Source organism: Populus alba, chromosome 15 (genome assembly GCF_005239225.2).
Source record: "Populus alba chromosome 15, ASM523922v2, whole genome shotgun sequence".
Taxonomy (NCBI): Eukaryota; Viridiplantae; Streptophyta; class Magnoliopsida; order Malpighiales; family Salicaceae; genus Populus; species Populus alba.
In genome coordinates this window covers 1803028-1874133 of record NC_133298.1, presented here as the reverse complement: position 1 = coordinate 1874133, position 71106 = coordinate 1803028, and the positions used below count along the sequence as shown (strand labels likewise).

At 32.8% G+C, this 71106-nt stretch overlaps 5 protein-coding genes, 3 long non-coding RNA genes, 3 other non-coding genes and 1 pseudogene across 12 annotated transcripts; 7 read left to right on the top strand and 5 right to left on the bottom strand.

Moving 5' to 3' along the window:
- Positions 1-3274: 3274 nt before the first annotated feature.
- Positions 3275-8017, bottom strand: LOC118028240 (putative E3 ubiquitin-protein ligase LIN). Of its 2 annotated transcripts, none has more exons than XM_035031776.2 (7): positions 6442-8017; positions 6202-6340; positions 5119-6092; positions 4880-5027; positions 4530-4766; positions 4051-4305; positions 3275-3737 (listed from the first exon to the last, which is right to left on the bottom strand). In XM_035031776.2, the coding sequence occupies exons 1-7, from the start codon at positions 7485-7487 to the stop codon at positions 3711-3713; spliced, it is 2826 nt and encodes a 941-aa protein (XP_034887667.1). In that variant the 5' UTR covers positions 7488-8017; the 3' UTR covers positions 3275-3710. The 2 variants fall into 2 exon arrangements, with proteins under 2 accessions (XP_034887667.1, XP_034887665.1); XM_035031774.2 differs by having other exon boundaries at positions 4008-4305; positions 6442-8011.
- A 7362-nt stretch (positions 8018-15379) lies between these two features.
- On the top strand, positions 15380-19765 carry LOC118028239 (BTB/POZ domain and ankyrin repeat-containing protein NPR1). The gene is made up of 4 exons (XM_035031772.2): positions 15380-16767; positions 17371-18124; positions 18743-18940; positions 19169-19765. The coding sequence occupies exons 1-4, from the start codon at positions 16222-16224 to the stop codon at positions 19429-19431; spliced, it is 1761 nt and encodes a 586-aa protein (XP_034887663.1). The 5' UTR covers positions 15380-16221; the 3' UTR covers positions 19432-19765.
- A 6470-nt stretch (positions 19766-26235) lies between these two features.
- LOC140954621 (uncharacterized) lies at positions 26236-27657 on the bottom strand. The gene is made up of 2 exons (XR_012168040.1): positions 27046-27657; positions 26236-26802 (listed from the first exon to the last, which is right to left on the bottom strand). It is a non-coding gene; the product is annotated as an uncharacterized lncRNA (long non-coding RNA).
- Positions 27658-27798: 141 nt separating this feature from the next.
- LOC118028394 (small nucleolar RNA U3) lies at positions 27799-28011 on the top strand. Its single transcript, XR_004684018.1, has one exon. It is a non-coding gene; the product is annotated as a small nucleolar RNA U3 (small nucleolar RNA).
- Positions 28012-31173: 3162 nt separating this feature from the next.
- Positions 31174-31936, bottom strand: LOC140954604 (BTB/POZ domain and ankyrin repeat-containing protein NPR1-like). Its single transcript, XM_073404758.1, has 2 exons — positions 31652-31936; positions 31174-31425 (listed from the first exon to the last, which is right to left on the bottom strand). Exons 1-2 carry the CDS (start codon positions 31803-31805, stop codon positions 31196-31198), a joined length of 384 nt encoding a protein of 127 aa, XP_073260859.1. The 5' UTR covers positions 31806-31936; the 3' UTR covers positions 31174-31195.
- Positions 31937-38360: 6424 nt separating this feature from the next.
- LOC118028330 (uncharacterized) lies at positions 38361-48379 on the top strand. Its single transcript, XM_035031883.2, has 4 exons — positions 38361-40553; positions 45611-45922; positions 46114-46191; positions 47628-48379. Exons 1-4 carry the CDS (start codon positions 38571-38573, stop codon positions 47703-47705), a joined length of 2451 nt encoding a protein of 816 aa, XP_034887774.2. The 5' UTR covers positions 38361-38570; the 3' UTR covers positions 47706-48379.
- Positions 40610-45277, top strand: LOC140954596 (uncharacterized). Its single transcript, XR_012167990.1, has 2 exons — positions 40610-41059; positions 44919-45277. It is a non-coding gene; the product is annotated as an uncharacterized lncRNA (long non-coding RNA).
- Positions 48380-54582: 6203 nt separating the features above from the next.
- On the top strand, positions 54583-54784 carry LOC118028395 (small nucleolar RNA U3; annotated as a pseudogene).
- A 1999-nt stretch (positions 54785-56783) lies between these two features.
- TRNAP-UGG (transfer RNA proline (anticodon UGG)) lies at positions 56784-56855 on the bottom strand. The gene has a single exon. It is a non-coding gene; the product is annotated as a tRNA-Pro (tRNA).
- Positions 56856-58245: 1390 nt separating this feature from the next.
- LOC118028396 (small nucleolar RNA U3) lies at positions 58246-58468 on the bottom strand. Its single transcript, XR_004684019.1, has one exon. It is a non-coding gene; the product is annotated as a small nucleolar RNA U3 (small nucleolar RNA).
- Positions 58469-67747: 9279 nt separating this feature from the next.
- Positions 67748-68958, top strand: LOC140954644 (uncharacterized). Its single transcript, XM_073404978.1, has 2 exons — positions 67748-68854; positions 68923-68958. The coding sequence occupies exons 1-2, from the start codon at positions 67748-67750 to the stop codon at positions 68956-68958; spliced, it is 1143 nt and encodes a 380-aa protein (XP_073261079.1).
- Positions 68959-69228: 270 nt separating this feature from the next.
- LOC118028331 (uncharacterized) lies at positions 69229-70920 on the top strand. Its single transcript, XR_012168012.1, has 3 exons — positions 69229-69787; positions 70395-70463; positions 70839-70920. It is a non-coding gene; the product is annotated as an uncharacterized lncRNA (long non-coding RNA).
- The last annotated feature ends 186 nt before the right edge of the window (positions 70921-71106 follow it).

Genomic DNA, 71106 nt, shown 5'->3' with positions numbered 1-71106 from the left:
TGCAACACCGAATTTATGGTGTGACAACATAGGTGCAATTGCCTTGGCTTCTAATCCTGTTTTCCATGCACGAACGAAACACATAGAGATTGATTATCATTTCATCAGGGAGAAGGTGATTAATCGTGATATCGACGTTAAACACATTTCCACGAAAGATTAGATTGCAAATGTTTTTACAAAAGGTCACTCTGCCACTCGTTTTACACTTTTACGAGGCAACCTGTCTGTGTGTATTCTCCCCAACAGTTTGAGAGGGGTGTTAGAGTATTGACAGCTACTGCCAACAGATCAGGAGAGAATATCTCCACAGTCGCCACAGGATCAGGATTGTTATCAGATGAGGAGAGTATTTCAAATACTCTGTAGGATACTAGCTAGCTTTAAAATTCAAATCTCTAGCTTATCCTCCTTTAAATATTCAAATGGTTGTTTAGAATACAAATCTGTGTAAACCTATATATACACGTAAGAATAAGAAAGATATAATTAAGTAAAAGTGATTCTACTTTAATATACATATCTGCAGAATTCTACTCTGCTTCCTTTCTTTATTCTTTTACACAAGCTTGCACCTTTACTAGGCAAATCAAATAGTGGAGTTTGTGCGTGAATCTAACTATCTGGAAACTCCTCTGTATTTCCCATGGTTTCACAGACCATGGGAATTGGAGGAATGACATGTCATTAAGGTTAGTTTTCCGTTTGGATGGTTCGTTTTCTGTGTGTTTTCTCATCGGATCTTGGATGCTATTACTAAGCTTCATGTGCGTTAAGACGTTTGATGGCACTACAGTTCTTGACATTGTTGTTGGTTTCGAATTTGAAACTACGTTTCTTTTGATGCTGTTCATATGCCTCTGTGATTGATCCCTTATTTCTTATCAGTTATACATTACTGCTAGTCCCTGTGTGATTTTCCCTGTTACCTATGCCTGGAGTTTCAAAGAAATCAGATAGATTTGGTGCAAACAAATAGATTGAACTCAAATAATTTTGGTATCCAGTCCTCTGGGAGGACATTCTTTCCCTTGCTGCTCACATGGCATATATTTGTTGGGATCACAGGTCCTCTGTCACTGAAGAACACTGCTAGAAACCCAAAATTTGTTTTACGTAGGTGATGAACTATTACATGTTAGCAGCGAGGATACAAATTACCAGCCCATCCTGGAAGCATCTGAAATGACATTTATTACACATTTTCAGATTATGATAATCTGGCTTTTCCACCGTTAATTACCATTTCATCATCAGATGACTAACTTGCATCTTAATTAACGACAGATGTTATCTCGTTATGTTAATTACTATTTTGGAATAGAAAATAAAGATAGATGATAAATATTTCTTTGTATTTCTTATTTTGAATAATATAAAAAAATATTTTAAAAATAAATTTATTTTATATTTTTTATTTTTATTATTTCAACCAATATATTTTTGTTTTTATTATCTCTATTTTTTCAATTTCATAACATTATCCTAAAGCGATGAGAGATTGCTTTCTAGATGTACAAAGCCAAAACTTTGGGGTCAGTATGATGTCAATGACAGTATAACGTATCAGTGGTGTTCAAGTTAATCCTTTTGTTTTTTCCCTATCTTTTTTTTTTTTTTTTTGTCTTTCATGAATTCTACAGCTTTCAATTATTTGAATACAAAGATTGCATTTTATTTTAATTCATGACTTAGTTTTTTGGAGTTTGAGATTTTAATAAAAATATTAAATAAATGACAATTTAATTTAATAGGATAGATACTTTTATCTTGATTGAAAAAATATTGATGTCCGAATCAAAATTCGTTAATTTTTTTTAAAATAAAAATTTATTTTAAAATTTTTTTAAGTTAATATATTTAATTTATCACTCAAAATTTATGCCAAGTAGATTCTCAAATCAAGTTTAATAGGTATACACATAGATAAACAAATATTAATTTGATTTTTGTTTTCTATATACTTTAAAGATGAAATAAAGTAGTTGAATCCTTACTAGTTAAGAAAGATCTAATCCATGGTAGGCATGGAGATACTAACCCTTTTCTGTAAGACTGCATGGAAGTTGACCTTGTTAGTTTTGAATTCAAACTATGCTCCTTTTTTTTTCTTTTTTTCTTTTTTTATGTTTGATAGACTTGCTGTAAACTACTCTCAGATGTCTGTGAAAAATAAAAACAAGATTCAGAACTGTCATTTCTTTCAGGCAATGTCACTGGCAAAGACTATATAGAGTGATTTGCCAGGTTAACTATAATCCCAAGTATCTCTATAGCTAATCAAAGTTATTAGGAGCTAGACATTTTTGGACATATAACTATGGGAGCAAATGCTTTGTATTTTCATGAAAGTTCTCTAATCATTGCTTCATAATCTTGTACAAAACTGGTACTCTTCAGCTGCTTAAAAGACACGAAATGCCTTTTGGGATGCTTTTAATATATTGATGCCAAATCAATGCTCTTGTCGTGTCAGTCATAGGTCTTCTTTTGCTGCAATAGATAATTCTATGGCATCCATGCACTTATGATTTCTTAATCGAGATGATTGGATTTGAAGGTATCAGAGGACATTAGGGCTTGGAGTTATGGAACTACATGCATGTACAATCTTGTAAGAATCTACTCTTACATAGATGCCTTGCCTTCACGTTTGGTACATTGGATTTTTTCAGCTGTGGTCCCTTTTTAAGATTCCTGGAAATTTGGATTACTCATGACTCTATGGTTCAAATTAATGTGGAATGTTGTGTTTTTGTTCTATTAGGTAGAGTAATAGTGTCGTTCATGTGGAACTGGGACTCCATGGCTCAAATTATAGTGGAATGTTGTGTTTTTGTTCTATTAGGTAGAGTAATAGTGTCATTCATGTGGAACTGGGACCATAGCTTAACATTTTCTGCAGACGGAGGGGACCCCAAGAACAAGAAGAAGACAATATAACTGGATAGGACATACATTCTTTCAGCTAATTGCCACTCATACTGTATTTTTTTCTTGGAATTTTATGCCCTCCTTTCACCAAAGGGAACTGCAAGACCAGAACACTAAAATTTGCTGTTTTTAGGTGGTATCAGTAGAATTCAAATATGTAGGGAACATGGGCATCACATAGTTGAGAAAGACACCTGCATAAATTTTAAGGAGAAAATTTAAAACCTGAGACAGTAGGAGTGTGGAGTGACAGGTAGGCTTGGCCAGTGGAGACAAATGTAAGCTGCAATGGGACTCTAGATGGCGACCATTGCATGTGTGTGTGAGTTGGAAAGATGCAGAGATAATGTTCAATGTGAAATTCCCAGCCAAGTCTTTTGAGGCTAATGAGGTGCATACAGAAGAATATTGTCTCTTCAAATCTAAAGCTTTTCTGAGAATTGGAGAAATCTACTTCAATATTGAGATAAAGCTTTTTACAAAATCAATGAAAGTGAAGAGAGACCTCACACTGGAACTATTCCTATGCAGTATACATGCATTCAGAAACCAAGAAAGTGTATAAAATTGGCAAGACGAGAAGAAGAACATGAAACAAAATCCTCTTGAGGAACAAAAGCTCTAACCTCCCACTCTGCGACGTCGCACAATAGGAAAATCTTCAACGTTGTGCTTGCACTTCTTGATTCCTGTAATTGCTTGTGTTGATTGACAAGATAGGCTGATAAGCTATCCAAGTCACAAAGGATTTCGAAGAGGATCTATCAACTCTTTATTCAATGTTGAAAGCATTGAGAGATATTCTGTCAACAGATAATGATAGGTTAAGGAGTCAGATAACCTTCTAAAAGATATCAATTCTCAAATATGACAGGTTTGAACTCATTTGCAGACATGCTAGAACTAAAATAATCCCTTTAAGCTCATCTTTATGTTGCATAAATCCCATGTTTTCTTCTTAGGTTTTGAAGAATCTTGACTAGTTTGCCTTTTTTTTTTTGGCGAGAAAACAGAAGATAAAACACCCTTTTATATACTTTTCACACAAAAATCAATGATCAAGAACATCATACCTGAACTTTTTATGAGATGCTGTGGTGAAAAAGATGGACTCACTCTTTCAATTAGAGCTTTGTCATAAAGTGGTAATTCTAGCAGTTGCGGCTGAAATTTCGAGATTGAATTTTCATTTGTTACTGGAAGCAGGATTCTGCTCATCCATGCAACAGTGAAGAGGCTTGATTGCACTAAATTTGGGATGCCATTGGCAATGGAACTCGAAAGGGCAGCCAAAAAACTCTTGCTGCCACTGTTGAGCAAGACCACTGCTACTTTCCTTTGCCAATCTTCCATCGCATCTTCCTCTTCATTCTAGTTGGGCATTCAAATAACACAAGCAATCATTATACAGGGGAGTATAATTTTTTCTTTGTCACCAAACTACTGCTAATTCATTTGTTAAAAAGACTAATGTGACAAATTAAAAAATGCAGCACCAGAAGAACCACTCGTCCCTTGTACTCATTTTTCTTCAGACTTGAACTTTTTGTAAACGTGGATTTATTTTGCTGGTATGTTGCTATATTAAAGCTTACCAAGTTCCCATCAACTATTTCCTTTCGACGAAATGATTCCCGTAATCTCTCATGGAAGCCTGCTTGTTGTAAAAGCCAATCTTCTGCGGTCGCCTCTCCATTGTATGAAAAACAGCCTCCCAACATCAAGAGAGCTTTTGAGGATTGTTCTTGAACCTTTGTGCTGGGGCAATCTAAAGATTCTGTGATTGCCTCAACTGCTTCATCCCTATACAAACTGGACTTCGAAAGATCTCCCTGCAACATCACTGCTACTTATTGTTCAAGATTTTGAATCCAAACTGTTATAAACTAGTATTTTGGTCTCAGCACCGAAAATGGACCATTAGCTTACTTACAAATGGACTTACCAGAAGCTCAAGCTGTAAGAGAACTGCCGCAACCAGCGGGCGTTCTTCAGGCGAAGATCTCTGGAGATAGACTAGAAAGATGTGCATGGTGTTCAAGCCACCCCATCCATTATTGAGTCCCGTTAAGAATTTAACGATCCGTGTTCTTCTGCTCACATTTCCTCAGATTAATCAGAATACAAATTGAATAGTAAGCTTACTAAACATGTTTTACAGAAGTGAAACTAGAAAATTCATACCTACTCAGGCACAGTAGCTCCGCTAGTAAATTGAATGCACACCCATTATACTTCTTCTGGATACCAAGAACAATGAGCTCAAGGAGAGAGGTCTTGTTCAAATTGTCAGCTAAGTAGTTCCGACAGCTCCCATTTGCTCGAATGCAACATAACATGAGGGTAGCAGCATGATTTCTCTCGATAACGTCTCCTACTTCAAAGGTCCTTGCCAACAAGCTCAATCCTCCCAGGGAAACAACTTGACTAGCATTCTCTAAGTTCCTATCTTCATCAAAACCTGTTAGAAGTTGGTCTAAGAAGTACATTGCTGCCTTTTGAGGCATGCACCTTACTGTGAATAAGGTCTGCAACTGGCCTCCAAACTCTAAAACTCGAAGGACTAGTGCTACCCACTCAATAGGAACCATCTGTTTTGCCTTCGGCTTCGACAGGTAAAGCAGAACAGCAGCTTTGAGAAATAAACTGCTACTTTTTAAGAGTTTCATGAAGATCTTGAGCTGTGGATCAGAGTTTAGTACTATTAGCCTATTTGCTTCATTTCTTGTTACAAGCTCTGCGAGAATAGATATTGCCAGCTCTAGAACTTCATCATCAGTGGAAGCAAACAAGACCTCAAGCAACCCTTCAATCACAGGTGCCTTTGATAAAGCACCTTCAATTACGTTACTGCCAGGTGAGTCCAACCAGGCTTTGGCAGTGACATGGATTGCAATTTCACACTCAGCTAGACTATCTGAGGAGCAAATAGTGCTAATGGCTCTACTTAGATCACTAGGAGGGAGATGGATTGTCTCTTCATTCCTGATTGAATCAGTCCTGACTATGATGTTTCCATTAACCAGGCATTTTGATAACGCACTTTGGCAGGAAAAGAGCCTAAAATAGTCTGATTTCTGAGGCTCATGCCGTCTATCATTTTTCGAAATTCCATAATTTTGACTCGATGGCCTTCGAGGAGCCCTCGTCTTCTTATTCTGTAAAAATTAGAAAACTATTGATTGTATTCTCCAATAAAGCAGTAGACTTTAGTTAGAAATAGGAAGGTGGTAGCAGAGTTTCGGGAATAGGGACAAAGATACTCACAGTAGCATAATTGCAATCTTTGTATTCATCTATGCACACCTTTTCTTCCTCTATGCTCCATGTATCCATTGAAGCTCTATTTCGAGAATCGAAGTCCATCGATTGGCGTTCTAGCGTGGGGCCAAACACAGCTCGGTATCTTTTGAGATTAACACAAAAATCATAAAGCAAATAACATACTGTCAAGACCTTTTTTCTAATTTTGAAAAATAAACTTGGAAATGGTGATCAATGACTTACAAGTTTGTGTTGATGGAGGAACGTGAGTAATAAGAATCCGATGATCTCCTCATTGATGGTGCATAACTTGATCTAGATGGCAAAGGGATGGCTGGAACAGAAGGAGCTTTAGCCCCAACCTTGAGCCACTCTTTATAATAAAGAGCAAACTGGATTGTTCCCTTATCCATCTGGTCATTATAGACCTTACTCAAAGTTTTCACCCTTCTTTCCATCTCAACATGCTGGGAGCCTGAGAGAAATTCAAGTTCCTCATGGTACCAAACTTTAAGATGAAGAAGATGGGGAAGAAGGAAATGCTCCCAAAGATCAGGAAGCAAGTGAGTCCTCGCTAAAAATGGCGCGTCGCAAAAAACATGAAGCAGATGCCTGGCAGATGTCCTGTCATTCTTCTCTAGCTTGTAAACAATAGACAAGTACAATTGAGCACAAGCTGAGAGATGTGAATTGGGAACACCACAAGTGGAACCATTCCCGGATTTCTTAGAATTCAATGAAGCAACAATGTTCAAAAGCTGGATTGAGTTTTTCAATGACTCCACCTTCAACTCCTTTCTTGTTGCTTGCTCTTCAACCAACTTCTCAATGCTTTCCATTCCCGACTCCATATTCCCAAAAATCCCATCATCCGAACCCATGCCTCTTCCCACCAAGCAAGAGCTGCACTTCTCTCTAATCATCTCCCTAAAACTCACATCTTTTGTGTACCTGCCTATATAACCACTGAGTATAGATACCACTGCTCTAATAGCTATTTCATCGATTGCAGGATCTTCTCCCCTCAACAATGACTTAGACTGCAATCTCTCCGTATCCGAACTCACTCTCCTCGATGAAAATATCGACGACCCTTTTCGAATGGAGGCCTTATCGGTCTTCTTCTTGGAAGAATGGGGCCTTTTTTGGTCATGGCAAACATGTATAGGCAATATTACAGACTCTTCTGGTCTAATCAATCTGTCTCTAGGCTTCAACTGTGCCCTATTTCTCAAGAAACTTCTGTGCTCAAATCCTTCCTCGGCGAGCAACTGATTCAAGGAAGCCATTTCTAGGTGAATTGAGTTTGGTTTTGGAGCGAAGAATTTAGTGTCAAAAGGTTCACTGACATTCCTTCACAACCAAGAATAGATAACAAAGTACAGCTATAGAAGCAAGAAAATGCAAGAAAGTGGTTAAGAAAGACACACAAATAAGGACAGAGAGAACTCGGGGTGATTTTCTTTTGGTAACCCGGCCCGGTTCAAATTAGTTACATCAGTTAAAACTCCCACCAATCAAACCCAACAAATACAATTCTTCATAAAATAGTACTGTAAGTTAAAACAAGAGGGAGAGAGGGATGTGATAAGGCCTGAGATGAATGGATCAATCAAGCAAGCAAGATTTGTCTAAAAAAACAATTTTTGAAACTAGGGGAAGCATATGAAATGCCTAGCATGAACAGGACCCACACTGACAGAAGTAGCAGAAATCAACAAATTCATGGAAAATTAGAAGCGATCAGCGGGCAGAACAACATCTAGTCTCAATGACATTGCATGATCGATGTTGCCTTGTCCAGTACTTTTGAGTGCCAGTTCAAGATTTGTCTTTTGGGGGCAAAGTGCCATAGGACTAAGTACAGCTTTATAATATAGTCAGTGAAGTATTGAATTTTTATTAAATTTATTTTTATCCCTTTTACCAGAACAAAACAGTAAAAGGGTTCTAGTTCTAATGTTCAAAGATCAAATAATTAGATCATGATTGGTGTTCATGAAAAGAGAAGAAAAGAGTTCAAAAGAGAAGAAAAGGAAAATATTATTTTGATATGGTTGTTGCGATCTTCCTCTTGTCTTTAGTTATGAAGTGTTTCAATTACAACTCAAATTTGAGCCTTCGAAACCTATGTTTTGTAGTATTAAGTTTTATATTAGTCCTTTTTTTTTTTACAAACCTCAAATTAGCCCCCATATAGCCATAATATATAATTCAAAGTCCAATGGAGGGTTTTCAAAGAATATTTTTCTCAATTGGGTCCACAAAGTATTAAGATATTCTCTATGGAAAAAACGCTGAACTTTTTGTATCTTGTATTGTTTTGTGTGTGTGTGTGTGTAAACATGTACAATTTGACTATTAATGAGTTGCAGAATCAATTGAGATGAAAAAAAGCTTGAAAACTCTATGGAAAATCATATTTAATCCTAGGGGATTTAGTTTTTACCCCAGCCACTGGTCTGCTAGTCTAGCCAGCCACAAAACAGCTACTATACATACATTTATTGACAGGACAGAATCTTCTATACTTCACTATTTGTATTAACATAAATGTCAAGCAAAATTATCTATAAATTAGTTAAAAATTAAGTAATGATTAATTGAATTTATTATAGTTTTATAAATAACAAGAACCCCACCAACACACAACATGATGTTGGGAATTGAAAGGATTTTTATTTTTCAACTAGGCCCTCTTGAATCAATAATCTAGATTCCTTATTGATTTGAAGATCAAATCAAATGAATTGTCCAAATAAATAGTTAGAAAAGACGTTTTTCAAGTGGGATTGATACTTAAGGAAGATAATTTCAAAGAAAGAAAAATCATGAGAGCAACTTTGTGAAGACATGGCTGATTGATTTCACTTTCAAACGGTGATAGAATAGTGTATACCGAGGCAGATGTTGGATCTTATATAGAAGAAAATTTGATGGGTTGATATTGACCCATCAGCTTTTTATTTGAAAAGAAATGCATTCACGGGTCGCTGTATTTCTTTCATGATTGATGGGTCCATGCAACTAATTCAATTGATCTCTACTTGTAGCTTGTTCGCCTATTTATGAATCAATGATCCTTTTGAGTCATCTTGAAGGATTTCATATCCAAAATGGTAATGGTAAGGTGTCTTTATTCCTTCCATTATTATCATTCAAGATGGATTTAAGGGGAAAAAAATAGTGAAAAAAACAGAATTTTACAATATTGCAAGCAGAGTGTTTAATATCAAATGAATTAAGAATCTAGTTTTAATATATAAAACATGTAGTTAAAAAAATAATTCAAATGGAAAAAAAAATTTAATTAACGTTTGTTTACTATCTTGAGATGGAAGAGATGAAGAGGTAGAGACAGAAAAAAACATTTTCCATGTATTTTTTATTTTAAAAAAAATAAAAATTCATTAAAAATAATTTTTTTTATATTTTTTTTATATTTCTTTAACTAAATATGTTTCTGTCATTTTTGTTTATATTTTTTCTATCTTAAATGCTAATTAACAAAGGGGAGATGCTGTTAGTGGAAGTTATATACCTAGTAGATAATACTAATGCTGATATTTAACGTTTTATTTCTTTGGCCATAACTTTTTGTGGTTTCGATTTACTATCATTTAAAGTCTTCCATTGCCTCTCCTCCTCTCATTTCCTCCATGCCATTCTTTCTTCTCTTCCTTGTCTTTTTCTTTGCTCAGTTCATATCTCTTGTCTACATTTGACTGGAATATATAAAACCGGACCCAGTCAAGTTAAATATGTTGTCTTGGTTTTCAACCAAAAAAAAAAAAAATGTTGTCTTGGTTTGGTAGTTCAAATGCTTTTTTCGACATAATTAAAGTTTGGGAGACCATCGGCTCAAACTGTTATATATCAACGGTTCATGTTTGTGAGCTGGGCTATGAAGCTCATTGTTGATGGAAAAGCTTTCCATATTGGGATGTCAAGGTGTTTGTGTGTGTGTGTGTGTGTGTTTGTGTAAGAGTTGTACGAGGCTCCATGTCTAATAATTAAAATCATCTAACTCATGATTTTGTTTAATGATGTGTTATGCTCTTGATTGTTTGGAAAAAAGAAAAAAGTTTGGAGGGTCAAGTTTAACTGATAATTATTAATTAAATATACTTTGTGTTTGAGCATGTCTATAATATTTTTAAGAAATATGTATATGCATTATGATATTTATTAATACAATATATTATTTCATATAATTTATTGAGTTATCGGATCTAACAAGTTTAGAGTAAGAAAAAGATGTCAGAATATTAGCATATAAATTACTATGTATTTTATATTATAGTTTTCTAGTTAGTAATTACAAGTGAATCATTTATAGAATCATTTCAATTTAGTGTATATGTTAATATTAATGACTCTTGAACATATATATATATATATATATATATTCAATCTCAGTGCATCTTTATTTAATTGAAAAAAAATGGTTTCGTTGTACTTTTTTTTCCTCGTATAAATGGTTAGAATATAAACGTTGTTTATAATTAAGATCAGATGAAAAAGTATTTATTATTATTAAAAAAAACCTTTTATTAATTTCATAAACATTCAGAAAGGGGTTAATTTATGATTTTTTAAAGGTATAATTGAATAATCTATATAGCCTTAGGAGCTCAAATAGACTGTATGATCTGTCCTCCTGCTCTAGTGAAGAGGGAGACATCCCTTACAATTTGAATCTTTATTGATAATACATGTTACAAAACTGCTTATCATAAAATTACTAAAGCCTCCAAAGGTAGTTTGTATATAAAGTCTTATTTATTTAAGATATATTTGTTTGATTTCTTATTCTAAATTTAATTTCATTTCTGTAGCATTAATGAATTAAAAAGTTTAATTTCTATAAAAATAAATTAATTAATTGTAAGAATTTACATGGTTATGCTCCCCATGTGCCCAAAACTTTAAATATAACTTGTAGTGGAATTATTTTTTATATGTATAGTAAAAGCATGACCCCAAGGGAGAAGAATAATAATAATAAAAAAAAAAACAAAACAAAACAAAAACCTGAATAGTCACATCAAAAGGATAAGGGCGTGTTGCGGGAAAATTTTTGAATCTTCTTACAGTAATTACTATTACTTTTTTTATGAGTCCATTTTTTTAAAAATAATAATAATAAACAATGAAAGAAAACTCACGTCTAAAAATTATAAAAATATTTTTATCTACATTAAAAAAAAAATTTATTTTATTTCTTTTGCTAATTTCTCACGTGGAAACCATATTTTTTTGGAAACACAGTGTAAGCCTTATTGCTCAAAAATTTTAATTGTTTTTATTAAAAATTATTTTTTTTATGTGTTTTGAATTTTTTAATGTGTTAATATTAAAAAATATTTAACAAAATAAAAAATATTATTTTAATATATTTTAATACAAAAAATATTTTAAAAAAATAATTACATTCTCATGTTTTTCAAAGTAGAACAAAAGAAGTACGTAAATCACCCTTAACTTATAGTAAATATTTATAGAAATTAATGAGTTCATCATGGTAGTTAAGCGCTGGGGAATTGTTTGGTTTAAAGGAGGAAAGAACACAGCAATATTCTCATGTCAATGTCATGTCAAATAATTTCAAAAGCCTACGAGTATAAAGTATGCTGGTTGAACAATTATGGAGCTATAATTGGGAGCCCACATCCACAGAGGGAAGGAATATTGAAGCCCTAGTTCATCAATCATCGTCCTGAAGCCCCTGGTTCAGCTTCCTGCACCCACCAAGAAAGTCTTGTAAAGCCCTGCCATTTGAACACTAAGCTCGGAGAGAGAAGAAAAGAGAGGACACAGAGTCTTCTTTTATGTCACGAATGGTATTTTTATGTGTGTTCAAACACTTTCTTCCATGGATATGTCAAATAAACAGTATACAGCTTCTGCGTTCATGTTAATTAATCATTTAAAAAGGATTTGATCTCAATTATAGTATGGATTTACGTACAATGACGACGCATGCTTCGAAAAATAAAATTAATTTGACTGATTTTCTCTAAATTAAAATCAATGCATAGGGCCTTAGGATTTCCAATGGAGATATCTACTTCCCCTTTTCTTTTTCTTTAAGATTTTTAAAAGATCTATAATTAAGTCATACTAATCTCTCCATCATTTTACTAATTACATATATAACCACAGCCACTTTTAAGCAAAACAAATAATCAATTCACCCTTAACCCATACTATAAGTGAATATTAATGAATTTTTTCTGATAGTTAAGTGCTAGGAAATTATTAAGTTGAAAAGAGGAAGAACATAACAATGTCATCATCTCAAAGTCATTGTTAAATAATAATTTCTCGAAAGCATATATAACTACAAGGTAAGGTTGGTTGAGCAATTACGTACGTAGCTATAATTAATTGAGAGCCCACATCGAATTAAGAGGAAAGGAATATTGAAATATGTCATCCTTTTCCTTTAGATGAAATCCCTAGTTCGGTTCCATGCATCTACCAAGAAAATTAATGGTGTGAAGCCCTAGAATTTGAACATTCAAAGAGAAGAGAAAAGAGAAGGAAAGAGAGGAGACAAATGACATTTCATTTTCTCTCCTTCTTGGAAGCCTCATATTGAAGCATTGAATCTTCTAGCTAGTGATCTTTCGAGGCTCTTTCTTTTCTTGATAGTTGTTGTGTTGGGACAATATCGAGAACCAAAGAAAAAAGTATTAAATGAATAGAACGAATATTTGTTTTTCTTTATGATTTACTCTTACTATTTTATTCAAAAGCTTTAAGAAGCTTATCATGACATCTTTTGATCGAGGGCATCTCATGGATTTACATATATATTTTAGAGTTTCTTTCATATTAATAATTTATGATAAAATGAGCTGAAAATATTTAAATTAAATATTAAGTTTGTTAAAAATAACTCAAATTGAGTTGAAATGATTTTAAATTAAAATTATGTTTGTTAAAAATAACTCAAATTATTTTTTAAAGAAGGAATGTAGTATAAGTTAGAATTCATAAGTTAGAAGTTAAGAGTTTCATATTTAGATTAAAGTAAGATCTTGATTTTATTATGGCTCTTCCTTGAGTCAAAAGTTTAAAAACAACTTAAAGTAATTTGTAAAATCATATCTAATTAATACAACCTTTATGCTTATTCTTTTTTTAATATCGTATAATTGTGTTACAAAACAAAACAAAAAATTCCTTGTCCTAATTTTGACTAGGAGCGAGTAGGAATGTTCATTATAAATTTCTTTGATTAACTTAATTTCAATAATTTTATCGCCTAAGGTAGCTAGGACTAATTAATTTCCATGTTTAGATTACTAGATTTCTGATTTAGAAATCTACAACATTCATTAAAAATCAAAGAATTAAAAAGAAATACAATTATATTGCTCATGAACTTCCCGAACAAATTTAATCTCCAGCATATATTAATTTTCAGATTCAAAATTAGAATCATAATAACAAGAATAATTTTAATAAAATAAATAATAAAAAATTACATATGATTTATTCAATCCCCAAATATCACTCAAATCCCAATTGAGTCCCCAAATAAAAAAAAAAACTCTCTATATTAAATCCCCCGAAAAAAAAAAAATAAAAATATCTAAATTGGGTTAGACATTAGACATCACCCAATTAAACCCTAGCCTTAAAACTCTAGCCTTCCAATATTATAAAAAGAATAAGGACCTATTTGTCTTAAAATGACTTCTTTTTTTCATCAATTTTAAGTGGAATGGATTTAATTCGGAATTTAGTTTAGGGACCCAGATGAGAATCACATCATAGTTAGGGGACAAATATATCCATTTTCCCCAATAAAAGCATCTACTGCCATTAAAATAATTTCATTTCACTACCTTGGGAGCTGTTAATTTTTGCCAGGCATTAAATAATTTATAGATTGTTAAGGCCTCAAGGAGATTATATTTTAGGAGCAGTAGATAAAGAATAGGCCCATTCAAGGTTTTGAGCCAGCCCACGTGGCTCCATCGTCTTCCTTTGCCGACATGGGCATTTCTTAATTCCGGTGTGCTTCCGTGATGCAGCTCTGCTATTTATTACAGTTGACTCCCGACGGATATTCTTGCTGGATAACTGAACCTGAGTGCGTAATTATTTGTAAGCCCTTGAGATTAATTATATTTTAGTTTGTAACTTTTTATAATTTACTATATAATAAGTTTTTTATTATAAAAAAAATGTGTTGTGCGTTCAATAATTGCCGCTTCTAAGACAAAATAGATAAATATAAATGAGCATAAATACATTTAGATGTAGGAATAAAAATAAATGTTCTTAAGATAGTTTTGGAATAATTTCTATCATATTAAAACAGGAAAAAGAATAAAAACATATCATCTTTATCTCTTCTATTTCAGTACAATAATTTAAAGTTATATTGTGCAAAAACTTCATGAGTTTTAAAAAATAGTTCATGCTTAGCTTTTAATTCAATTCCATTTCACTTTAAGTATGGTCTAATTTTTGTTGTTACTTGGAATGAAACTTAGTTAGCACTCACTTGAGCCATCATCTTGTTCAGAATTAAATTTTATTTTTTTAAAAAACAAATTAAAACAATATTATTTGAAATTGATTTGATTCTTAGCAGGACAAGTTCAATAGTTAAGGTGTATTTTAAGATTGTAATAAAAAATTGTTTTTTTAAAAAAAAATTATTTGAAAATATATTAAAGTAATATTTTTATTTATTTTTTAAAATTATTTGATTATATTTTTGAAAAGATTTATTTGAAAATTATAATATATATATATAAAATAAATCTTTTCAAAAATATAATCCATTACAAAACAAACATACTTTTAATATTCAACAATGATATTTAACTACTCAATCGAGACCAAATTTGCAATCATAATCACAAAACTCTCCACAATAAAATAAAATAAAAATAAAATATATATATATATATATATATATTATTATTTGAGAAAAAAAAAATTCCATACTTTATCATCAATCTAAAGACTTCTTATGGTCTTTGCCTTGCAGAGGTGGGTCTCCTTGTCTAACAAAGGTGACGTCATTGTACACGTCAGCAAACCACATCTCTCATTGATGACGATATATAAACTGTCACTAAAACGACTTCACGTTCAATTAGTCACGGTGTCATTTATTTCTCCAAACAAAAAAAAAAAAAAGTAAAACAAAAAAAAAGACAATCCTTTCTCTCTCTAGAAAAAACAGTAACTTTGAAAGCGAGAAATGAAGTTTCGGTTGTTATCACATCACGTTAGGCACGTGCCCATGATTTTCTTTAACGTTTAGTACCCCTTTTTGTTACCTGGGTCTTCAGTTCTTGAATTCACAAAAGCACTGTCTTGGTTTGTTGGTGTCTGGGTTTTGTTTGGTTTGATTGGTCTCAAGTTAGTAGCTTTCTTGGTTAATAATCTTTTGTGTTTCTAAGATTAAGAATCTTAGATAGATCTGATAATAACCTTTAAGGCTTTTTACTGTTTCTTTATCTAGGTTCTTGAGAGCACTTCACATTTTTTGTTTACTAAAATAATTAGTTTTTGGTGTTGTTTTTCTATGTATAGTATGTTGACTTGGTGGTCTTGGAAATTCAAGCAAGAAAGTTCTTAGTTATGGCATATTGAAGTTTTTTTTTTTAAGATAAAGTAATGTTTTTGACTTCCTGATAGCTAAAATTTGATATTGCAATATAAAGTTTGTCTTTTTTTCATTTTAATTAATTTACACTATGATTTTGAATTTGTTTTAGCTGTATGATTATTCCGGTAAAACCCTTTTTGTGTTCAGCTATATAAGAATTTTTTTTTTTTTGCTTTTGCTTTTAGGTGTCCTTGATGCCGATTTCTTTCTTCTGTGTCTCTTGTAAGTTTAGGGTTTGGATATGAGCAATAAATAGCATCATTAGTTGAAAAGTAAGGTAGCTTATGGTATTTGTTTTTTAATGCTATGATTCGATAGAGAAAACTATGGATCATAGGTTCAATCTTAATAATTTATAGAGTAAGTTCGCTGGTGGATTAATGGCTAATTTCTCTGAGCCATCGTCATCTCTGAGCTATACTTCATCTTCTCATTTATCAAATGGCTCAATTAGTCACAACATATCCTCCTCAGGTGCTGAGGCAGGAACTAGTCTTGAGGTGATTAGTCTAAACAAGCTGAGCTCTAATTTGGAGCAGCTATTAATTGACTCCACTTGTGATTATAGTGATGCTGATATTGTTGTTGAGGGTACCGCTATTGGCGTTCACCGATGTATTTTAGGTGCTAGGAGTAAGTTTTTCCACGAGTTGTTTAGGAGAGAAAAGGGATCTTCAGAGAAAGAAGGAAAACCAAAGTATTGCATGAGTGATTTGTTACCTTGTGGAAAGGTTGGATATGAAGCCTTCCTAATTTTCTTGAGCTATTTGTATACTGGAAAACTCAAGCCATCTCCAATGGAAGTCTCAACATGTGTTGACAATGTATGTGCCCATGATGCGTGTAGACCTGCAATTAATTTTGCAGTAGAATTGATGTATGCATCATCCATATTTCAAGTACCAGAGCTGGTTTCACTTTTCCAGGTTAGTTTATTTTATTGCACTGTGATGCATAATTTTTTATTCATTATGTATGATGTTTGTATTCTTGATGTGGTGTGATGGTGCTCTTCTAGCCTGTACTGATTCTGTTATTTGCTTGTGGTGGAATTGCTCTTGTCCTGCAGTTGCTTAGTAATTGTGAACTTATGCTTACAAGAAATTGCCCACGCTTGCTATTTTTGCTAATATAGTTGGTAAATCTTGAGAATTGGGATCCAACTTGTTTTACTTTGTTCGCCCATGGTGCAAATATTTCAAATGATTCGTTTCTAGCAGTGCAGTTGTGATCTGATAATATTAATCCATTTGATTTATATGCTGAACCAACCCTGTGAATGCCAATATTTAAGCCTAATTAATAACTTGGGGATAGTTGCTTTTCCTGCTATTTTCCTGTACTATTTCCTCTTGGAGTCTGGTTTTCAGTAAATAAATAAAATGCCATTTTTGTTAGAGTAAACTAACAAGAATAACTTAACAAGAAAAAATAGGTTTGGGCCCTTCTATTTATTTTCAAAACTGTCCTTTGAGCTCTATAAGAAACAGAAGAAAATTATAACGGTGTGAAGCTGTATATTTTTGCAGAGACGCCTTCAGAACTTTGTTGGGAAAGCTCTTGTGGAAGATATGATTCCAATCCTTGTGGTTGCCTTCCATTGCCAATTAAGTCAGCTTGTCACGCAATGTGTTGATAGAATAGCACGGTCTGATCTTGACAACATCTCTATAGAGAAGGAGCTTCCCCATGATGTTGCAGTTGAAATTAAACTGCTCCGGCGCAAGTCTATTTCTGATGAAGAAAACACCACAGAGGCTGTGGATGCCCTGCGTGAAAAGAGAATCAAGAGGATACACATGGCATTAGACTCAGATGATGTTGAACTTGTGAAACTTCTCCTGACTGAATCTGATATAACCTTAGATGATGCTAACGCTCTCCATTATGCTGCATCATACTGTGATCTCAAGGTCGTGTCTGAGGTGCTTAGCCTCGGTCTTGCTGATGTCAATCTTAGAAATTCACGAGGTTACACGGTTCTTCACATTGCTGCAATGCGAAAAGAACCATCAGTGATAGTGTCAATGCTGGCAAAAGGAGCATCTGCTTTGGACTTGACATCAGATGGGCAAAGTGCTGTTAGTATTTGTCGAAGGTTGACAAGGCCAAAAGACTATCATGCTAAAACAGAGCAAGGGCAGGAAGCGAACAAGGACAGGTTATGCATTGATATCTTAGAGAGGGAAATGCGAAGGAATCCAATGGCTGGGAGTGCCTCCATCACTTCCCATACAATGGTTGATGATCTGCACATGAAGCTGCTATACCTGGAGAACAGAGGTATATTATTCTGCACATGATAATTTTGGATCAAATCACTAGTCTTTTTGCTGAAGCCAGTACATGGTTCGTATGCACTTTCAGCTCTATGGGACTGGATTTTGCTTTTGGATTGCATTTGGGGTTAATCTGCATAATTTTGTTCCAGTTTATATTTAACTTGCTTTTTTACCTGAGACTTTCAAGATTAATATACCAATAGCTGAAGTTTTTGGCTATTTTCTTGAAATCTCTTTCTTGCACATAAAGAGAAGTCCAGGAATGACGTTTTCAATATTCTGTTGAGATGCTTGGATATTAACATTACTGATCTTCTTGCTGCTTTATTCGGGCTTTAAGTTCCTTGGTTTGGGTGCTGGGGATGCCCTGCTAGTTATTCTGTCTGCCCGTCCAAATAGGAGCTTTTAAGCTCCCCTATCTAGTTTCCTAATATACCATTCAGTCTTAATGAAAAATAGAGATTTTCTCATTTGCATTTGATGCCCACAAAGGTGAAGGCATCCTATTGATATATGGCTTTAGCGCCTTTTGTTCAGTTATGATCTTGATTGATTTAAATGGATATCTATCACGGCTTGTACTTAAATGTATGATCAATTGTTGTGGTGTACATCACAGTGGCATTTGCAAGATTATTTTTCCCTAGTGAAGCCAAGCTAGCCATGGACATTGCACATGCTGCAACAACACCAGAATTTGCTGGTCTTGCTGCATCAAAAGGTTCTAACGGGAATTTGAGGGAGGTTGACCTAAATGAGACACCAATAATGCAGAACAAAAGACTTCGTTCTAGGATGGAAGCCCTTATGAAAACAGGTACGTGGAAGCTATGAATCCTTCTGTTTCAGTAACCAACATCAGGACATATGTTACAATGTATTATCATTACGCAAGTCCTAAAATATTGTAATCTGATTGAATCAATTGAAACCAAGAAATTGCAGAATTGAGCAAATCAAATATCACTTGTGGCTTAGAAAATACAAAACTATTTTAGTTTTTTTGCAATTATTCTCATATTAGCTGTGTTTGTCATGATGGCAGTTGAAATGGGCCGACGATACTTCCCCAGTTGCTCTGAAGTGCTCGATAAGTTCATGGAGGATGACCTTCCTGATTTGTTTTACCTTGAAAAGGGTACCCCAGATGAACAAAGAATCAAGAGGACACGTTTCATGGAGCTTAAAGAGGATGTTCAAAGGGCATTTACCAAGGACAAGGCTGAGATTAAACGCACTGGTTTGTCTTCCTCGTCATCCTCGTCTTCTCTAAAAGATGGTATTAGTAACAAACTCAGGAAATTATGAGGGCATGCAAGTATGTCTCTGATAAGCCTTATAATTGATACAAAGTTTATAGTTAAAGATTTTGATCTTCTTCCGTGTACAATTTTAACCAAAGAGCAAACTAGCTCTGTAAGCTCCTTATGCCTATGTAATACTAAGCCCTTGAAAGCTTCTTTTTTCTTCCCGAAAGCTCATAGAAAATGTTCTCTAATCACAATCGAAAAACAATAATTATAGAAATTTGCAACTGATTTATTCAGATTCGAAATTCTCTTCGTCTGGTTCATGTTTCCATAACATGTCTGATCTGTTCTGTTGGAATTTGGAATACAAATTGCGCCATGGTTTTGTGGTCTCCAGAAGGTAACAAAAATTGTGAACATTCTGAGAACCTTTATTTTTCAACTATTTTCTTCTTTGTTTGTTCTCATATCAGAGGCATGTCATTGGTTTGCCTGTACCGCCGGTGAAAGCAGTAAAGAATCCAAAACCTTGGCGCTTTGATAAAAGAAAAGGCAGCACTGAACGCTTGTTTAGAACCAATATATTCCATTGAAGTGAAAATATTCGATATCTGAGTACATAAATTTCTTGGAAAGCAGGATACCACTAAATGTGGAGTAAAGCAAGAATAATGGGCTTTGTAGTGATAGCAAGATAGAAGGCGATGAATGAAAGTATTGACTATTGGAATTTCTGCTTTCGACAAAATGAGCTGCTTTTTCCCTTTCTTTTTATCATATCTTTTTGAAGGAGATATGTTTTGTTGCTAGTGTTTGGTAACGTGATTTGTGTTTTTTAAGAATTTTGAATTTTTTTATTTTTTTATTTTTAAATTGTTTTGATGTTGTGATATTAAAAAAAATTAAAAAATATTATTTTAATATATTTTCAAGTGAAAAACATTTTCAAAAAAAATAACATTTATCATTGTCTCAAACACTCCTGTACTTACTAAATTGGCCTAGCAAATATTCGGACTTTTGCTTTTTTTTTTTTTGTAGAAAAAAAAAATTGATCGTGTCGAGGTTGACCTGGTGTGATTCGATTAAACTGACAAATTTAAAAGGTAACCTGAACAATCAATAAAAATATAATTTCACTTAAAAAAACTTAAAAATAAAAATTTTTAAAAAAATATTGAGACAACAATATATTGGATCGATTTGGGTTAAACTTTCAAGTCTATAACTCAAGTCATGAGATTATAAGAACCATATAAAAAGTAAATCAAAACAAATCTGAAGCTTAAGTCCCAATCAATTCAATATTGAAAGATGAAATTGAAAAAAAAAATCCATGAAAAAAAAGGGGAAAAAAACTTGAATTAACCTAGATTAACTTATTAAACTCATGGCTTGGGTTATGAGACTGAAATAACTCTATAGAAAATAAATTAGGATAAACTATGAAGCATAATTCTCAATATATCCAATGTTGAAGAATGAAATTGAAATAAAAAATCAACGAAAAAAAAGGACAAAAAATTAACTTAAATTAACTCGTCAAACTCGTGTCCTGGGTCATGAGACCGAAATAATCTCATAAAAAGCAAACTAAAATAATAACCCGAGCTAACCCCCCAAGCCCATGACTTGGATCATAAGATTGAGATAACTCATTAGAAAATAAATCAAAATAAATTATGAAACTCAATTCTCAATCAATTCATTATTGAATGATTTTTTTTAAAAAAAAATCAATTTAAAAAGGAATACAATAAAATGACTCAGGTTAACCTACAAAACCTATTACTTAAGTCATGAGACTAAGATAATCTCATAGAAAGTAAACTGAAATAAATCATGAAGTATGATTCTCAATTAACCAAATATTAAAGGATGAATTGAGAAAGAAAAATTCAATAAAAAAAAAAAGAGTCAACTGGGTTAAGTTGTCAAGCCTGCGACTCGAGTTATGAAACTAAGATAATCATATAAAAAGTAAATTAAAATAAATCACGAAGTCTTTGTAATAAACAAAATGTTAAAGAATTAAATAAAAATATAAAAAAAATCATTATAATAATTATTAATATTTGTTGAGATAATACATAATAAAATCACAACCTCTTTTATTTTGTCTTAGCTCAATGATGTATAACTGAATATGCCTTTCAAACATTGACAAAAAAAAAAGGTGAATTGGCAAGGGAATATTTCATTGGCCAAATAATCTCTCATTATATAGGTGGCTTGCATCACATTTAGAGGTGAGTTAGATTTTTCCTAATATAAAAAATAAGTGTTGCTGTTTAGGCAACACGAGTATTTTTAAAGATGTAAGAAAAAGTTTAAAACCTAGGTTATTGACTTGACTAAATTAAAAAAAAAACTCAATTAATTTAATAATATAATTAAAAAACATATTCATAGTAAATAAGCTAACAAAAACGATTTGACAATAATTAACTATAAAAAATAAATTGTTAATATCATACTTGGGTGGAGAACAAAGAAAAGCTCGTTGGAGACTCATTGTTGATCCGTTGTTGACATTGTCCTAACCAACAAAAAAGAGCTCCCCAAGATAGTTTTAACGTCATTTTGAAAGGCTGCACAAGGACATCAAAAATGGTTGCATGCACCGTCAAAGCAACGACCTAGAAAACAAACCAAACAAAATATCATGAAGTGAGCATCCTATGCTTATATTTAATCAATTAATTTAATTTAATTCAAAAATAATTTTTTTTTAAACAAAGATAAATTTAACAAATAACAACAACTCAAAAAGACTCGAATAACACAAGTCATTTTCAAAATTTAAAGAAAAATCCTATGGAAAGCAAATAAAAAAAAATAATGGATTCCAATGTCATATTAAATAAATATTGAAGGATAAAATTGAAAAAACATAAGCTTTTTTTTTTTAAAAAAAACCGCGATGAATCTCCTAAACTTGCAACCCATAAAATTCTAGACTCGGGCTAAATCATGAAGCTGAATTCTCAACCAATTTAATGTTGAATGATAAAATTAAAAAATAAATATCAATTTAAAAAAATTACCAAGGTAAAAAAAATAGTAATAAAAAGAATGAAGATTAGATTTTATAAGAAAAATACCAAGGTAAAAAAAATAACATAATTTTAAAAATTATCTCAAGTAAAACAACTAGCAATCAAAATAATATGGACCAAATCCATAGATGAAAATATTAAAGGAGCGTGAAACTAAAAAATATTCCAATTTTATAAATTATTTGAAATAAAATAAATAATAATAAAAAGAATAGAATTTAAAATCTGAAGGGAAAATAAATTGAAGGGTTGCTTTGAGAACTTGAAGGATTAGACACAAAAATTAGGAGAAGAGAGAAAAAAAAAAGTCCTTAACGCCAAACCGGAGGTCGATGAGTCACACGAGCTGCTTAAGGATGGAGGGGTTATCCAGACAATTAAAATGCCACCCTAAAAAGCTATTGTTTGGCTGCCAAACAAACACTCACGCATTATCTGAGAAGCACGGGCAGACTCCACTTGTCAACGAGTGTTCATGTCTACTAATTTTGTTTTTTTTAATAATATTTTATATTTATTAAATTATCAAATTACACCTAGTTAATTTTGTTTATATATATAAAAAAAAACTAGAATGAAATTATAGGAAAGCCCTTGTGCTCTGGGCTAAAGAGATTTTATTTTTAAGAGTAATTTAGTTATTTTAGTGTGTTTTAAAAGGTGCAATTTTGAAAGGAAAAAAAAAAGAGCCTTTAGATGCTAGTTAAATAAATTTTACTTTTAAAAGTAATTTAATTATTTAACTATGCTGTAAAAATATAAAAAAGATAGAGTTGTTTCTTATCAAGGATCTTGAAAAAAAAATCTTATTATAATAGAGTTCATTGATTTTTTCTAAGAAGGTTAAATTATATCGTTTTCAATCCGCAACACAATAAATTAGAGTGTAAAAATGAAAGACTAAGCATTATTATTTTGTTTTTAATTTTAATTTAACTAAAATGCCCTAACACTATGTAAAGCTATAGAAATTCGAAACAGCCTACAGGTATGTTTTGATAATACAATATATTAAACTTTTATGAAATTGCTTTTCAACACATAAAAATCATACAAAAATATTTTTTAAAAATATCAATTTAATTATATTTTTTAGTATAAAATAGTTTGAAAAATATTTTTAAAAATAACTTAAACCCACGGAAAAAACACTGCCTCCATTGCCTGTTTGGTTTGCCATAGGTGGTCGGTGGTCCTATCATCTAGGTTCGATGCTGGTATTGACGACACCCAACAATTAATGAACGACATGTCAGCTATTGTGAAAGGTGCCAATGTTTAAGCTGAAACTCTTTTTTTTTACTAGATAGCTTGCCTGCTGTTTGCTAACTTGCTACTGGTTTTTTAACTTATTATTTTTTTAATTTTATAATAATTAAAATAAATATAAGGAAAGACTCTGTAAATGATATAAATTTTTTAAAAATATATCTGATGTTGGTATTATGGTAATGATTATTTTTAAAAATATTTTTTATTTAAAAATATAATGAGTTAATATATTTTTTTAAAAAAATTATTTTTAATATTAATACATTCAAAATGATTTAAAAACACTAAAAAATTAATTAAAAAAAAATACTTTTATTATATAAAAGCAAACGTACTATAAGTCTCTTTCAATCCTTATATTAACTTTTAACATCTTACAATATTTAATTAAATCTTAAGATACAAGTAAATGTTGGAGGACTATATTTGATTGGCTATAAAGATTTTTTTGAAGCTATAATAATTATATAATTATTTATAAAATAAATTCCAGTCTTACGTTAACCGTTTTGTCACCATAAGTATTTAAAAGATTATAAATAATTCTAAACATCAAAATCATCTAAAATATATTTGAAAAAAATATTTTTATAAAAATATAAATTAATTTTGGAGAATTAAAAGAAAATGGGGACATACATGCTAGGCCCGGTGATGAAACGCCTAGGCCATCGAGTTAGCCCATAAGTGCATGTTTTTTTTTCCGCCAACGGATCATCCACTATCACAATTTTGATGACTTTAAAGCCGCTGAAAAATTAGGAATTGCTCTACTTTTTCTTTTCTTTTTGTAAAAAAAAAAAAATCATTTTCTTTCATTATTTTTCATCTCAAATGCCTCAAAATCCTTTCAAAAGACTCTTAGAACCCAACCTGAACCTTAAAATTCAATAAAAACAACTTAAAAAATGAATCAAATCCGAAACCTATTTTAGTTTTTAGAGATTGAAAATTGAAATACAAAAATTTTAATTAACAAAATATAAATATAAAAATTACAAGAATCTATTCAAGCTTATAAGGAAGCGGAACAATGACAGGTTCTGCATTAGTATCTTAGAGAGGGAAATGAGAAGGAATCCAATGGCGTGGAGTGTGTCCATCACTTCCCATACAAATACAATGGATGATGATCTTCACATGAAGCTGCTATACCTGGAGAACAGAGGTATATTGTTCTGCACATGACAATTTTTGATGACTTTAAAGCCGCTGAAAAATTAGGAATTGCTCTTTTTTTTTTTTTTGTAAAAAAAAAAAAAAAACTCATTTTCTTTCATTATTTTTCATCTCAAATGCCTCAAAATCCTTTCAAAAGACTCTTAGAACCCAACCTGAACCTTAAAATTCAATAAAAACAACTTAAAAAATGAATCAAATCCGAAACCTATTTTAGTTTTTAGAGATTGAAAATTAAAATACAAAAATTTTAATTAACAAAATATAAATATAAAAATTACAAGAATCTATTCAAGCTTATAAGGAAGTGAACAATGGCAGGTTCTGCATTGGTATCTTAGACAGGGAAATGAGAAGGAATCCAATGGCGTGGAGTGCGTCCATCACTTCCCATACAATGGATGATGATCTTCACGTGAAGCTGCTATACTTGGAGAACAGAGATATATTGTTCTGCACGTGATCATTTTGAATTAAATTACTAGTCTTTTTGTAGAAGCTAGTACATCGTTCTTATGCGCTTTCAGCTCTATGGGACTGTTTCTTCTTCAAACATTCTCTTCTTTGTTTGTACTGAACGCTTGTTTAGAACCCATATATTCCATTGAAGTGAAAATATTCGAACCTTTTGCTCATCAGCTATGAATATTGTGCTTTGTCTTGGAAATATGGGCACCGCCTGGCATGGTCAAAAAGTTCTTACCAGGCTGGGCTACTGCTCGATAGTAAGAGAGCAAACACGACACATGTATTAATGACACGATAAATATGGATAGGTTAGCGCTAAGCACAATCACGTTACACCTCCAAGATGGAATTGACCACAGACACTTGCACTGCTACAGTGTGTAGCACCAGCCGCCCTCGACAACCGTGTATTAGACAAAACCTTATCCTTGGTCTCTTGTCGGCGAAGGCATTCAATATAGACGGCTGATTTGAAAGAAAAAAATCAGGTTTTGCCATCTCAGATCCGCAAGTTGGACATACTAGTGCATGCATTAATTAATGGCCAAGTTGGACACCAAGAAGCACCATGGTATTGTGAGCAACAGAGAACCCGAGATGGATGATTCATAGAGAAATTTGTTAAGAACTACAGCAAACAGAAAAAACGCTCAGCGATTAGATCCGTGGGTAATGAATGGATGGCTTCAATTTGACTGAAACGATACATATGAACTGTACACAATTTAATACTTTTTTTAATATTACGAAACTCTAAAATATCTAACACGACATCTATAAAAAAGAAATGCGGGGAGAGGGGTCACAAAGCAAACAGAGAGAGAGAGAGAGAGAGAGAGATTGAGCTAAGGACAATGATGAGGAAAATATTGGTTGCAGTGTTGATTGTGAGCATGGTCGCTTCTCATTTTGAGAACGTAGCGTCTGATGCTTCTGATTGCGATGACGCATGTACCACCGGCTGCGTTCAATCAAACATAAGACTTTTGCGCCGCTGTGATATCAAATGTGGGATAAGATGCGGTCCGGATTCTGAAGTCGAAGATCACACAGGTTAAAGAATTTGGGAGTCTCAAAGATGAATGCTACCTGGAATCTATTTATGGAATAATTTGCAACAACTCTTTTGACTGTCTTTATTTTCTGTCAAATTTTCAGTGTTGATACTCTTTGTATTAGAAATAATCTCAAGTTTGAATAAAGAAAGGAGAGAATCACTTTTGAAACTCCAGTTGCTGTAAGAAAACTGTAGCCGTTCGCTCTTGAAACTTGATAATCATCATTGTAGACACAGAAAAACACAGATTCATCTATCAAGCTAGAAGGCACCAGTAAAGTACCTCTGCAATCTGCATCGTGGAACAAGCAATTAAAGGAAATCATGATAAACGAAGTGGAAGAGGAGAGAGGCCGTATTGCCATCGTCTGGAACGAAGAAGTTCCTCAGAATCCTAAAACATCAAACAGCAATAATTAATGCCTGCCATCTCAGATCTGCAAGTTGAAGAACAAGCAGCAGCATCGTATTGTGAGCAACAGAGAACATGAGATGGATGATTCATAAAAAAAATTGTTAGAAACGACAGCAAACAGAAAAAACGCTGAGTGATTAGATCCTTGGATAATGAATGGATGGCATCAACTTGACTGAAACAATACATATAAACTGTGCACAATTTAAATGCAGAACTAGCCTTGGCTTGAAGCTGATGCATTCCTTAAACTTTCCCACATAGCTGGTCGTTCAGGGTGGACATCTACATAATATTTTACAAATTGCACATGAACATGCAAGGATTGTGCCCATCGATACTTTGCGTTTTGCTGCACCTTTTTCCCTCAGCCGAATATACATTCGAAATCTAAGTTTAACCCTCTCAAAATCATAGCATAAATATGCTGGGAATTCCTCCAGTGAGTTGACCGAGTAGCCTAGGAAATTTGTCATGCAATCAATCTTCTTTTCAAGTGCATCTTTGGTCTGGTTTGGCACCATTGGAACTTGTTTAATGAAGCTGGAGACAACATTGTAGTCCAAACCAGTTTGTACCAGGCAACCCATCCTCTCTTGTAATTGATTTCCTCTACCTCGAAACGTTTTTAGAAATCTTGTCATCTCATCTAAGTTTTCAACGTGCTCCACCCTCAGCAAGAACGCTGTTTTCTCCAAAACAGTAACAGATAGTCCCCGGTCGGGATTCTAAAATACCACCACAAAGGCAGCGCCGCAGTAGCTGAGGGTCATCCTCGTACTTTCATATCACTACTCTCCCCTTGGATATTACCGGGGCCGCGGGGCTCGTAGCAAGAAGCAAAAAAGACGGACAAAGCGTTTTTCTTTAGGACAAAAACACCCTTGAAACAAAAATAGAACTAGATTTGTCCCACATCAGAAAAGAACGAAGAAACAAGAGAGTTAATAAACTGTTCGAGGAGCTCAGAACAACACGACCTTACTTGAACAGGATCTGTTCTATAGGATCGTACCTCTGTATCCTTAATCACTAAGGAGACAGGAACGTAAACCTGGTTGATGAATCATGACCGTGTGATCATAGCGTGAATAATGGCTTGAAGGCCTTCATGATCATCATGGCTGTAGAGGATCGTTTCCCAGCCATAACATGGCTGGGAATGGTCATGCGGTTGTCTGACAGTTTTCTTTATTTTTGAATGCAATAAAAAAAAAATAACACTAGTGAGTTGTAGAGGACTTCACCTAAGATTTCTCTTTTCTCCACCAAAAACATTCTCTAACAGCCTGCCTCTCTCGATCGATCGAACTCTCCTCTTGCTCTGTAGCAAAACTCGCGACAGTTAAGCTTTTTTCATTATATTTATTTTAAATTATGTTAACTTTAGTTAAATTACAAACATTAACAATATTTTTTTATATAGAATCTCGAGGTAGACATGATTGAGGTACCTATTTTAGGAGTGTTGACAAGTAGAACCATCTTATTATTGATGTGGATCTTGATGATAGGTCAATGTTATATATATATATATATATAGATGCTCATCGATTCATTGGGGTTTGTTGCGAAGAGCACTTGCAAATGTTTCATCTAAAGTAGGTTTGCTGTCAAAAATGTGTTTGGTTTTGTAATTGTTTGAAGTTTTTTATGCATGGCGCTGTCTAGTGGTGTGGTAGCTTCTGGTCACCATGAATGTTGTAAACTCACCTTGTTGGCCTGAGTGCAAGTTGTTAATAATATTTTCCACTCATATTTCTTGATGCGGGAATCTTTCTATCTTGTCCACTGCTTTTCCTTTTTGCCAAAAGATAAGATATTTTCATAGAATCTTGTCGGCAAAACCAGAAATATCAGAACATACGAGGTAAAACTCCTATGTTGAAGATGGGGCATTCCGAGAATCGAACTCGGGCCCTCTCGCACCCAAAGATGTTTGCTGTTTTGATGTTTTAGGAGGAATTTCTTCTGGTTCTTCGTTCCAGAAGATGACAATATGGCCTCTCTCCTCTTCCACTTCGTTTATCATGATTTCCTTTAATTGCTTGTTCCACGATGCAGATTGCAGTGTGTACTTTACTGGTGCCTTATATAGATGAATCTGTGTTTTTCTGTGTCTAAAATGATGATCATCAAGTTTCAAGAACAAAAGGCTACAATTTTTTCTTACAGCAACTGAAGTTTCAGAAGTGATTCTCTCCTTTCTTTATTCAAATTAATAGCCCTAATCCCCCTCTTCCCTTCCTATTTCTAATACAAAGAGTATCAACACTGAAAATTTGACAGAAAATAAAGACAGTCAAAAGAGTTGCTGCAAATTATTCCATAAATAGATTCCAGGTGACATTCATCTTTGAGACTCCCAAGTTCTTTAACCTGTGTGATCTTCGACTTCAGAATCCGGACCGCATCTTATCCCACATTTGATATTACAGCGGAGCAAAAGTCTTGTGTTTGATTGAACGCAGCCGGTGGTACATGCGTCATCGCAATCAGAAGCATCAGACGCTACGTTCTCAAAATGAGAAGCGACCATGCTCACAATCAACACTGCAACCAATATTTTCCTCATCATTGTCCTCAATCTCTCTCTCTCTCTTCTCTCTATGTTTGCTTTGTGACCCCCTTCCCCTCATTTCTTTTTTATAGATGTCGTGTTAGATATTTTAGAGTTTCGTAATATTAAAAAAGTATTAATAAAATAATATAGTTTGAATACGATTGTTATTAAGAATAGTACTTAAACACAAGCTTTAATTAAAAGTATTGTATTTTGAATCTTATCTTTTAACCTTTAAATTTTATAAAAGTTTTAATTGATTTGTGTAGAGGTTAATTAAGTTAAAAAATATATTTATTTAAATAATATATATTAAATAAATATATTTTTGAAATGCAATTATTATTCTAAATAACAATTATGAATAAAAAAAAATTCTAAGACATAAAACTATGTTATTTTATAGATATTTTTTTTAACATGTATTATTATCCCAAATTCTCTACCCTTGTTTTAAACAATTATGAATAAAAAAATATTCTAAGACATAAAAAATATCTTTTTAGAAAAAATCCTTCATCTATCCCTTTTTTTTAATTAAATCAGCCATCTATGTTGAATGCTTACGCTAACAAGAGACCAAGGATAAGGTTTGACTGATACACTGTTATCGAGGGCGGCTGGAATTTTACAACTATAGCAGCGCGACTGTCGGTGGTCGATTCCAAGTGTATTTGGCATTGTAGTGAAAAAGTATTTTTTAAATAATTTAAATTTTATTTTTATTTTAAGTTAATATATTTTTTATGTTTTCAAATCATTTTGATATACTAATATCAAAAATAATTTTTAAAAAATAAAAAAATATTTTTAGCATGTTTTTTATAAGCGAAAAACACTTTGAAAAACAACAGCAATTACACTCCAAACACGCTCGGTCCATCTACGAGGTGTTATTTTCAAAGTGATTTTCCTAATTTATTTATAGTTTGTCTTTAATAAAATATATTTTTTGAAAATAAAATATATTTATTTTTAAATGATTTTCTTAAAACTTATAATTTTTTTTATTCAATCAATTTAATATTTTATTTTTTAAGATTTAATATCTTGATTTACATTTGTCTTAAGTTTTTTAAATTTTGTTTTTAAGTGTTGTTAATAATTTTTTATTGATTTATTAACATACATAATTCTTAGTTTATTTAATTATATAAATACATAAATTTTTTGATTTGTTATATTTTTTTTAACAATCAAAATACATTGAAAAAAAAATCTACATAAATAATTTTTATGAAAAATAAAAAAAATTTAACCCATAACAAAGCACAAGTCATGTGGCGTGTTAGATCACTTAATGCAATGTTTGAGATTACGTTTTGGAAATATTGTTGAAAAAAATTGATTTTATTTTTACTTAAAATTAATATATTTTTTATGTTTTTAGATTATTTTCAAGTACTTATGTAAAAAATAATTTTTAAAAAATAAAAAAAATTATTTTTAATATTTTCTAAAATAAAAAAACATTTTTATAAAATAACATCCACCACACTTTTAAACACTCATGCCATCAAGCAGTAGCACAGCCTTTTAAGAACTTTTTGACGATGCCAGGCGCTGCCCATATTTGGAAGCTTGTTCTGACCATGGGCCTGTCAATCCATTTTACACCTCTGCCAAATAGCTCGAAAGGTTAATGGAGTTTTTGGAACTGGCTGGTTTGCGCTAAAGCCACCATTGGAGCTTGAACCATTGACTTGACGTTCAGCAGATGATTTGGTTGCATAGATACTCACGGTCGTCCTGTCCTGTATGAATGGGATGGAACAGTGTGTTCGTCCCTTGTTTGTTGTGGACCGAAACTCAACATTCATAGTTTTTTGTTTTCCCAAGACAAAGCACAATATTCATAGTTTTTTGTTTTTTGGTAAATGCCCTTTGAACATCCTCTTTAAGCTCCATGAAACGTGTCTTCTTGATTCTTTGTTCATCTGGGGTGCCCTTTTCATGGTAAAACAAATCAGGAAGGTCATCCTCCATGAACTTATCGAGCACTTGGGAGCAATTGGGGAAGTATCGTCGGCCCATTTCAACTGCCATCATGACAAACACAGCTAATATGAGAATAATTGCAAAAACTAAATAGTTTGTATTTTCTAAGCCACAAGATTTATATTTGATTTGCTCAATTCTGCAACTTCATGGGAATTCAATTGAGTCAATCAGATTAAAATATTCTAGGACCCTCGTAATTATAACACATTATAACATGTCCTGATGCTGGTTCCTGAAACAGAAGGATTCATAGTTTCCATGTACCTGTTTTCGTTAGGGCTTCCATCCTAGAACGAAGTCTTATGTTCTGCGTTATTGGTGTCTCATCTAGGTCAAGCTCCCTCAAATTCCCGTTAGAACCTTTTGAAGCAGCAAGACCAACAAATTCTGGTGTTGTTGCAGCATGTCCAATGTCCATGGCTAGCTTGACTTCAGTAGGGAAGAATAATCTTGCAAATGCCACTGTGATGTACACCACAACACTTGATCATACATTTAATTAGAAGCGATGATAGATATCCATTTGAACCAATCACGATCATAATTGAACAAAAGGCGCTAAAGCCATAAATCAATGGGATGCCTTCACCTTTGTGCGCATCAGATGCCATATAGAAAATCTCCGTTTTCATCAAGATTGCTTGGTAGATTAGGAGATTAAAATAGAAAGAGCATAAAAGCTCCTATTTGAAGCTAAGGAATTTAAAGCTCGGATAGAGCAGCGAGAAGATCAGTAATTTTAATATGTAGGTATCTCAATAGAGTATTTGAAGATATCATTGCCGGATTTCTCTCTATGTGCAAGAAAGAGATTTCAGTAAACTAACAAAAAACTTTAGCTTTTGGCATATTAATCTTGAAATTCTTAGGGGAAAAGGCAAGTTAACTGTAAACAGGAACACAATTATGCAGATTAAGCCAGAAAAAGAAGCAAAATTTAAATTCAATGCAATCCAAGAGCAAAATCAAGTACCATAGAGCTGAAAGTGCATATGAACGATGCACTGGCTTCAGCAAAAAAACTAGTGATTCGATCCAAAATTATCATGTGCAGAACAATATACTTCTGTTCTCCAGGTATAGCAGCTTCATGTGAAGATCATTACCCATTGTTCTCCGGGTTATATTTATTAGAAATATTATCCAAAAATAAATATTTGTTATTTAAAAATATAAAAACAATTATATATGAATTAAAATAATTTCTTTAAAAATTAAATGCATATAAAATAATAAAAAATAATTGCTATTTAAATGAGGCCATTGATAGATATCTAAGAGATAATACAGACATGTCCTGTCAAGTTCCACTGAGGTATGATGCCATTTCCTTTCTCGCCATCCTTTTCCTCAAGTAAAGTGTCTAATGGGACAGTTCAAAGCCAATTATTTTATATGGTCAGTGCCTTTTTGCTGCACATGGCTTTGTTTAACAGCAATGCATGACTATTGTCGAGTCCGAGGCAACAATTATTGAAAAGTTTTTCTACGGCTATAGAATCCAAAGTCCAAACTTTTTTATGTTTACTGTTTGAAAAGTTTCTTCGAAAAATAATTCATAGTTAAAAGAAAATTTAAGTGAAGTACTCCCTCCCTCCAGATTCCTTCAAATCCACTTATCCAACACAAACCCATCTCAAGAACCCAAATTTGATGAAACCATATCGCATTTAATCGATCACTGAGGAAGGAAGACTTCATGACGGATAAATTTATCTTTGTTTTGAATTGTTCAAGCTGGTGGATAAATTATAATCCCCTAGTTAGCTTTTTGGTCCGGTCGTGTTCATTAAATTTTAAAATTTTTTAAACTAAAATCAAATCTTACAGGTTTTGTTTTTTTAATTTTTTAATTGGTTAATTTGATATTATTTTTTCTCAGCTTATTTTTTTTTTAATTAATTTTTTTATTTTTTCAATTTAATTGATTTTTTGTTTTCTTTAACCCCATTGGCCATGCTAAGAAATCATTAGTATGGGATGAAATTTTATATATAAAAAAATTACTTTTATAAGTGTTAGTTTGTTTTTTACGTTGTAAAAGTATTTTCAGATTTTTTATTATTTTTATTTTAAATTAATATATTTTTAATAATTTTAGATTATTTTAATATATTATATCAAAAAATAAAATTTTAAAAAATAAAAAATATTATTTTAATATATTTTTAAATAAAAAATATATTATTATAATAATAAAGACATGCTATAAATTTTTACCCGACTACTTTCACTGGCAGTATTTTTTGGTAAGGTATCAACAAATATACATTACTGCAGAATGTGTCATATCAAGGAATAAAAAAGAAGAAAAAAAAAAAGGTTATGCATTAAATTAGTACCTTCCCTCCTCCTTCTTCTTCTACTGCTGTTTTTTTTTTTTAAATATAAAACGACATACAGATTAAATTAAGCAAAAAAAAAAGATAGCTAGAAATTTATTATTAAGTATTTTTTATTTAAAAATATATAAAAATATTTTTTATGTTTAATATTTAAAATATCAAATTAATTAAAAAAATACTAAAAAATTATTAATTTAATATTTTTAAGTCAAATATAATTTTAAATACAAAAACAAATAGTAAAATAAGACGAAGGCTAAAGAATAAACAAAACAAAGAGTAGCAAAAAAGGAAAATTAGATGGATTGATGTGGTTTGATATTTTGTACACATTATTTATATTATTTTATATTTTAGGTTAGTTTTCTAGCCTTTTTAAAGGACTATAAACCTTAGAAAATTTTATGATGCTATTTGACCCGCGCTCCCATAGATCAATTTTTTTCCCCTTAAAACAATTATATACGAAAAGCTTTTCCAATGTATTTTTGTATATAAAAAAAATCATAAGTGTAAATAAAAATCTTACACATTGTAATGAAATTTTTATTTACTCAAAAATTAATATAAATAGACAAACATAAAATTAATTGAATTAAAAAAAATTATACAATGTTACATATATTAGAAATATTATTCAAAAAATAAATATTTTTTATTTAAAACATAAAAACAATTATATATGAATTAAAATAATCTATTTAAAAATTAAATGCATATAAAATAATAAAAAATAATTGCTATTTAAATGAGGCTAATAAAAGGGAAGAAAAGAGAAGATGTGTTAATTTAAATATAAATTTAAAAATCATTCTTAAAAAACATATATTTAAGAAAAGGCATTAATTAAAAAAAACAACATTTAGAAAAAAAAAAAAAAAGAAAAAAAGAAGAAGGAAAATACCAGGTATTGTCCCAGCGCTTGGCCCATTTAATAAAGTCTTTGCGTGTGGGCCTGCAATTTTCAACAAAAATAAAGTTTTTCTTTCTCGCTGTCCTTTTCCTCAAGTAAAGTGTCGAATGGAACAGTGCAAAGCCAATTATTTATACGGTCAGTGCCTTTTTGCTGCACATGGCTTTGTTTAACAGCAATGCATGACTATTGTCGAGTCCGAGGGAACAATTATTGAAAAGTTGTCGAGTCCGAGGCAACAATTATTGAAAAGTTTTTCTACGGCTATAGAATCCAAAGTCCAAACTTTTTTATGTTTATTGTTTGAAAAGTTTCTTTGAAAAATAATTCATAGTTAAAAGAAAATTTAAGTGAAGTACTCTCTCCCTCTCCAGATTCCTTCAAATCCACTTATCCAACAACATAAACCCATCTCAAGAACCTCCCATAAATCAAAAGAAACCCAAATTTGATGAAACCATATCGCATTTAATCGATCACTGAGGAAGGAAGACTTCATGACGGTGATTTGATGCATGTGGGTAACGACAGTGGTTGTTCACTATCTTCCTTCTGCACCTCTTATTGCCACTATTTTTGGTGGGTTTTAACGCTGGTTGAAATGTAATTACCAGGACCCAGCACATCATCATTGCTTATGATGATCCATTCAGTTTCTTAGACTAGTTCAGGTATTTATTTTAAAATTAAATTTTTTTTATGAGGTCAATATATCAATTTAATAACATGTGAATAACGACTCATTTGTTCTTAAGTGCTGGTTGTTGGTGGGAGTCGTCGACAGAAGATTTTTTTTGAGAGATTATATGGATTTTTTTGGAGAATAGAAAATGCAGTTGTGAAGGGATGGTTATTAATTCAATGGATCCAAAGTAACTGCATCATATTTATAATGGCGAAAGCCGAATGCGATGCTATCGCTGCAATATGTTTTGATGGAGCTGACACCTCACAAGCTTATGATCTTAAGAAAAACATAATGAGACTTAAACAAGTTTGGAGGATAAATATACTACAACTATTAGAGACATCTTGCTTGGGGATGCCACTAAAGGTCTACCTCTCCAAGTTATGTACATAATTATTTAAGTGAGTTAACTAAAACATATTAGGACGTGCAAATCGTAAAATTTATCATCGGATAACATGAGCAAATCATTTTTATTCATTATTTAAATGTGTTCATCTGTTGAAGACTTAGATTAATAATTTATTAATTTCATAGTTGGTCCTAAAAATGAGCAATTTCTTTTCTTTTCTTTTTGCCAATTTTGCATAGAATCTCGCAAAAAGAATATGGAGAACTAGTTACCTTTTTTTCGTTGTTTCTTTTGAATGTGGGTTTAATGGCGCTAAAGCGTTGAGTTATTAATAGATGCTATGATATTAGTTTTTTTTAATATAAAAAATTAAACCATGTTTAATAATATGACCCGATTGAGTTAATATTTTTTTTAAAAAATATTAGATTTGAATATAAAAATATGATTTGATTTTAAAATAAAAATAAGTTAATATTTTTTTAAAAAAAATATATTGAGATAGAAATATTAAAATGAACTTTAACTTCACGCCTAACATGTAATACAAGTAATAGAATAACTTTTTTATAAGAAAAAAAATTACTTAATCATTTAAAACAATCAATCTGCTTCACTTCTCAAGATCATAATTGAACAAAAGGCGCTAAAGCCATAAATCAATGGGATGCCTTCACCTTTGTGCGCATCAAATGCCATTAAAAAAATCTCTATTTTCATCAAGATTGCATGGTAAAAGCTCCTATTTGGAGAAGAGCAGACAAGATAGCTAGCAGGACACCCCCAGCACCCAAACCAAGGAATTTAAAGCTCGGATAAAGCAGGAAGAAGATCAGTACTGTTGACATGTAGGTATCTCAATAGAGTATTTGAAGATATCATTGCAGGATTTCTCTCTATGTGCAAGAAAGAGATTTCAGTAAATTAACAAAAAACTTTAGCTTTTGGCATATTAATCTTGAAATTCTTAGGAGAAAAGGCAAGTTAATTGTAAACAGGAACAAAATTATCATGTGCAGAACAATATACTTCTGTTCTCCAGGTATAGCAGCTTCATGTGAAGATCATCATCCATTGTATGGGAAGTGATGGAGGCACTCCCAGCCATTGGTTTCCTTCTCATTTCCCTCTCTTAGATATCAATGCATAACCTGTCTATTAAAATATAGTTTTTAATAGAGAAGATAAGGGTCTCATACTGGTGAATTGAAACCGAATATTAAAGTGAGCAGTGAAATCAAAAGGTGGTAGGTATTTGAACTTGATACCTTTTGTCAATATCTTTAGTTCTTGATCGAAATTCAATTGTTCGAGCTAGGTGTCCAGTCACGTCCAAGTTAATTGTAAACAGGAACAAAATCATGCAGATTAAGCCAGAAAAAGAAGCAAATTTTCAATTCAATGCAATCCAAAAGCAAAATCCAGTCCCATTGAGCTGAAAGTGTATAAGAATGATGTACTGGCTTCAGCAAAAAAACTAGTGATTTGATCCAAAATTATCATTTGCAGAACAATATTTCTCTGTTCTCCAGGTACAGCAGCTTCACGTGAAGATCATCATCCATTGTATGGGAAGTGATGGACGCACTCCCGGCCAATGGATTCCTTCTCATTTCCCTCTCTAAGATGTCAGTGCATAACGTGTCCCTGTTCGCTTCCTTATAAGCTTGAGGACACAACTAATAGCGACGACCATATTGTATTAAAGGAAGAAAATCACAAATAAAATTACCAATGGGAAACGAAAGGCTTGGAGTCCCCAACATCCCATGCCTGGTTCACGTGATTGACCCCACCACCACCCCTACCTCTCCCTTTTCTTTGACTTTTTTTATTTTTATTTTTATGGCACTCGACTGGTCACGTGAACTCCTTGTGCGTTCGTGGGAGGGAAATAAAGGTCGACTTCGACAACAAATATTATTTCATTTGAATTACACAAACCAAAGAAATATTGGACGCATGCTCAAAAAGAAAATAAAAATAGAAAAATGCAAAAAGGCCTCCTTCGTTGTTCATATAAACAGTGAAGGAGGCGAGTTTACACCAATTTTTTAAAATTTATTTACTATCTATTTGACTGGTGATCCGTCATAAATTATTATTTTTTCTTTAAAAAAATTATATACTAAAGCTTTTTCAATGTATTTTTGTATATCAAACAAACATAAGTGTAAATAAAAAAACTTACACATGGTAATGAAATTTTTTATTTATTCAAAATTAATAAAAATAGATAAATATAAAATTGATTGAATAAAAAAAATTATGCAAGGTTATATTTATTAGAAATATTATCCAAAAATAAATATTTTTTATTTAAAACATAAAAACAATTATATATGAATTAAAATAATCTCTTTAAAAATTAAATGCATATAAAATAATAAAAAATAATGCTATTTAAATGAGGCTAAATAAAGGGAAGAAAAGAGAAGATGTGTTAATTTAAATATAAATTTAAAATCATTCTGAAAAACATATATTAAGAAAAGGCATTAATTAAAACAAACAACATGTAGAAAAAAAAAAGAAAAAAGAAGGAAAGTACCAGGTATTGTCCCAGCGCTTGGCCCATTTAATAAAGTCTTTGCGTGTGGGCCTGCAATTTTCAACAAAAATAAAGGAGGAGGAATATCGTGAGGTTATTGATAGATATCTGAGAAATAATACAGACATGTCCTGTTAAGTTCCATTTAATAAAGGCTTCAGAATTGTTCATTGTCGTCCTCCATCTGCACCTCTTCTTTTCTCACAAGAGTCTTTAATTTTCGCTGTTCATTTTAAGAGATTTTTTCAAAGATATCCACATTTACCTTTTCATCTTACAAAACTGTTTTTTCAAGGGTTTACTGAGAGAACTAGTTTCCACAGTTGGGGAAAAGATGACAATGCTTAAAAAATTGCCTGAAGAAGTCTTAAATTTATGGAACAATTGGGAGATTCGAGGAATGGTTTTGCTTAGTCTCTTACTACAAACCATCCTCATCGTATTTGGGTCTCGGCGAAAGACAGATGCTAGAAGCTGGATCAGGATTCTCGTTTGGTCTGCATACCTATCAGCAGACATGGTGGCAACTGTTGCATTGGGTAATCTAGCCAGGAGCCAAGGAGACTCATCAGGTGACAGTTCAGAGAAAGCAAACAATTCCATCCAGGCATTTTGGGCACCTTTTCTACTCCTGCACCTTGGTGGCCCAGACACAATCACTGCATACTCAATTGAAGATAACGAGTTGTGGTTAAGGCATTTACTTGGTCTTGTATTCCAAGTCGGGGTGGCTTTTTATGTCTTCTCAAGGTCCTGGGGTAGCGGTATCCTCTCATTCATAGCGATCCCAATGTTCGTTGTTGGCATTGCGAAGTACGCAGAGAGGACTTGGGTGCTCTGGTCTTCATGCTCCAAGAGTTTGAAAAAATCTTATTTTTCAGATTTTCGGGATTCTTATGATCGTACGAGAATATCAAAAACTCGTCCACAAGACCACCAGCGAGATTATCTTCTTCAAGCTTATGTTTTTTCTTATATATCCAAGTTTATGATGCAGGATCTTGTCGTTGGCATTCCTGCACTAATAAGAAGCAGGGACCTGATTTCAAAAAATACAGCAGACGGTGCCTTCAAGGTGGTAGAGGCTGAGCTTGGATTGATATATGATATGCTTTACACTAAAGCGCCTCTGATTTACTCCCGTGGCGGAATCATTCTTCGCTGTATCAGCTCTCTGCTCTCTGTTACTGCGTTTATTACCTTCCAGGTCAAGATTGACAAGCATGACTACTCAACGACGACCGACCTTGCAATCACGTACTTATTGTTTGCGACCGCAGTTTTTCTCGAGTTTTATGCCTTTTCATGCCTTGTTTTGTCTGACTGGACAGTGATTTGGTTGATTGATGAAGGAGAGAACGCCTTGACTGGTGCAATTTATTCTCTGATAAGGAAGTTAACTAGAAGCGAGAGGTGGTCGAGATCCATATCACAGTATAACCTGATAAGCTCTTCCTTCGAAAGCGAGCCACATAGATGCTTGGAATTGCTGGGAATCGATGAAATGAAGAGGCAGATGCATGTGGATCGGAAAGATTTGAATGGAGAACTGCAAGGTCTTATTTTCGAACATCTTCGAGAGAAAGCTCAGAAGATTAAGGAAGATTTGAATGTCTGTGATAAGAATCACAGAAGTAAAATAATTGGTAAGAGGGGAGATGGTGTGCTAGAAAGAGAGGGACTGTTACGGGACTACAAGTGGTGCACGACTGAAGTAGAATTCAGTCGGAGCATTCTTGTCTGGCATCTCGCAACAGAGTTTTGTTATTGTGATGATATGAAAGAAGCAGATGCTTATCTGAATAAAGATGGAAGTAGTGTTTCCACAGAATATGAAACAAGCAAATGCCTATCTGAATACATGATGTATCTTTTGGTGATAAGACCAAATATGCTCTCTAAAGGATTCGTTGATGATGAGGAATATCTAACAACATTGCGAGAATTGCGGGGTCTAAAAGATGGGGAATTTCAGGGTCGAAAATATCGACGTACCTTGCGAGAATTGCAGGGTCTAAAAGATCGTGGTCCTGATGATGAGGGGTATCAACATGCCTTGCGAGAATTGCGCAACAGTCTAAAAGATCGTTATCCTGATGAACGTTCCTGGAAAATAGAAAAGTCAGTGTTACGTGGCGTGGAAAGGCTCGCCAGCCAATTGCTGCGATTGGGACCTGAGAAGCGACGGGAGATTATAAATGCATATTTATGCAGCAGCTCAATGTCCATGGAAAGAGCATACTCAACAACTGAGAAGAGGTGGAGAGTTACTCACTCATGTCTCCCTTCTCATGCTACATCTTGGCTTGAGCGAACAGTACAACTATAATGAATCAGACGAGCTGTTTCTTGATGTGACAGAGGTAAGTATACCAAAAATCCTTCTCAATTAAGTACGTAGATAAATACTGCATTTTTTTAGGCGTCATAATAAAATAACAAATCAGATTATTTCAATTTATATATGTTTGTTTAATTCATTATTTTGGAAATTCCATTTGAATGTTTTCATTTCTTTTTCTTCATTATTAATAAAGTGATTTTAATTGCGTGTCATTTAATTTAAAACAGTTGGATGATGGTTAATATTAGATATTTGCTTTTATTGATACCTTTGCGTCTAATAAAAATTTGGAATAAATGATTAATATTATATATTTGCTTTTATTAACTGACAACTATTTCAATTTCTAACAATAAATTGATTGATGTTCCACCACAATCTTCAATAAAAACAAAAAGGAGGAGAGAAAAGAATATAAGGAGGCTGGATATAAATATATGAGAGGTTTTGCAGCCATGGTAGAGTCGAGTCCCGATGAGGTATGTTTCACTTCCATCTCAATACTTTAAAACCTTTCAATTTACCGTATAGTTTTTTTAAATAGTTTCCATTTTTTTTCTTTTTTAAAATAACTATCAAAACTTTCAATTTTCCTTACATTTCTCTTTTACTTCCTCTCATATACCCATATATAGATGTTATTTTTTGCATAAAAACACTTAAAAACATTTCCAAAAAAATATATAATATTCAAAAACCAATTTTAAACAATAAGCTTTTTAACGATAGGGTAACATTGGTAATTCTATACTTGCATTAACATCAATCGAAGCTAATTTTTAGTTTTTCCATATTGGATAAAGATTCATGATACAATTCTTTGCATGGTACATTTTCATTAAAAAAAAGTCTATTGTCCATAAAAAAATCAAAATACTTTACACTAATTATCTCACAAAATTATTCTTAAATAATATATATAATAATTAAATATACATGTAAATTCGAAAATGGAGATCCAATATATAGGTCAGATATATAATACTCTACCTATCTTTATATTCAAATTGTTTGATTGTATTACATACATATCTCCTTTCAAATAATGGAAGGTAGAACTTTTACAAGTTAGTACAATTATCATCGTGTCCAGCCTTGTTGATTTTTTACACTTGATCAAATGAAATTTTTTTTAGTAACAAACCAGACAGAGGCACACGAGGTTTTCTCTCTCTCTCTCTTTTCAAAGGAAAAGACAAATTGATGACCTGTTAATTTTCCATGCTTTGCACTGTGCCACTCTTTCTCTTCAGCTAAATTCAATGTCCAAGGCCTTTAATAGTCTGTCGTCTAACCAATAATCTTAATATTATAAGCTATTTTTGATATTCACGTTGTGTTGCATAAGTTTTTACACCACACATTCTTTTATTTAAACAAGGTTGCACTTAATTTGCCTCCTTCGAACAGCATGCATGCATGCATATAAAACAAGATTAATGTACTTAATTAGGTAGCAAGTTTTAATCAATTAATAATGGGAAATTAGTCAAATTACCTTTATATTTATTGAAACGAGAAATTAAATTGAATTCATGAGACTCCTAGTTTCTATTTTTAAATAAGAATAATTTGCATAAATTAATCAAATATTTGTTAATTACTCATGTCGAGCTAACAATATTGCTATTTTAAAGGAGTTGAAAAAACTTGAAAAAATTGTAACTGATAAAGATCAAGAGCTTGAGCGTCAACAACGAGTACTTGAGTATAAAGATCGAGAGCTTGAGCATAAAAATCAAGAGCTTAAGCATCAACAGCGAGTGCTTGAGCATAAAGATTGTCGCACCCCAAAAAAATATTTTTTAATTGCGGGTTCGATTGGCGAAATTTTTTATTATTTGGTTTGATTTGGTTCTTTGGAGTCGCCACCTAGTATTTTGGTCACTAGGAACCCTAACTGGTCTCAGAGATCGGGTACGGAGACTGGTTGCGTAAAAGTAAGGTATTAGCACCCCAAATACGCCCTACCTAAGGTAAGCTGCATTGTTTTATTGTCTGATAAAAATAAAAAAAACTAAGGTGTTATTGTGTTTTCCTAGTTGTTGGTCTGTCTATGGTTCAAGAAAAATCCTCCTCGGTAAGAAGATCTTTATCTTATCGGGTAAAAATCCTAACCGTTCTAACGTCCATACCAAAATTTTATTAATAATATTTAGGAATACGTTTTACGTATAAATTTGTAATCCCAAATACTAAAATAAAACAAAAATTTTTTTTTAGAATTTTTGAAATATTGGCCTAGTTCTCATGGCTTGAATAAACTGGTTATTAAAGCCAAAATGCATGTTAATACATATATTGTTTTGAAAATTTTCTTTGCTGTGTGAAAATATGATGTTATAATATTTATATATATATTGGAGAGACTAGGCCGTATTTTAAAACAAAAACAATTTTTGGAAAATATTATTTTTTTTTATGCTTTGACGAAAATCGGGTATTTTAATACTGAGCTTGTATCCTTACGGTATAAAAATACAACCCAATATTAATCCTCTTTGCTAAAAATATACAGAAAAATCAACAATATTTTTAGGGACTTTTTAGAATTTTTTTGAAAGCAAAAACATTTTTTATTCTGAAAAATCTTTGATGTTTTGATGAAAACCGGGTATTTTTAACACTGGTTTTGTATCTTTACAGTATAAAAATACAAACCAATATTAAACCACTTTGACAAAAATATGCAGAAAAATCACAATATTTTTTAAGATTTTTCAAAAATATTTTTTTTTTATAAAAATATATAACATATATACACACATATATATATTAATAATATATAATATATTATAGGGCTGGGCCGGCCCAAATAAATGGGCCAGGCTCAGCCCAAAAAAAGTGGACGGGCCGATCTCGGCCCGCAATGATATCGGGCCGGTCTCGGCCCGCAACTAAAGTGGACGGTCTCGGCCCAAAACTAAAGTGGGCCGGTCTCGGCCCAAAAACTTCTACAGTCTGGGCCAAGACCGACCCAGATTTGCAAGGCTGGGCCAGCAACGGGCTGGGCCAGTGCCTTACGGCCCAGCGGGGGGGGGGAAATTATTTTTCTCCGCCCCCCCCCTCCTGTATGCAACATGCAGGAGGCCAGACGAACACCAACGAAAGAAAAAAATGCAGGGGGGGAGGAATGTGCACCTGACGTGGAGGCGATCGTTGGTGGAGCTGCGGTGTCGTGGCCTCGAGGATGGCGGCGCTGTGGTGTTGCTGCGGATCCTAACAGTGGCCCTTTCCCCTTTTTTTTTTTTTTTTCGGGGTTCTCTCCTCTTCAGTTATTTCCCTCTATTTTCGGTTTCGTTTTTATTGTTTTCGGTTTGTTTTTGTTCTCCCTTCTCCTTCGTGCGTTAATTCTCTTCTCCCTCTATCCTCGGGTCTCTCTCTCTCTTCGGTCTCTCTCTATTTATAAAGAAAAGGGAACCGGCGTGCCTTTTGTTAGTGTGCCTTCAATCACGCAACGGTTGGTCGGCCATTGATGCTTTCGGTGGTGGTGGTGGGGGCGAGGAGAGAGAGGCGGGAAGTTTTGAAAAAAAGCAAAAAAAATGGTTGTCTCTGTTTCTGTTTATGCGGGGGAAAGGAAGAAGATGAACAGTGTCGTTCAAAACGACACCGTTCTGGTCTTTCCTTTTTTTTTTCTTTTTTTTTTATATGAAACGACGTCGTTTTGGATAAAACGCGCCGTTTCATTTAAATGGGTCAAACTTCAAATCAGTCCTCCGAACTCGGTCCCCGCCCCTCTTGTTGGCCGCCTTTTTCACTTTGGTCCTTGGTCTCTGATTTATGCAATTTAGCCCTCAATTGATTAATAAACTTTCAATTTCTTCAATTAGGCCCCTGAACCGAATAATTGTAGCCCCTCCATTTACGCGCCTCTTTCAATTTGGTCCCTGGTTTCGGATTTTCTTAATTAAGTCTCTAATTGGCCATTAAACTTCAATATTTATGCAATTAAGCCCCTGATTTGACCCAATAAATTCCTAAAAAATATATTTTGGCCCCAGAACTTAAATTTCTTCAAATTAAAGCCCAAATTGACTTAAAAATCAATTTTTCTTGCAATCAAATCTTCTATAAATTCAAATAAAAATCCAATTAAATCCATAAACATCCAATTAAGTCCATAAAAATCCAATTAAGTCCATAAAATCCAAATTCGGGCTTTTCTCCTCAAAATTCAAATTTTCCTTCTCAATAGGGCTTTTATCCTTGAAGAATATACTGTCAAAAATTCAATCCTTGTATTTTTAAATTCCTTGACCAATTTTCTGACTGTTTTCCGAGCGCTTCTGCCCCCTGTTATTTTCCTAACCTCTTTTGGCTATTTATTTTATTTTTCAGGGGGATCCAAAAATGGGTTACAACAAAGATCGAGAGCTTGAGCAACTAAGATCTTCTTTAACTACATCAGCTCCACAACAAGGAATTGATTCACTTCCAAGAAGTTTGCCAACACAAATTGATGATCAAGGGATTAACTGCAATAAAGAGATCAATTTAAGCATGGAATAAGAGTAGTAGCTTTTGTTATGTAGTGTCCATAATTATTTAAGTGAATTAACTTAAATAAGTTCCTACTAGAAACAGTATTGTGGGGCTTTATTTTGCATGCATGAATTGAAAAAATTACATTGATGGCTGTTAATTAGTGATTGTGTTTAATTGTATTTATAATTTATCTTTGCTTTAAATTGTTCAAAGCTGTTAGGTGAACTGTCATCCCTTAGTCAGCCTTTGAAACGTAATTACCAGGAGTTCAACTTACTAATTGCAGATTTGTGGAAGAGCCACCACATCATCATGTGCTTATGATGACTCATTCAGCTTCTTAGACTAGCTAGTTCAGGTACTTATTTAAAAATTGAGAAGTTTTTATGAGGCTAATATATCAATTTAAAAATATGTAAACAATGATTCATTTGTTCTTAAGTGCTGGTTGTTGGTGGGAGTCGTCGCAGATGAGTTTTTTGAGAGACTATAGGGATTTTTTTGGAGAATAGAAAATGCAATTATGAAGGGATGGTTATTAATTCAATGGATCCAAAGTAACTGCATCATATTTACAACGGCGAGACTTGGATAGCATCATAAGTAAGGAGGAAGCTCCCACTAAAGGCCCGGCGACAAGCAGGGAGGAAGTTTGGATGGAAATGCTTGCTTATGCAGCAGCTCATTATCCATGGAAAGAAGACGCTCAACAACTGAGAAGAGGTGGAGAGTTGCTCAACCATGTCTGCTTTCTCATGCTACATCTTGGTTTGAGCGAACAGTATGAATACAATTCATTCAAAGACTACAATTCATTAAATGACTACGTACGTGGTCATGATCTGGAATTGCCATGGGTAAAGTCTACCAAAAATATTTCTCGAGTACATTATCTCCATCGACTACCATATATTGATCTTTGTGTCTAAGAAAACTATGGAGTAAATTATTAATATTAGATATTTGATTATGTTAACTGATGACTACTTTAATTCTTGACAACAATCTTGATGATGTTTCACCGCAATTTTCAACAAAAAATATAAAGGAGGAAGAAGAATATCGTGGGGCCATTGATAGATATCTGAGAGGTAATGCAGACATGTCACCGTCAAGTTCCAATGAGGTATGATGCCAATTTCCTTTCTCGCTATCCTTTTCCTCAAATAAACTGTCGAATGGTCACTGCCTTTTTACTGTTTGGATTCTATGGCTATAGAATCAAACTTTTTTATGTTTATTGTTAGAAAAGTTTCTTTGAAAAATAATTTATAGTGACAAGAAAATTTTAGTTTGGTTTTCAGTAAATAAATTTTTTTATTTGAAGTAAAAAATACTTTTGAGAAGTTGTAAAAATTTCAAAAATATCTTATTATTTATTAATTATATCAAATTTGATCTCAATCTTTTGAATATTGCTATATATTTTATTTTGATTTTTAAAATTTTATTTTATTTTATTTTTATACCAACTTTGTTTATTTTTATTGTTATTTTTTTTTAATTGAAATTTTTACACCACACAAAGTTGCACTTAATTTGCTAGCAAACGTTGATTGATTAACAATAGGAAATTAGTGAAATTACCTCTATATATTGGAATGAGAAAATTAACTTGAAATTCATAAAAACTCTTAATTTCTTTTTTTTTAATAAGAAAAAGTTGCGTAGATTAATAAAAAATTACAACTATTTTGAAGGAGGTGAAAGAACTGAAAAGGATGGTAGCATATAAAGACGAAGAGCTTGAGCGTAAAGAGCGAGAGCTTGAGCAGCTGAGGTCCTTTTTAGGTGCATCAACTCCATAGCATGGGATTCGTGCTCTTTAAGGAGGTTCACCAGCACGCACAAACTGATGATCAAGGGATTATTCAATCTTTATCAACAATAAGATTTTGTTATGTTGTATCCGTAGTCAGAAAAACATGTGTTTATCGATTGAAGAATAAAAATACTAAATTATTAATATCATAATTGCTTCTGAAAATGAGAAATCTTTTTTTTTAATGTAAAAAAAAAAAAAAAAATCACCATGATGGCAGTGTTTTTAAAACCTAAGATTCAGGTCTTTTGACTTAAATCTTCAAGCAATCTTCAAGCTTGAAATCCTAAAACAATCTTTAAATACTATCTCTCCCTCTCCAGATTACTTCAAATCCACTTATCCAACATAAACCCATTTCAAGAACCTCCCATAAATCAAAAGAAACCCAAATTTGATGAAACTAAATCGCATTTAATCGATCACTGAGGGAGGTAGACTTCATGACGGTGAGATCTGATGTGGGTATCGGCAGTGGTTGTTCACTGTCTTCCTCCATCTGCACCTCTTATTGCCACTATTTTTGGTGGGTTTTAACGCTGGTCGTGGTGCCGAGGCTTCAGAATTGTGGTGGCTGTGCTTTTTTTTCAGGGTGATTGAGCACGAAAGATGAGGGGAAGAGAAGGGATTTTTCTTTTAGAATGAAGGTTTTTTTTTTTTCCTAAAAAATAATCTTGAGAGGCGTTGAACGCTGTTTTTCATGTTCTCAAGGCATCTCAAGCAGCTCTCCTCTTACACAGGTTTTTCCTGGAAAAAGTATCAGGTCCAAGATGGGAGGCTCTAGACAGAGAGGTGCCAAGAAGCAGAGCTTAATATGACAATCCATTAACGTAAGAAAAGCCAGCCTCCTCTGATGCTTCACTTGTCAATCCGTTTATTCAACTGGACAAGGTAAGCTGCCTTGTTTCTGATCTGCTATACATCTGGATAAATATATAACTATGATTCTTGTTTCAATTTCAAAGAGTACTTCATCGTATTCATGCAATTAAGTTTCCATGAAATTTGATGTGTCTATCAAGCCACCTTACAATGCTCATCACTCTCATTTTAATTATTGATTTGGTACCATTGTCCTTGCATTGCTGCTATAACAGGCATGAAGCTCTTCTTGAAATCTTTTTTATGCGGAATTTTAATCTTTTCTTGAGTTGCCTTCTAACATGGTACAGGCAAAGGATTCCGAGTTATACAAGCCAGTATTGATGGAGTCTTGCACCTCACCGGGTGGGTTCTTACAAAATTTTCAATGTGCCTATTGAGTTGAATAATTTCTGGGAATAGTTTTGATGATTGAACCAGATTCCGTTGTCCATGTATCAGGGGCTTCATATCCTGCAGTAGTTTTCTGGTACATTTTCTCTGTTTTGAGGTTGCAGTATTGATAACACACCTATCCAAGGGTAAATGTGAGCTACAGATTCAAACCTTTCGGGAGTTCAGTGCTCGAACATCATATTCCCAGAAATGAAGTCAGAAGATACGACTCATCACTGCATTCTAAAGCTGATTGCAGGAGCTTTAGAATTATAGGCAATACATCTTGGTCAGAGGGGAGATGGTGTGCTAGAAAGAGAGTGACTGTTACGGGACTACAAGGGGTGCACGACTGAAGTAGAATTCAGTCGGAGCATTCTTGTATGGCATCTCGCAACAAAGATTTGTTATCTTCTTGATAAAGATGGAAGTATTATCTCCAAAGAATATGAAACAAGCAGATGTATATCTGAATACATTATGTATCTTTTGGTGATGAGACCAAATATGCTCTTTAAAGGAATCGGTGATGAGGGATAGCTAATCTTCAATCCTCCATACTTTTTTTTTTTTTTCAATCCTCCATACTTAATTTTTTCAAAAAAATTAAAATGCCTTACATGTATCTCATAAAATCAATCTTGAATGATACTAAGAAAACAATACAAAACTATACAATTATGTTGGATATAAATCAATAAATTATTAATATTTTTTCAATTAAAATAAATTATCAACTCTAAAATCTATATATATATATATATATATATATATATATATATAAAAAAAAGAACTAAAAAAAATCAATAACTAGTGTTGTTTTTTTTCCTTTGTATGTTAACTTTTTTTTTCTTTGGTTATTGATTTTTTTTAGTTCTTATATGATATGTTTATGGGGTTTAGAGTTGATAATTTATTTTAACTTGTTTTTTATATGGTTATTATAATATCATGAAGTGAGCATTTCATGCTTATGTTTAATCAATTAATTTAATTTAATTCAAAAATAATTTTTTTAAACAAAGATAAATTTAACAAATAACAACAACTCAAAAGACTCGAATAACACAAGTCATTTTCAAAATTAAAGAAAAATCCTATGGAAAGCAAATAAAAAACAAATAATGAATTCCAATGTCATGTTAAATAAATATTGAAGGATGAAATTGAGAAAACATAAGCTTTTAAAAAAAAATAAACCTTGATGAATCTCCTAAACTTGCAACCCATAAAATTCTAGACTCGGGCTAAATCATGAAGCTGAATTCTCAACCAATTTAATGTTGAATGATAAAATTAAAAAATAAATATCAATTTAAAAAAATTACCAAGGTAAAAAAATAGCAATAAAAAAAATGAAGATTAGATTTTATAAGAAAAATACCAATGTAAAAAAATAATATAATTTTAAAAATTATCTCAAATAAAACAACTAGCAATCAAAATAATATGGACCAAATCCATAGATGAAAATATTAAAGGAGCGTGAAACTAAAAAATATTCCAATTTTATAAATTATTTGAAATAAAACAAATAATAATAAAAAGAATAGAATTCAAATCTGAAAGGAAAATAAATTGAAGGGTTGCCTTGAGAACTTGAAGGATTAGACATGAAAATTAGGAGGAGAAAAAAAAGAAGTCACTAACACCAAACCGGAGGTCGATGAGCTATTCGAGCTGCTTAAGGATGGAGGGGTTATCAAGGCAATTAGAATGCCACCTTGAAAGCTATTGTTTGGCTGCCAAACAAACACTCACGCATTATTTGAGTAGCATGGGCTCACTCCACTTGTCAACGAGTGCTCATACCTACTAGTTTTGTTTTTTAATAATATTTTATATTTATTAAATTATCAAATTACACTCTAGTTAATTTTGTTATAACAAAAAAAAAACTAGGGTGAAATTATAGAAAAGCCGTTGTGCTTTAGGCTAAAGAGATTTTGTTTTAAAAGTAATTTAGTTATTTTAGTGTGTTTTAAAAGGTGAAATTTTGAAGGGAAAAAAAAAAGAGCATTTAGATACTAGTTAAATAAATTTTATTTTTGAATGTAATTTAATTATTTAACTATGCTGTAAAAATATAAAAAGATAGAGTTGTTTTTGATCAAGGATCATGAAAAAAAAATCTTATTATAATAGAATTCATCGATTTTTTCAAAAAAGGTTAAATTTTATCGTTTCAATCCGCAACACAATAAATTAGAGTGTACAATGAAAGACTAAGCATTATTATTTTGTTTTTAATTTTAATTTAACAAAAATGCCCTAACACTATGTAAAGCTATAGAAATTTGAAACAGTCTACAAGTGCGTTTGATAATACAATAAATGAAACTTTTATGAAATTGCTTTTCAATTGAAAAATACATAAAAAATTTTATTATTATTTTTATCTTCAACACATAAAAATCATAAAAAAATATATTTTTTAAAATATCAATTTAATTATTTTTCTAGTATAAAATAGTTTTTAAAAAATATTTTTAAAAGCAACCTAAACCCACAGAAAAAAACACTGCCTCCATTGCCTGTTTGGTTTGCCATAGGTGGTCCTATCATCTAGGTTCAGTGCTGGTATTGACGACACCCAACAATTAATGAACGACATGTCAGCTATTGTGAAAGGTGCCAATGTTAAGCTGATACTCTTTTTTTTTACTAGATAGCTTGCTTGCTGTTTGCTAACTTGCTACTGGTTTTTTAACTTATTATTTTTTTAATTTTATAATAATTAAAATAAATATCAGGAAAGACTCTGTAAATGATATAAAAAATTTTAAAATATATCTGATGTTGGTATTATGGTAATGATTATTTTTAAATAATTTTTTTTTAAAAAAAAATATTGAGATAATATATATTTTTTTTAAAAAAATATTTTTAATATTAGAACATCAAAATAATTTAAAAACACTAAAAAAATTAATTAAAAAAATACTTTTATTATATAAAAGCAAACGGACTATAAGTATCCTTGTATTAACTTTAACATCTTACAATATTTAATTAAATTGTAAGATTCAAGTAAATATTGGAGGACTATATTCGATTCACTATAAAGATTTTTGAAGCTATAATAATTATATAATTATTTATAAAATAAATTCCAGTCTTACGTTAACCGTTTTGTCACCATAAGTATTTAAAAGATTATAAATAATTCTAAACATCAAAATCATCTAAAATATATTTGAAAAAAATATTTTATAAAAAATATAAATTAATTTTGGAGAATTAAAAAGAAAAATGGGGACATACATGCTAGGCCCGGTGATGAAACGCCTAGGCCATCGAGTTAGCCCATAAGTGCATGTTTTTTTTTTCCGCCAACGGATCATCCACTATCACAATTTTGATGACTTTAAAGCCGCTGAAAAATTAGGAATTGCTCTATTTTTTTTTTACAAAAAAAAAAAAAAAAGGCTCATTTTCTTTCATTATTTTTCATCTCAAATGCCTCAAAATCCTTTCAAAAGACTCTTAGAACCCAACCTGAACCTTAAAATTCAATAAAAAACAACTTAAAAATGAATCAAATCCGAAACCTATTTTAATTTTTAGAGATTGAAAATTGAAATACAAAAATTTTAATTAGCAAAATATAAAATATAAAATTACAAGAATCTATTCAAGCTAGCTTATAAGGAAGCGAACAATGACAGGTTCTGCATTGGTATCTTAGAGAGGGAAATGAGAAGGAATCCAATGGCGTGGAGTGCGTCCATCACTTCCCATACAATGGATGATGATCTTCACAGGAAGCTGCTATACCTGGAGAACAAAGGTATATTGTTCTGCACATGATAATTTTGGATTAAATTACTAGTTTTTTTGCTGAAGCCAGTACATTTTTCTTATGCACTTTCAGCTCTGTGGGACTGTTTCTTCTTCAACCATTCTCTTCTTTGTTTGTACTAAACGCTTGTTTAGAACCCATAGATTCCATTAAAGTGAAAATATTCGATATGTGAGTAAATAAATTTCTTGGAGAGCAGGATGCCCACTAATTGTGGAGTGAAGCAAGAACAATGGACCATGCAGTCATGGCAAGATAAGGAGAGGAATCATGGCATTGACTAAGATATAATTAAGGAGCACACTCTTTAAATTTATTTATTTTTCTTTTAATAAGGAGCACGAACCTTTTGCTCATCAACTATGAATATTGTGCTTTGTCTTGGAAATATGGGCACCGCCTGGCATGGTCAAAAAGTTCTTACCAGGCTGGGCTACTGCTCGATAGTAAGAGAGCAAACACGAAACATGGATAGGGTTAGCGCTTAGCACAACCACGTTACACCTCCAAGATGGAATTGACCACAGACACTTGCACTGCTACAGGTGTAACACCAGCAGCCCTCGACAACCGTGTATTAGACAAAACCTTATCCTTGGTCTCTCGTCGGCGAAAGCATTCAATATAGACGGCTGATTTGAAAAAAAAAATCAGGTTTTGTCATCTCAGATCTGCAAGTTGGACATACTAGTGCATGCATTAATTAATGGCTAGCCATCTCAGATCTGCAAGTTGGACAACAAGAAGCAACATGGTATTGTGAGCAACAGAGAACACGAGATGGATGATTCATAGAGAAATTTGTTAAGAACTACAGCAAACATAAAAACGTTCAGCGATTAGATCCGTGGGTAATGAATGGATGGCTTCAATTTGACTGAAACAATACAATATAAACTGTACACAATTTAATACTTTTTTTAATCTTACGAAACTCTAAAATATCTAACACGACATGTATAAAAAAGAAATGCGGGGAGGGGGGTCACAAAGCAAACATATAGAGAGAGAGAGAGAGAGAGAGAGATTGAGCTAAGGACAATGATGAGGAAAATATTGGTTGCTGTGTTGATTGTGAGCATGGTCGCTTCTCATTTTGAGAACGTAGCGTCTGATGCTTCTGATTGCGATGACGCATGTACCACCGGCTGCGTTCAATCAAACACAAGACTTATGCGCCGCTGTGATATCAAATGTGGGATAAGATGCGGTCCAGATTCTGAAGTCGAAGATCACACAGGTTAAAGAACTTGGGAGTCTCAAAGATGAATGCTACCTGGAATCTATTTATGGAATAATTTGCAGCAACTCTTTTGACTGTTTTTATTTTCTGTCAAATTTTCAGTGTTGATAGTCTTTGTATTAGAAATAATCTCAAGTTTGAATAAAGAAAGGAGAGAATCACTTTTGAAACTCCAGTTGCTGTAAGAAAAGTAGCCGTTCGCTCTTGAAACTTGATAATCATCATTGTAGACACAGAAAAACACAGATTCATCTATCAAGCTAGAAGGCACCAGTAAAGTACCTCTGCAATCTGCATCGTGGAACAAGTAATTAAAGGAAATCATGATAAACGAAGTGGAAGAGGAGAGAGGCCGTATTGCCATCTTCTGGAACGAAGAAGTTCCTCAGAATCCTAAAACATCAAACAGCAATAATTAATGTCTGCCATCTCAGATCTGCAAGTTGAAGAACAACAAGCAACATCGTATTGTGAGCAACAGAGAACATGAGATGGATGATTCATAAATAAATTTGTTAAAAACGACAGCAAACAGAAAAAACGCTCAGCGATTAGATCCTTGGGTAATGAATGGATGGCATCAACTTGACTGAAACAATACATATAAACTGTGCACAATTTAAATGCAGAACTAGCCTTGGCTTGAAGCTGATCATGCATTCCTTAAACTTTCCCACATAGCTGGTCGTTCAGGGTGGACATCTACATAATATTTTACAAATTGCACATGAACATGCAAGGATGGTGCCCATCGATACTTTGCGTTTTGCTGCACCTTTTTCCCTCAGCCGAATATACATTCGAAATCTAAGTTTAACCCTCTCAAAATCATAGCATAAATATGCTGGGAATTCCTCCAGTGAGTTGACCGAGTAGCCTAGGAAATTTGTCATGCAATCAATCTTCTTTTCAAGTGCATCTTTGGTCTGGTCTGGTTTGGCACCATTGGAACTTGTTTAATGAAGCTGGAGACAACATTGTAGTCCAAACCAGTTTGTACCAGGCAACCCATCCTCTCTTGTAATTGATTTCCTCTACCTCGAAACGTTTTTAGAAATCTTGTCATCTCATCTGAGTTTTCAACGTGCTCCACCCTCAGCAAGAACGCTGTTTTCTCCAAAACAGTAACAGATAGTCCCCGGTCGGGATTCTAAAATACCACCACAAAGGCAGCGCCGCAGTAGCTGAGGGTCATCCTCGTACTTTCATATCACTACTCTCCCCTTGGATATTACCGGGGCCGCGGGGCTCCTAGCAAGAAGCAAAAAGACGGACAAAGCGTTTTCTTTAGGACAAAAACACCCTTGAACAAAATAGAACTAGATTTGTCCCACATCAGAAAAGAACGAAAAAACAACAGAGTTAATAAACTGTTCGAGGAGCACAGAACAACACGACCTTACTTGAACAGGATCTGTTCTATAGGATCGTACCTCTGTATCCTTAATCACTAAGGAGACAGGAACTTAAACCTGGTTGAGGAATCATGACCGTGTGATCATAGCGTGAATAATGGCTTGAAGGCCTTCATGAACATCATGGCTGTAGAGGATCGTTTAATGGCTGGGAATGGTCATGCGGTTGTCTGACAGGTTTCTTTATTTTTGAATGCAATAAAAAAAAAAATAACACTAGTGAGTTGTAGAGGACATCACCTAAGATTTCTCTTTTCTCCACCAAAAACATTCTCTAACAGCCTGCCTCTCTCGATCGATCGAACACTCCTCTTGCTCTGTAGCAAAACTCGCGACAGTTAAGCTTTTTTCCTCTACCAGCAATAATGTTAGATTTTCTGACCAAACAAGTCATAGCTGCGGCCATCCACATTTCACTTCTAAAAATATATTAATTTCTTGATTTTAATTAATTTGATATAATTGATATTTAATTAGTGTTAATTGGATTTTTATGGAGTGTTAGGGTTTTAAATTAGGTTAATTAGATGTAATTGAAGTTGTAAATTAGATATTATTATGTTATTTTGTTTAATTATTTTAGGTTGTTGTTGATTGTAAATGAATAAAGTTATATGTTTGAAATGTTAGTGTTGATTTAGGTTAAATTATGAATTATATTAATTAGATATATTTTTAGTTGATGGTTTGATTATTTTATTAAATAAATAGTTTTTTTTTTATTGTTAATTATGAATTAAAAAGATTATGTAATGAGATAGTGTTGATTTAGGTTAAATTATGAGTTATATTGAATTTTATATAAAATAATAATACTAGCTATGTAATACTTGAATTTGTTTAATAAGAATCGAAGAAAATCCACTTGTTTACATAATGAAATGGATGCTAGAGAGGGGTATTCATTAAATAGAAGTGATATATGTGATCAAATGGGTCATAATAAAAAAACTTGTGAAACTAGATAATATATATTATTTTTTATATTTATTTTAAATTATATCAACTTTAATTAAATTATAAATGTTAACAATATTTTTTTATATAGAACCTCGAGGTAGACATGATTCAGACTAAAGGAGGTTCAACCTATTTTAGGAGTGTCGACAAGCAGAACCATTTTATTGTTGATGTGGGTCTTGATGATAGGTCAATGTTATATATATATATGTTAATTATTACAATTTTAACTATATTTATTAATGATTTAACTAAGTTGTTTGATTTTTAGGATGGTTATCTAGTAATACCTAAACAACATACCTTGATAGAGTTGCTTGAGTGAGTGCGTCCGTATGTTATCGAGGTTGGTGTTCATGAGATCATTTAGTTGTGCCTCATAAATCTTGACAATGCATTGATTGCAATATTGGTAGAGAGTTGGAGAAGAGAGACACATTTTTCATCGATATATTGGTGAGATGATACCAACACTACATGATGTGGTGATGTTGAGACACTTGTAATTAAAAAGAAATATATAATTGACCGGTCTTTTGAGTTACAAGAAGTAATAATAATAAGATATAATTGATTGATACAAGAAGTCATGTGTTATTTATATAAATTGAATGTAAAAAAAAAATTTAGAGATTTGTAATTAAATTGTAATTGAATTTGAACTTGAATGATAACGAGGAGAACCTATATAATGTGTTTTTTTTTCTTATCTAATGTACGTACTACGTAGTTGTCTTGTGCAGTGGTTGTTTGTATTAAAGCCACCAGTTATCTAAAACAGCTCTTCTTTTACGAGGTGAAAGAAGCTACACACAGATATGATCCCAGCTTGGTCTTCCTGATTAATTCCACCACCATATATATATATATATGCTCATCGATTCATTGGGGTTTGTTGCGAAGAGCACTTGCAAATGTTTTCATCTAAGTAGGTTTGCTGTCAAAAATGTGTTTGGTTTTGTAATTGTTTGAAGTTTTTGATGTATGGCGCTGTCTAGTGGTGTGGTAGCTTCTGGTCACCATGAATGTTGTAAACTCACCTTGTTGGCCTGAGTGCAGGTTGTTAATAATATTTTCCACTCATATTTCTTGATGCGGGAATCTTTCTATCTTGTCCACTGCTTTTCCTTTTTGCAAAAAGATAAGATATTTTCATAGAATCTTGTCGGCAAAACCAGAAATATCAGAACATACGAGGTAAAACTCCTACGTTGAAGATGGGGCATTCCGAGAATCGAACTCGGGACCTCTCGCACCCAAAGCGAGAATCATACCACTAGACCAAATGCCCAACTTACGAACGGTTATCATGTTAATTAACATAGTTCTACTTACCTTTTTAATGCTATACATGGCAATTAATATTTAATACTGCCTTGTCAGAGATTCGAGGGAGATGGGTGCTCTTTCGATCTATTTTTTGCTAACATATACATATACATATATACATATAACAGAGAGACTGATCATTAATTGTTATTGATGACTTTTTTTTTTTTATTATTATTGTTGTTCTTTAATATTTTTAGGGGCTTTTTAACCTTTTTAATTTCAAACTTTTTTTTTTCAATATTCAGTTTGCTGGGACATTATACTTTATCATTTTTAATTTATTCTGTATGTAGTTGTCATAATCTGAATAACAAATTTTATAGGTTAAATATGTCAACCCGAATTATTTTTTTAATTGATTATATAATTAACATGTTATTTATATAAATTGAATGTAAAAAAATATACAACTAACTTTGTAGCTTGTCTTGTCAGATGATATAGCTAAATTTTACTCATGTCTGTGAGTTTTATCAAGATGATTTGAGTACGCAACAGTCACATTAGATATATATTAAAAATATATTTAATTTTCTTATTATTTTAAAGTTAATTATTTAATTTTAATTAATTATTTGAGATAATTATTTTATATGTTCTAATAGGTTATATAGATGTCATATATAAAAGAATTGATACTTTCAGTTTCGTCTATATACTATGAGAGATCTAACATTTGATTAGAACAAGTCCCTCTATGATATTATTGAAATATATTGTCTAAATCAAGTAATGTGATAATTTAAATTATCTTAACATACACAAAATTATGTTGATTCTAGAGAGAAACTACATAGTGTTGGTTGTCATGGTAAATATGAGAAAAATTGATTGATAATTCATACATTTTACTTTAATTTTTGAGATATTAAGAGATATAGTATTTTTAAAGAGCGAATATCTATAATTAATATAGATACCTACATGACATATATCCATGACACTCCATTTCGTTTTTTTCCTCTCGGTTTTGTTATAATAATTTGACCTAGGAAGAAAGTGGAATACACCAATCAACTTAAAGCATATGAAGTATAAAATTAAAAGAAAATCAAAATTCCAACATTTTTATTGATTAAAACACTCGGAGGAAGAGGCTATTATAAAATGTATTAAGAAACTCGAGTTGACTAGAAAAGGAAAAGACAAATAAAATCAATTTTTAGGATGATGCTAGATTTTACGATAACAAATATACTAATATAGTGCCCTGTAGTAAAATAGATTAATAAAATCAGGTTGCCATGGAATAAGATTTTGTTGAAGGTCGGGAAAGATGGAGGGAGGGGGAATCAACCTAACTTATATGCATATTTTTTACCACGTACGTGATTTTTCAAAAATAAAGAAATCTGTCAGACAACCGCATGACCATATTCCCAACACAACAAAGTGAATGGCTGGGAAACGATCCTCTACAGCCATGATAATCACGAGAGCCATCAAGCCATTACTCACGCTATGATCATACAGTCATGAATTCCTCAAACCAGGTTTAGGTTCCCGTCTCCTTAGTTATTAAAGATGCAGAGGTATGATCCTATAGAACAGATCCTGTTCAAGTAAGGTCGTGCTATTACGGGCTCCTCGAACAATTTATTAACTCGATTGGTTCTTCACTCTTTTCCGATGTGGTACAAATCTGGTCCTAGGTGTTTTTATCTCTGTCCGTCTTTTTGCTTCGAGCCCCGGCAGTGTCCAAGGGGAGAGTAATATGAAAGTATGAGGAAGACCCTGAGCGGCTGCGGTGCTTTAGCGGTGGTATTTTGTTAGAATGAAACAAGCTGAGATAAGAGCACTTTCCAGGCACCGAAAGACTAGCACTCCTGCAGAAGGAAAAGCTGCAGATTTGAATTAGTCTCTTGATCAGTTGAGATAACCTTAATGATGATCATCCTTTGTCCCTTCTCGCAGTGTCCAGAAACCCCACTTATGAAGTAGGAAGACGCTGGATGATTAAGATAGTGAACAGTGTTGGAAAAGAAGTTGGGGTGACGGGAGTTGCACTTCTTGTAATCCTCTACCCTGACCTTCATCACGGAATCCTTCCTGTGCTTGAAACCTTCGCAAAAAAAGATGATGAACACCCAGGAAATTGAAGCTAAAGGCAGATCTCGTATTTCTTTGTGTTTGAACTGATCACGAGCTGTATCACCAACTTGGAATCGGTTCTCTAAGGCCCAGTCAACGTAGATTCTGGTATCAATGGCATCGAAGAGAATAACCGATAAGTATCGAAGAGAAGTGAAATGACCGCCATGAACAACTACGTTTGCTTGGGAGTGCTCATGGTGTAACAGGAAGCCAATCGCTACAGAAGCTATCTTGCTGTGAACTGAAACTACAGGGGAAAAAATACAGGAAGGAGAACTTGGGATTTTGGGAGTTGCCGTTGTAGCTCTAATAATAGGCTTCGTGGGAGCGGTGGCCTGTCAGACAACCGCAGGACCATCCATGGTTAAGAAACGATCCTCCATAGTTACTGTCTAGCAAGCTATGATCACACGGTCATGATTCATCTGTCGTTAAAAAAAAGATAAAAAAATATTTACTGCCTTCGTGAGATATCTCTCTTGCTTCGATGTGGGACAATATTTACCTCTTTGTTCAAGGGTATTTTTGTCCGAGAAAAAAGCTTAGCTCACCGTTTCGCTCAAGTCCTGATGAATAAAGAAAAGAATGAGCAATGTTTGAACGAGCATCTCGTTGGATTCCAACATTCTTTCAAGAAGATGCTTCACAGTTATTGCTCGATGTGGGACACTGTGTTTCTGTTTGCTTCAAGTCCTACAAAAAACAAATAATCGATACAATGTGTTTCTGCCTTTTGTTTTTATACGTATAACTTCGATTTTTTAGATAAAAAAAAATAACAAAATTTTTTGAGCAAATAGAATTTTTTCAATTTAATTTTTTAGAAATGAACTTCTAAATTTTTTTTAGATAATAAAATAATAAGGAAAATAAGATTCAATTAGTATAGAAAAAATTACATGATATCGGATCAATAAAAATAATATATATATAAAGTGATATATACAAAAAAAAAAAATAGCAATTCATATCTGTTGAATGAAATTAAAAAGAGAAAATTTAAAGGATTAGTTTTAATCACTATAATCAAATGATATCTTAAAAATATATTCACCAAACACAACGAATGTGTTCTGTGTGGGATCGATAATGTGTTATCAACATTCTTACAACTTCATTTGTTTTTGGTGTGGGATAATGTGTTTCGTTCAAGGCAAGGTTGTCAATTCCGTTTCGATAAGTGTTTTGTTTTTTTCAATTGAAACGAAATGTTTCAGTTTCGGAGTGTTTCGGCGTGTCGTTTCGGGGTTGTACTGTTCATATATATATATTCCACAAACATAATTCAAATTCAAGATAAATTAATTATAAATTATGCAATACAAACGTAATGCCAAACAAATATAATTTTAAAATTTAAAATATTTTTAAATAGTAAAAGATTAAATAGATCTTTAACTTAAAGTAATATAAACCATATATATTAGTGATAAAACTAATTTTAAAAAATTAATATCATTGTTAATGAAAATAGTAATAATAAATTTCAATATTATTATTAATATCATTGCTATTGAAAATAATAATAAAAAAAGTTTTTTATAATCGGGTGGTTTAATTAATGAAATTGAGCAAGGTTCAATTTGATTCAATGGTTTTTTGGCCGAAACGGAACATGTGGAATGAAACCGGAACGTTTCGGCCGGAATTTGACCGAAAAATCCGGAACGGGCCGAGATTTAAAATGAGATGAAATTTGTTCCGTTTTATTTCGTTTTTTGAATTGGTATGAAATGTTTCGGTCATTTCAGATAAAACGGAACGAAATTGACAACCTTGGTTCAAGGATGATGGGCTTTATTTACAATACAATTTCTAAATTTTTTTTAAAAAAAACAATATTGGCTGCATTCTAAATTTATTCTAAATTTCCAATAATACTATTTATTATTCATGGACCCACCATGATTTGCTAAACGCAGGGTTGCTGAAAGCAGAAAAAGGCAGATCTGAGATGGCAGACATTAATTATTGCATGCACTAGTATGTGGTCTTCTGCTGTGCACGCATTAGTGGCCAGCCTGAGTTTAACTGGCTAATGAAATTGTCTCCTCCATTAAAAATCCATTTTATTTATGGAGTTTATTTGCTGTTTTGATGTTTTAGGATTCTGAGGAATTTCTTCTGGTTCTTCGTTCCAGAAGATGACAATATGGCCTCTCTCCTCTTCCACTTCGTTTATCATGATTTCCTTTAATTGCTTGTTCCACGATGCAGATTGCAGTGTGTACTTTACTGGTGCCTTATAGCTTGATAGATGAATCTGTGTTTTTCTGTGTCTAAAATGATGATCATCAAGTTTCAAGAACAAAAGGCTACAATTTTTTCTTACAGCAACTGAAGTTTCAGAAGTGATTCTCTCCTTTCTTTATTCAAATTTGAGATTGGATAGCCCTAATCCCCCCCTTCCCTTCCTATTTCTAATACAAAGACTATCAACACTGAAAATTTGACAGAAATTAAAACAGTCAAAAGAGTTGCTGCAAATTATTCCATAAATAGATTCCAGGTAGCATTCATCTTTGAGACTCTCAAGTTCTTTAACCCGTGTGATCTTCGACTTCAGAATCCGGACCGCATCTTATCCCACATTTGATATTACAGCGGAGCAAAAGTCTTGTGTTTGATTGAACGCAGCCGGTGGTACATGCGTCATCGCAATCAGAAGCATCAGACGCTACGTTCTCAAAATGAGAAGCGACCATGCTCACAATCAACACTGCAACCAATATTTTCCTCATCATTGTCCTCAATCTCTCTCTCTCTCTTCTCTCTATGTTTGCTTTGTGACCCCCTTCCCCTCATTTCTTTTTTATAGATGCCGTGTTAGATATTTTAGAGTTTCGTAATATTAAAAAATATTAAAAAAGTATTAATAAAATAATATAGTTTGAATACGATTGTTATTAAGAATAGTACTTAAACACAAGCTTTAATTAAAAGTTTTGTATTTTGAATCTTATCTTTTAATCTTTAAATTTTATAAAAGTTCTAATTGATTTGTGTATAGGTTAATTAATTTAAAAAATATATTTATTAAAAAATATATATTAAATAAATATATTTTGAAATGCAATTATTATTCTAAATAACAATTATGAATAAAAAAAATCTAAGACATAAAACTATGCTATTTTATAGATATTTTTTTAACATGTATTATTATCCCAAATTCTTTACTCTTGTTTTAAACAATTATGAATAAAAAAATATTCTAAAACATAAAAAATATTTTTTTAGAAAAATCCTTCATCTATCCCTTTTTTTTTTAATTAAATCAGCCATCTATGTTGAATGCTTACGCTGACAAGAGACCAAGGATAAGGTTTGACTGATACACTGTTATCGAGGGCGGCTGGAATTTTACAACTGTAGCAGTGCGACTGTCGGTAGTTAATTAGAGTGTGTTTATCATTGTGGCGGTGAAAAAATATATTTTAAAAAATTAAATATTTTTTTATTTTAAATTAATATATTTTTGATGTTTTTTAATTATTTTAATATGCTGATGTCAAAAATAAAATTTAAAAAATAAAAAAAATATTTTTAGCATGCTTTTCTAAGTAAAAAGTATTTTAAAAAACAACAACAACCACACTCCAAACACGCTCGGTCCATCTGCGAGGTGTTATTTTCGAAGTGATTTTCCTAATTTATTTATAGTTTGTCTTTAATAAAATATATTTATTTTTAAATGATTTTCTTAACACTTATAATTTTTTTTATTCAATCAATTTAATATTATATTTTTCAAGATTTAATATCTTGATTTACATTTGTCTTTAGATTTTTAAAATTTATTTTTAAGTGTTGTTAATAATTTTTTATTGATTTATTAACATACATAATTCTTAGTTTATTTAATTATATAAATACATAAATTTTTTGATCTGTTATATTTTTTTAACAATCAAAATACATTGAAAAATAAATCTACATAAATAATTTTATAAAAAATAAAAAAATTTAACCCATAGCAAAGCACAAGTCATGTGACGTGTTAGATCGCTTAAGGCAATGTTTGATATTACGTTTTGGAAATACTTTTTAAAAAAATTAATTTTATTTTTACTTAAAATTAAATATATTTTTTATGTTTTTAGATTATTTTTATGTATTTATATATATATAAAAAAATTATTTTAATATTTTCTAAAATAAAAAACATTTTATAAAAGTAACATCTACCCCACTTTTAAACACTCATACCATCAAGCAGTAGCCCAGCCTTTTAAGAACTTTTTGACGATGCCAGGCGCTGCCCATATTTGGAAGCTTGTTCTGCCCATGGGCCTGTCAATCCATTTTACACCTCCGCAATAATAGCTCGAAAGGTTAATGGAGTTTTTGGAACTGGCTGGTTTGCGCTAAAGCCACCATTGGAGTTTGAACCATTGACTTGACGTTCAGCAGATGATTTGGTTGCATAGATACTCACGGTCGTCCTGTCCTGTATGAATGGGATGAAACAGTGTGTTCGTCCCTTGTTTGCCGTGGACCGAAACTCAACATTCATAGTTTTTTGTTTTTCCAAGACAAAGCACAATATTCATAGTTTTTTGTTTTTTGGTTAATCTCAGCCTTGTCCTTGATAAATGCCCCCTGAACATCCTCTTTAAGCTCCATGAAACGTGTCTTCTTGATTCTTTGTTCATCTAGGGTGCCCTTTTCAAGGTAAAACAAATCAGGAAGGTCATCCTCCATGAACTTATCGAGCACTTGGGAGCAATTGGGGAAGTATCGTCGGCCCATTTCAACTGCCATCATGACAAACACAGCTAATATGAGAATAATTGCAAAAACTAAATAGTTTGTATTTTCTAAGCCACAAGTGATATTTGATTTGCTCAATTCTGCAACTTCATGGGAATTCAATTGAGTCAATCAGATTAAAATATTCTAGGACCCTCATAATAATAACACATTATAACATGTCCTGATGCTGGTTCCTGAAACAGAAGGATTCATAGTTTTAAATAACAAATATTAAAATATTCTTGTAGTCCAAGTCGGGGTGGCTTTTTATGTCTTCTCAAGGTCCTTGGGTAGCGGTATCCTCACATTCATAGCGATCCCAATGTTCGTTGTTGGCATTGCAAAGTACGCAGAGAGGACTTGGGTGCTCTGGTCTTCATGCTCCAAGAGTTTGAAAAACTCTCCTCTCAGATTTTTGGCGTTCTTTTGATCGTACGAGAATATCAGAAACTTGTCCACAAGACCTCCAGCGAGATTATCTTCTTCAAGCTAATGGTTTTTCTTATATATCCAAGTTCATGATGCAGGATCTTGTCCCTGGCATTCGTGAACTAATAAGAAGCCGAGAGCTGATTTCCAAATATTCAGCAGACGGTGCCTTCAAGGTGGTAGAGGCTGAGCTTGGATTGATATATGATATGCTTTATACTAAAGCGCCTCTGATTTACTCCCGTGCCGGAGTCATTCTTCGTTGTATCAGCTCTCTGCTCTTTGTTACTGCGTTTATTACCTTCCAGTTCAAGATTGACAAGCATGCCTACTCAACGACCGACATTGCAATCACGTATTTATTGTTTGCAGCCGCTGTTTTTCTCGAGTTTTATGCTTTTTTATGCCTTGTTTTGTCGGACTGGACAATGATTTGGTTGATTGATGAAGAAGGGAACGGCCTGAGTAATGCAACTTATTCTCTGATAAGGAAGTTAACTAGAAGCAAGAGGTGGTCGAGATCCATATCACAACACAACCTGATAAGCTCTTCCAAAGAAAGCGAGACAATTGGAAGAAGATGATATTATTGATTTCAAAATATTCTTAAATAGAGATAGAGTCTTACTTAGAAACAAAGGCTATTTAAAATTTTAAAAATGCATAACAAATAAATTAAATGTAATCAGAAGTTTTATTCCTAAAATCTTGGTCTTCAAGTAGAGATCTTCATTGATGAAATCCCCTGAACAAGCAACAACAAAGCTTTCTGGTCTTCTACAGCTTTCTAAGACATTCTTTCAACACCTTCAATGAAGCAGGCAGTGCTATTCCCACAACCTGTTCAAGCAAGAGATGCTTTCCATCAAGTTTTGAATGGACTTGCTCGAAAATTGCCTCATGATACTAGTGTTTACCTCAAGTTAGGTGAGAAGATCTTAAACTAGACTGCAGGCCCAGTCGGTGACCTGAAACCTTGGTAGCAGCTTTAACTTGATGCATCTTGATTAAATTTTTAGCAGCCTGCCCCTTAGCCCTGCCAAGAAAGCTGGTTTAATCAAGGTGGCTATTTCATAGAAAGTGTAAATCATGATTTTGCTTTTAATGTATCTGATTAAAATATTCATTCTACAAGTTTAAGGGAGTGGCTATTAGTAGTAATCTACCATAGGTGAAGAAACTTCATTGTTAGCATATAATTATCTCATGTTGTGACCAAGCTTTTAAACCTTGGTTAATTTGGTCTGGAAACTGTTCCGTGTTCTGTTTCAAGTGACTTGGGGATTCACTAATATCACTCTTGCTTTGAAACACAGCTTAAATTCATTGAAAGCAATGGATCAGAAGCCAAATGTGCTCAAAAGTGGCATGTTCTTTGAATTGGAGCATCGTTTGTCTTTTGATGAATTCTTTTGAACTAGATTCCAATTCTTGATACCATTTAACCCAAAATAATAATAGCGTAATATTTAATAAATCCTCTCATGAAAGTAACCTCCTAAATAAAATATCTTTTTTAAAAAAATCCTCTAAAAAAAAACCAAACCTCACAAAATTACCATCAAGAATCATGTCCAAAAAAAAAGAAAACTTCGCTATCAAGAAAAGGGATAGCCAATTCAATCTTGCTAGCTGCATCTTTTTACTATTCAGCATCTCTTCTTTGCTTGGTACCCAAGCCAGTGCACCCTAAAGTTTCCCAAAAAAGAAGGCAATCTCTGTCCTTCAGGAAGTGAATAAGCAACTAATTTAAAGTTTCTTTATTCTTACAACATGCTCTTATTTGCTTCGTATCTTAGCCAACTACCCTATCTTACATAATAATGATTTGCAAAGTTGGTCACATGCTCTGAAATAATAATAAAAACCTCCTTAATCACCCAATCAATCTCTTAAAATTAAGATGGTATGAAGACAAGAACAATGCTAGCAAAACTCTCTTTTAAACATTGTTTATTTAAATTATCCACATCATCATTAAATTAATTTACTTGCCAGCAACACTCTCTTATTATTATTATTATTATTATTTTGGAATTGTGGAAGCCAACTCATAGGGACAAGGCTAAATAAATATCAAAATTATGAGCCATATATTAATTAAATATATCTTTAAGAAATTGGATATCCAAAGGTTAAAAACTTCACAATTGAGTTCTTCCATCAACATTTTCTAAGAATTTCATCAAGAATGCAAATTCTATGCAATGAAAACGATATCGTTAATCTGAAGGAAACATGATTTTTTCATTAAAATATTTTTCTAATTTTGGAGAAGGATAAAATTTAAAATTTTTTAAAATCAGGGATCGAATTGAAAAATAATTCGATCCCTAATTTAATTCGAGTGCATCTTTGAATTTTTTAATTATGGAACACCCATATTAATCGATAAATGTTGAATCGAGTGTCGTAGTGGAAAACATGCTGAAATAAAAAGGAACGATTTTGCATGCTGTTCAAATCGCAAGACTTGCATGTTCTTACGCCGGGGGTGAGTGTAGAGTCCATGCTGGAATAAGCGACTCCCAGAGCGGTTTCTTGTGATGAAATGAAGACTATACGATAATAAAATAACAAGACATGTTGGACCAAGCTGAAGTTTAAGAGCGTTGGGAACTTAAGTAGTTCGATTATGCAATATTGGCACACGAGATCATCTGCTAATCCGAGCGGAGATATAGATCCTTCGCAATTAGTCAAAGCTAATTTTACTCTCACTTCGGTTCCGAGCGGTTTATGGCTAAAAATATTACAAGCTCTCCTACAACTTATACAGGTAACATTTACGAGCTCCTTTTGTATGCTAAAACTAAAACCAGAACAGCTAGAGGGGCGCAGCAAATTTACATGCTTGTATTTTATTATTGAGAGGCAAGGGGTTGAAATTGTCCGTAATGTTTTGAGTTCACCTCGTTGCCTTCCCAACGTCAGAAACGTACCTGCATCCATGATTAAAGAATTAATCTCATGCGAATTAATTAGGCAGACAAACAAGAATGACCACTTAAGGAGGCCATTTCTGTAATTCTCATAAACGAAAAATAATTAGGGAAGTTTAGTGCTCAAATATCATATTGATATTCCGAATTCCTTCTTTGAGTGTCCAGAAAGCGATGTCTAATATAGTCTATCAAGAAAAGAAAACGGGGGGAAAGTGACTAGTTTAAAGTCTCTTCATTCTTGCAGCATCTCTTTATTACTATTTTGCATCTCTTATTTGCTTTGAACCCATGACAAGTACCAGATTCTTACTTGTACATGTAACTTGGGTTGCAAAAGCTGGTAATGCAAGCTTTGAGTTCAAGGAGATATATCCCAGAATTCACTTCCAAATATTAATTCGTAACGCATCCCATACCTTTTTATTTGCATGCTGCAACAACAATATGCAGCAAATCCTATTTTATGATACCTTACCCAAATCTACTGCAGAATTCTTTTCTCATAAGAGCCCTTTCGCTATTCTTTTTAAGAGATTTTTTCAAAGATATCCACATTTACTTTTCCATCTTACAAAATAGTTTTTTCAAGGGTTCATCGAGAGAAGTAGTTTCCACAGTTGAGGAAAAGATGACAATGCTTAAAAAATTGCCTGAAAAAGTCTTAAATTTATGGAACAATTGGGAGATTCGAGGAATGGTTTTGCTTAGTCTCTTACTACAAACCATCCTCATCGTATTTGGTCCTCGGCGAAAGACCAGTGGCAGAATCTTGATCAGGATTCTCGTTTGGTCTGCATATCTATCAGCAGACATGGTGGCAACTGTTGCACTAGGTACTCTAGCCAGGAGCCAAGGAGATTCATCAGGTGACCGTTCAGAGAAAGCAAACAATTCCATCCAGGCATTTTGGGCACCTTTTCTACTCCTGCACCTTGGTGGCCCAGACACAATCACTGCATACTCGAATGAAGATAACGAGTTGTGGAAACGACACTTACTTGGTCTTGTAGTCCAAGTCGGAGTGGCCTTTTATGTCTTCTCCAAGTCTTGGGGTAGCGGCATCCTCACATTCATAGCGATCCCAATGTTCGTTGTTGGCGTTGTAAAGTACGCAGAGAGGACTTGGGTGCTGTGGTCTTCCTGCTCCAAGAGTTTGAAAAACTCTTCCCTCTCAGATTTTTGGGGTTCTTGTCGTCGTTTGAGAATATCAAAAACTCCTCAACAAGACCTCCAGCGAAATTATCTTCTTAAAGCTTATGTTTTTTCAAATATATCCATGTTTGTGATGCAGGATCTTATCCCTGACATTCCTTCACTAATAAGAAGCCGGGAGCTTATTTCCAAGAATGAAGCAGACGGTGCCTTCAAGGTGGTAGAGGCTGAGCTTGGATTGATATATGATATGCTTTATACTAAAGCACCTCTGATTTACTCCCGTGCCGGAATCATTCTTCGCTGTATCAGCTCTCTGCTCTCTGTTACTGCGTTTATTACATTCCAGGTCAAGATTGACAAGCATGACTACTCAACGACCGACATTGCAATTACATATTTATTGTTTGCGGCCGCTGTTTTTCTTGAGTTTTATGCTTTTTTATGCCTTGTTTTGTCTGATTGGACAATGATTTGGTTGATTTATAAAGGAGGGAACGCCCAGACTGGTGCAATTTATTCTCTGATAAGGAAGTTAACTAGAAGTGAGAGGTGGTCGAGATCCATATCACAGTACAACCTGGTAAGCTCTTCCTTTGAAAGCAAGCCACATAGATGTTTGGGATTTCTGGGAATCGATGAAATGATGAGGCAGATGAATGTGAATCAGAAAGATTTGAATGGTGAACTACAAGATCTTATTTTCGGACATCTTCGAAAGAAAGCTGAGAAGATAAAGAAAGATTTGAATTTCTTTGATAAGAATCACAGAAGAAAAATAATAGGTCAGAGGGGAGATGGTGTGCTAGAAAGAGAGGGATTGTTACAGTCCTACAAGTGGTGCACAACTGAAGTAGAATTCAGTCGGAGCATTCTTGTATGGCATCTCGCAACAGAGATTTGTTTTATTGTTGATGGAAGCAATGTCTCCAAAGAATATGAAAGAAGCAGATGCCTATCTGAATACATGATATATCTTTTGGTGATAAGACCAAATATGCTCTCTAAAGGATTCGGTGATGAGGTATATCTACATACCTTGCGAGAATTGAGAGAAATACGGGGTCCAAAATATGAATTTGTCTCGCGAGAACGTACTATAGAATCTATACATGCCTTGCGAGAATTGTGGGCTCCAGGATATATACGTACCTTGCGAGAATTGTGGAATCAAGGAAATCAACGTTCCTTGCAAGAATTGCGCAACAATGAATCATGTGTTTATAATGATAGACTTTTTCAAAGTGGCTGGAAAAGTGAAAAGTCAGTGTTAAGGGGTATGGATGTGCTCGCCAGGCAATTGCTTTTATTGGAACCTGATGATAAGCGATGGAGGATGATAGAGGAAGTGTGGGTAGAAATGGTTGCGTATGCAGCAGCTTATTGTCCATGGAAAGAACATACTCAACAATTGAGAAGAGGTGGAGAGTTACTCACTCATGTCTCCCTTCTCATGCTACATCTTGGCTTGAGCGACCAATACGAATATATTGTATCTGGTACAGTGACATGGTTGGTAAGTATACCAAAAATCCTTCTCAAGTACGTAGATAGATACCGCATTTTTTTTAAGCGTCAGAATAAAATAACAAATCAAATTATTTCAATTTATATATGTTTGTTTAATTCATTATTTTGGAAATTCATAAGTAATTGTAATTATATGTTTCCGGCAACATTTGTTTAGGCGCCAGAATAAAATAACAAATCAGATTATTAATAAAGTGATTTTAATTGGATGTTATTTAATTTAAAACGGTTGGACGATGGTTAATATTAGATATTTGCTTTTGATGTCTAGAAAGAATTTGGAATAAATTATTAATATTAGATATTTGTTTTTATTAACTGATGACTACTCGAATTTCTAACAATAAATTAATTGATGTTTCACCGCAATCTTCAATGAAAACAAAAAGGAGGATGAAACTGGCCTAGTGGCGAAAGCTTGGGACCAAGAGGTTTGCTCCCTCTGTGGTCTCAGGTTCAAACCCCAGGTTGCTCATATGATGGCCACTGGAGGCTTACATGGTCGTTAACTTCAGGGCCCGTGGGATTAGTCGAGGTGCGCGCAAGCTGGCCCGGACACCCACGTTAATCAAAAAAAAAAAAAAAAAAAAAAGGAGGATGAAATAAAAGATGATCCACAAAACTTTTTTCGAGGAGTCATGTCATGGTGGAGTCCCAATGAGGTATGTTCTACTTCCAATTTACGCTATAGTTTTTTGAAATAGTTTCTATTTTTTTTTTAAAATAACTATCAAAACTTTCAATTTTCCTTACATTTCTCTTTTACTCCCTCTCATATACCCACTCTCATATACCCATAGATGTTATTATTTGCATAAAAACACTTAAAAACATTTCAAAAAAAATATATTCAAAAACCAATTTTAAACAGTAAGCTTTTTAATGATTAGGGTAACATTGGTAATTTTAAAAACTAGAGGGATAATATTGAAAAAGTTTAAATTATATTAGATATTTGCTTTTATTAACCGATAAACTCCAATTTCTAACAATAAATTGATTGATGTTTCACCGCAATCTTCAACGAAAACAAAAAGGAGGAGAAAGAAGAATATCCCAAGGCTAAAGACAAATATTTGAAAGGTATTGAAGACATGTCAAGATCGAGTCCCGATGAGGTATGTTCCACTTCCATCTCAATACTTCAAAACCTTTCAAATTACCATATAGTTTTTTTTAAATAGTTTCCATTTTTTTTCTTTTTTAAATAACTATCAAAACTTTCAATTTTCCTTACATTTCTCTTTTACTCCCTCTCACATATTCCCATATATGTTATTATTTGCGTAAAAACACTTAAAAACA

What these genes read in the sequence shown, in the direction of transcription:
- LOC118028240 (XM_035031774.2), bottom strand. Translation starts at nt 7,487, where the DNA reads ATGGCTTCCTTGAATCAGTTGCTCGCCGAGGAAGGATTTGAGCACAGA. An exon ending in TCCTCCATCAACACAAACTT is followed by an intron (nt 6,341 to 6,441) that starts GTAAGTCATTGA and finishes TAATCTCAAAAG; the next exon opens with ATACCGAGCTGTGTTTGGCC. An exon ending in GCATCTCATAAAAAGTTCAG is followed by an intron (nt 3,738 to 4,007) that starts GTATGATGTTCT and finishes ATCTGTTGACAG; the next exon opens with AATATCTCTCAATGCTTTCA.
- LOC118028239 (XM_035031772.2), top strand. Translation starts at nt 16,222, where the DNA reads ATGGCTAATTTCTCTGAGCCATCGTCATCTCTGAGCTATACTTCATCT. An exon ending in AGCTGGTTTCACTTTTCCAG is followed by an intron (nt 16,768 to 17,370) that starts GTTAGTTTATTT and finishes ATATTTTTGCAG; the next exon opens with AGACGCCTTCAGAACTTTGT. An exon ending in GGAAGCCCTTATGAAAACAG is followed by an intron (nt 18,941 to 19,168) that starts GTACGTGGAAGC and finishes TCATGATGGCAG; the next exon opens with TTGAAATGGGCCGACGATAC.
- LOC140954604 (XM_073404758.1), bottom strand. Translation starts at nt 31,805, where the DNA reads ATGGACATTGGACATGCTGCAACAACACCAGAATTTGTTGGTCTTGCT. An exon ending in GGAAGCCCTAACGAAAACAG is followed by an intron (nt 31,426 to 31,651) that starts GTACATGGAAAC and finishes TCATGATGGCAG; the next exon opens with TTGAAATGGGCCGACGATAC.
- LOC118028330 (XM_035031883.2), top strand. Translation starts at nt 38,571, where the DNA reads ATGACAATGCTTAAAAAATTGCCTGAAGAAGTCTTAAATTTATGGAAC. An exon ending in ATGATCTGGAATTGCCATGG is followed by an intron (nt 45,923 to 46,113) that starts GTAAAGTCTACC and finishes AAAAATATAAAG; the next exon opens with GAGGAAGAAGAATATCGTGG. An exon ending in CACCGTCAAGTTCCAATGAG is followed by an intron (nt 46,192 to 47,627) that starts GTATGATGCCAA and finishes CCTCTTACACAG; the next exon opens with GTTTTTCCTGGAAAAAGTAT.
- LOC140954644 (XM_073404978.1), top strand. Translation starts at nt 67,748, where the DNA reads ATGACAATGCTTAAAAAATTGCCTGAAAAAGTCTTAAATTTATGGAAC. An exon ending in CCATATCACAGTACAACCTG is followed by an intron (nt 68,855 to 68,922) that starts GTAAGCTCTTCC and finishes TGAAATGATGAG; the next exon opens with GCAGATGAATGTGAATCAGA.